Below are 72,089 nucleotides of genomic sequence, written 5' to 3'. Positions count from 1 at the left end.
CCACAGCAAACATCTAAAATAATTTTTCTACATTGTAATGTCACATCATTACCCTTCAGAAGGCATCGAACTTTATAGAATGTTACATAATTATTTTTACTAACTGTAATTATTTTCAAGAGTTGTTTGGTTTCCTTGAAAAACACATTAACATAAAATTATTCAAAAGCTTTAAAACACAAATATTTGTGAATTTTATATACTTAAGGTATCTACTAATTTTCATCTGGATGACAGGAATACATAAGAAAACCTAGATTTAAGTTTTATTTGCCTGTCTGATATCAATACTTTTAAATATGTATGATAACATTTAATTGCTACATTTATTGTAAACAGTGGTTATGAGTGACACCAATTTTCCATTTTAAATGTTAATAATTGAATATTAAAGAAAATTTTAATTACTATGTCATAACAAAAGGTACTCATTATTTGTTTTAGAAAACTATGCTTGTGAAATAAAGGAGAAACTTCCAGCTGATACAAAAAGAAAAATAAAAAAAACATGTTGCTAGAAATACTTCTTTTTGCTTTTGTTTGCTTCATGCTTCTAATCCCATTACTTTTTAAAAGTGAAAGTGATAAATTACTATCAATCCATGACAGCTTTTTGATGTGTCCCCTTGTACATGAGAAACTGAGTTGAGATCACCTGAACTCATTTCTCTTGGGATTTCGAACAACTATAAAAAATTGTTTTGTTTTGGACCTGGTAGGGCTCAGAAATGAAAATGCCAGTATGTCGAGGATAGCGCATCAATCTAATTTGCTACCTGGATCCCCCATCTCATCCTTTTCCAGTTGAGGCTGTTTTACAATATGCAAGACAGTATCAGCGTACTTCACACTTTAGTTATATTTTCTAAATGGCTGGTTTATATGTTTATTAACAAAGCTGAAACTTAACAGAGTATAATTAATTCAAATTGTTACTAATAATTTCTCTGAAGATGTGAAAACTGCAGGACTGGAGTACATAGGTGCTGTGGGATTTTTAGTACAGTTGATATAGCAGTGAAGATTATACCAAGGGACCTCCCCTAAATAGGACAATTGATAGACAGGAACAAAATGCTACTACTATGTTATACTGGGGGAAAAAAAGGAAAGTGTTTAATTGTGTAGTCATTTTATGCAGAGTTGAGAAACAAAAATATTGTTCTTATTTCTATAATATCATCATGAAATATGGATTTGATAATTCAGAGAAATGAGGAAATATTGATACAATAGACTCCTGCATCATTTTTATTGTTATGAAAGAGGAATTTAAGAAATATGATTCTATACAAATTTAACAAGAATTGCACTGCTTATAAATTTGCATAAAATTCTTATTAAAAAGAAATCCCAGACTTGACGAGAAGCATAATCTCTTTTTCTATTTATCTAAATATTTCCTAAGTGCCTATTATGCATGCCTATAATGTAGTTGTGCCTATCGTGCCTATAAAAGAATATATTTGTCTAAATATATGTAATGAATCCGATGAGATTAAATGCACACACCCCCAACACACAGATCTAAAGATGCGTTACTCTGCTAGCATTTCTTCTGCTGGATAGAATGTCTATATTCTCGGCAAGTGTTCTGTTTAATCTGAGGTGCCTAAAGCCTTCAGGGTTTCATGCAAAGTTTTGTGGAGTGTGTGCATGTGTGCCCATGTGTATTATGTAGTGTGGAAACCACAGTTGTCGTCTTTTTGTATAAACGATGATAAGCCAAAAAAGGCTAAGAACTAATAATATCTAAAGTAATTTAATTCTGAAGCCACCATTATTATAATTGTAATAGTTATTATGATTATTATAATTACCCTTTACATGTGCTACTCATACCAGATGTAAGGAGAAAAGAACTTTAAATTTGCTGAAGTATGCACAGCCATGTTAGAGAACTATTCCTAAAAAGTAGATACAATGACAATTGCATTTTATTTATTTTTAATGTTAGTTCCCTCAAAAGGCAGCCTATTGAACCCATATTTTTAAACTACTATATTGAAATAAGTAAGTGTTGTAGATGGGATTAAGTGATTTCATAGGATGTTTCAAGCTACTCAGGGACCAGTAACAACTGGAAACCATTTCCAGCACTGAACCCCAAGTAAGAATTTAGTCAACTTACAGAAGCTATAGTTCTATAGGGATGCAACCACTTTCAAAAACACACAAAAGCAGGGCAGTAAAGAACTATGTAACCTGAACTCACTCTTTTTCTTCATTTTACCTCCTTCTATGCCTTCATTGGTTGAAGCCAGCCAGAATCCAGAAGGTAAGAGAGTTATCCAATCTGTATAGCACTCAATCTCCCAGGGCTCAGAGCAGGAGAGAAAGAATGAAACATATGCATTGGGAGGTCGATGGAGAATAAACAGCACATGGGTACTGTGTTTTTAAGGCTGATTCGAAGTTGTTTATTTCAAACAGGACTACTCAATCATCAAATTTCCTGGAAGTAGAACCGAAGAGTCTGCATTTTACAAACAGTGCTAAGGTGAATTAACGCATAGTTTGAAAACTTGAAGAGAATCACCTAAAATACTTCTCACACAAGAAATACACTTGTACATATCTTTGTTTAATCAAACGATTTTAACAAAGTTTTCCCAAACAGATGAGCTCCTCACTCCCTAAGAGTAATTGCACAATCTTAGAAAATTTTCTTAAAATATTGGCTTTTTATACATAGTGGGGTTTTCTTTATTTTGCTCTTACAACTTGTGTGAGGAAAATATTAGATTAGCACCATTGTTAAATTAGGTTACTGCTTAGTCTGGATTTTACTAACAAAAAGTATTATCTTACTCATAAAATGCCTATAAAGTTGGATAAAATACCAATATCAACCATGACTCAACAACTAGTGTCCTAAAGAGTAATTTTCATAAAGGTAATATTGCGACTTTATGTAAATTTCTAAAATTTCATAAAGGTAATATTGTGATTTTATGTAAGTTTATAAAATCAGGTGCCAATGATTTTATTTAAATCATCAATTATTGAGAAAACCAATAAGATGTTAAAATTGCTCCAAAGAACATTTGAGATTTTAAGCAATTTAACAAAATATATTTGGATAAAATACAAAACTGGAATTTTTAACAAAGCTGGTTAAAATCCAACAAGGTCATAAACCACTGTCTATGTTGTTATTTGTCCCAATGGAGGAAACATACTTTCATCTTTACTGGCCAATAATTACAAGTTAACCTCTGACCCTACAGAGTTGTATCACAAACAGTAATACATCAGTCTCAATACTGTACCGACAGAACACCCAGAATTTTCTTTTGTCTATTTCTGAATTTAGAATAACTTTTCAGACACTAATAACTATGCTTAATATATACATGTGAAATCAAGATCACCTATAATAAAATTTAAGAGCATGGGTACTTCATCATCATGAAAACAGTGTAACCAAGTTAAAACTATCCTCAATGAGATTTATTTTTGATATATTTAATTAAAAATTACATTCAACTGTTTTTATATTAAACATAGCCATTAAAAATCACAACCCAGGAAAGGAAGGTAAAATACAAGTAATTAAATTTTAAAAAATAATGTGTAGATTCCTGTGATTGCAAGACCTTAAAGCACATCTGGATGGAGGTGGGAGCAACACAGTGGCTATAAAAGCAAAAAGTGTAAAAGACAACATTGGTCTCAAAAATCTCATAATAAGGTAATTGTCCAAATCAATCCATGCCCCCAAGGATAGTAACACACACACAAAAATACGTATTTTGTAATAAATTAATGCCACAGTGTGTAGCAGTACAATAAAGTCAGTTTGTACTGGAGAAGTCAGAAAACCTTCTGAACCAAGTAGAATTTGAAATGAGACTTGTAGGAGAATATAATTTGGACGACAAAAGAATACCCACGATGGCACGATGAAAGAAATACCAATGATTCATGCCTGCATTGATATTCAAATATTATTTGAGTACCAATTCTGTACCAGGTTTCACAGTTTTCATTATGTGTGCCAACCGTGCTCAGGTAGTCATGGTGGCCATGGTTTGTTTCATTTTATTTTCACTTATTTATTTTTTAACTTGTATTTTGGGTTCAAGTGTGCATGTGCAGGTTTGTTAGGTAAATTGCATGTCATAGAGTTTGGTGTACAGAATATTTTGCCACATAGGTAATAAGCATAGTACCTGATAGGTAGTGAACTATATAATATCACCAGACAACTGTTAATTAAGCAAAGCTCTGTTTATTAAAATTCTATAAAGTGTGAGTACACCTTTGACAGATTATTAGCCGTGTCTTGGAAAGGAGTAGTAGGTGGAAGATATTTATAGGGTTTTGGGCCTGAGATCAAATGATCTCAGAGGGTTCATCAAGCCAGTGAACTGACTGGGATTGAGCAAAGCCTGTGATGTGATAGTTCAGGATTGGTTAACCTGTGGAATGAGAATCTTGAAAGAATCTTAACATGCTGTTTGATAGGGAAAATTCTGTTTGATTAAAGAAAGTATTCACCTTGAAGAGCAGAAAGTTGTCACAGATAAATTAATCTGCAAAAATTTCTGAAAGCAAAAGAGTGATATTATGTACTGACTTATAATCTTATCTTTCCTGTGCAGTTTCCTGGAACAAACAATAAACAGTACACAAATGGTCTCAGTTATCAGTCATAAGACCTAAGAGAGTTATGTCAAACTTATACTAATGGTGTCTGTGTGAATGAATGTGTGTTTGTGTGTGTGCCCATACATACCTGCACCTGTTTGTGGGTATGTTTGCATTCGGTTTAATATATGCCCAATTGTCTAACATCCTGATCAGAATTACATTTTACAAAGACGATTAAATAGTATTTTATAAGCACTACAGAAGAAGCCACAATAGTCTTTATTCACTATATTTCTGATCAGCAACTCTTAATAAAGATGCTTTATTAACAATTATAAATAGATTACTGTTAATGAAGTGAGTGGAGTTCAAAATAAAGTATTAGCTAGAATGGTTGTATAGGCTTATCTGTCTTTACCTGAACAGTGTATTGGATCTGATGAGTTTAGTTTTCTCTGTTCTTTGAGGTGACTCCTGACACTTGAACCTGAAATGGTATTTCATTTGCCACTGACTTAGAGGATTATTGTTAACTACCTTTGATTGTATGGTTAATTGACAATCTGATATTATTCAATTTGATTCTAGTGCACATTTTATGCAATTAGCTGATGAAATGATACTGAGTCTTGGAAGTGAATGTTCAATTGTCAGGTTTGGGGGTATTTGTTATTGTTATTTTACAATTAGATGTGTAGTGTGTGACAGAATTTGATTTGAAGCTTATTTTTATTGTTATCTATGAAGTTAGAAAGAGGACATGTATCCCTGTTTGCAGATGACAAGATTGTATATTTAGAAAACCCCATCGTCTCAGCCCAAAATCTCTTTAAGCTCATAAACAACTTCAGCAAAGTCTCAGGATACAAAATCAATGTACAAAAATCACAAGCATTCTTATACACCAATAACAGACAAACAGAGAGACAAATCATGGGTGAATTCCCATTCACAATTGCTTCAAAGAGAATAAAATACCTAGGAATCCAACTTACAAGGGACGTGAAGGACCTCTTCAAGGAGAACTACAAACCACTGCTCAATGAAATAAGAGGACACAAACAAATGGAAGAACATTCCATGCTCATGGATAGGAAGAATCAATATCGTGAAAATGGCCAAACTGCCTAAGGTAATTTATAGATTTAATGCCATCCTCATCAAGCTACCAATGACTTTCTTGACAGAATTGGAAAAAACTACTTTAAAGTTCATATGGAACCAAAAAGGAGCCTGCATTGTCAAGACAATCCTAAGCCAAAAGAACAAAGCTGGAGACATCACGCTACCTGACTTCAAACTATACTACAAGGCTACAGTAACCAAAACAGCGTGGTACCGGTACCAAAACAGAGATATAGACCAATGGAACAGAACAGAGCCCTCAGAAATAATACCACACATCTACAACCATCTGATCTTTGACAAACTTCACAAAAACAAGAAATGGGGTAAGGATTCCCTATTTAATAAATGGTGCTGGGAAAACTGGCTAGCCATATGTAGAAGGGTGAAACTGGATCGCTTCCTTATACTTTATACAAAAACTAATTCAAGATGGATTAAAGATTTAAATGTTACACCTAAAACCATGAAAAAACCCTAGAAGAAAACCTAGGCAATACCATTCAGGACATAGGCATGGGCAAGGGCTTCATGTCTAAAACACCAAAAGCAATGGTAACAAAAGCCAAAATTGACAAATGGGTTCTAATTAAACTAAAGAGCTTCTGCACAGCAAAAGAAACTACCATCAGAGTGAACAGGCCACCTACAAAATGGGAGAAAATTTTTGCAATCTACTCATCTGACAAAGGGCTAATAACCAGAATCTACAAAGAACTCAAACAAATTTACAAGAAAAAAACAAACAACCCCATCAAAAAGTGGGCGAAGGATATGAACAGACACCTCTCAAAAGAAGAAATTTATGCAGCCAACAGACACATGAAAAAATGCTCATCATCCCTGGCCATCAGAGAAATGCAAATCAAAACCACAATGAGATACCATCTCACACCAGTTAGAATGGCAATCATTAAAAAGTCAGGAAACAACAGGTGCTGGAGAGGATGTGGACAAATAGGAACACTTTTACACTGTTGGTGGGAATGTAAACTAGTTCAACCATTGTGGAAGACAGTGTGGCAATTCCTCAAGGATCTAGAACTAGAAATACCATTTGACCCAGCCATTCCATTACTGGGTATATACCTAAAGGATTATAAATCATGCTGCTATAAAGACACATGCACACGTATGTTTATTGCACCACTATTCACAATAGCAAAGACCTGGAACCAACCCAAATGTCCACCAATGATAGACTGGATTAAGAAAATGTGGCACATATACACCATGGAATACTATGCAGCCATAAAAAAGGATGAGTTCATATCCTTTGTAGGGACATGGATGAAGCTGGAAACCATCATTCTCAGCAAACGATCACAAGGACAAAAAATCAAACACCACATGTTCTCACTCATAGGTGAGAATTGAACAATGAGAACACTTGGACACAGGAAGGGGAACATCATACTCTGGGGCCTGTTGTGGGGTGGGGGGAGGGGGTAAGGATAGCATCAGGAGATATACCTAATGTAAATGATGAGTTAATGGGTGCAGCACACCAACATGACACACGTATACATATGTAACAAACCTGCACGTTGTGCACATGTACCCTAGAACTTAAAAAAAAAAAGGAAAGAAGACATGTATATCCCTCATTTTCCTCTATTAAATAATAATGATATTAATGATAAGCAATAATTCAATGCCTCTCTGCCTTATGCCAGTTTACAACAGATTGAAACTAATACATTAACATGGTGTTATAAAAATACTTATAAAAAGGAACTTATTCGCTAGGAAGTCCTTTCTAGGGCTGGCATTTAAGTTGAATGGTGATAAGATTATCTTAACTGATATCTCTATCTAGGGGAATCTAGGGGAACTATATTCTGTATTTAAAAGACAGAGAGAAAAGTTACTGTAAAGACATTGGAGCAGGAAGAAAATATGGCATTATTGAGAGAATGTCAGCAGGCTTTTAAGACAAGAAAATAGAGAGATAATGGAGAGGACCGTAAGGGGCATCAGACCATCTTTGGAGGTTTGATCCACCAGGACTTGCTAGGCCTTGTATAAATAAAGCACGGAGTTAGATGCAGTAAGTCCACACCTAACGTCTTTGATAGGTTCTTGAAAACTATGACTTTCAGTGAAGCAATGTCTAATGAAACCAATTTTACCATAGGCTAATTGATATAAGCAAGAGTTAAGTTCCTATGGGGTATTTCTGGTCACAAATACGTCATCAAACTTCTAAATAAAGACCCAAAACATGTCTAATATTGAACACTGAAATAAATGTGAGCTATAAATACATTTGAGAAAGAATAATAAAAACAAGTAAGGTAATTACCCACGTGTTAGTTGCGGTTCAGGGTTGCAGGTGTCCAAGTCTATCTGGAGAGCTCAGGGGACAAGACGGGAATCCACGCTGCACAGGAGGCCATGGCAGAGCACATTGACACACGCACCCATACCCACTGAGACTGGGGTACCTTGGACACACTAACCAGCCTGACATGCACATCTTTAATATGTGAGAGGAAAAGAGAATACCTGAGGAGAAAACCCAGGCAGACACGGAAAGAATGTCAAGACTCCACACAATGGCCCCTGCTGGGAATAGATTTATTTATTCTGATCAATGTTATTATTTTTTCTTTTCTTTTCTTATTTTAGATCCAGGGGATACATGTGCAGGGTTGTTACAAGGTTATGTTGTGTAATGCTGAGGTTCAGGCTTCTATTGACCCCATCACCCAAATAGTGAAAATAGTACCCAATAAAAAGTTTTTCCACCCTTGTCCCCCTCTCTCCCTTCTTTTGAAATCGTCACTGTTTGTTGTTTCCATTTTCTTCCTGCTGCAAGGTCTTTGGTTGCTACTGTCTGCAAGTCCTGGTGGATCAAACCTCCAAAGACGGTCTGATGCCCTTTACAGTCCTCTCCATAATCTCTATATTTTCTTGTCTTAAAAACCCTCTGACATTCTCTGGATAATGCCATATCTTCTTCCTGCTCCAAGGTCTTTACAGTTACTTTTCTTTATTTTCCTGTGTAGCCAATGTTTAGCTCCCACTTATAAGTGAGTACACATGACATTTAGTTTTCCATTTCTGCATTAATTCGCTTAGGATAATGGCTGCAAATGAGGTAATTTTGTTCTTTTTTATGGCTGTGTGGTATTCTACAGTGTATATTATGACATTTTCTTTATCCAGTCTTCCACTGTTAGGCCCATAGGTTGATTCCATGTCTTTGCTAATGTGAATACTGCTATAACAAACATACAAATTCAGGTGTCTTTTGGGTAGAATAATTGATTTTCCTTTGGGTATATATCTCATCTATGTTATAATGAAATGACAACATTTGAGAATCTGCTATATTGTTCTGAGTAAAAGATTATGTATAGATTTTAAGAAGGATATTTATATGATCTTATTTGGGACATAAAAGGAATATTCATGTTGATCTGTGTGGAACGGATGAACTGGAGGGGCGAAACAAGGAAGTTGAGAAACTGATTAGAGTGATGGTCACCAAAACAAGGTAGTGGAGAGAAGATAGATACAAATATTCTTCCAAGGGTCCATTAATATAGATGCTGAAGTCGCCAATAATGAGGATAAGAGATATCATAGAAAGGCTGTGAACCAATGACAAATATTTCTAATGAAGAATGGCAGCTATTCTACCTCCTGTTCCAAAATTATATTGTGTCAGAGAGCTAAATATCTTCTACTTTTGTGTCTCTTGGGAAATAGCATCATTATGGAATAGCCATATTTTGGTTAAAGAAAAGTGCTCGGAGAATGTATACAAATAATATGAGGATCTTAGACTCTTGTAATCCCTAGGGGGTAAGCCTGAGGATACAGTTTTAAGTTTGTATAAAGTTAAAATTTGGCAAATTTTATCAGATTAATGGTACTGAGTCATATGTGGATAAAAATTCATTATCAAGAAGACATATACTAAGTGTTCCTTAAAATAAACATGACTACAAGCCCGAGTAAATAGATCCTGGTGTAGATGTAGAGCGTAGGGTTCCTCAAGAGCCCCTGAATAACACACTAAAAATTGCATGTCTGGTTCATGTTGGAATCATTTTGGAAAGAACTATGGAGGGCCTTGAAAGCTCATATAAAAAACTTAATGTAATCCTATGGATTGCATTAGATACACGGATATGAAGAAGACTTTGTCTCTAAAATAGAATTCATCTCCCAGACAACTCTTAGTTACCTGTTAACTTTAAGAAGAATATTACCTGTTTAATTTTCAGCTTATCTCTAAAATTGGTACAATAACTCATTTCTTGTCCACTTGACACTATTTCTTAGAGGAAAACAAATAAAATTATAAGTGCTTAGAAATCATGTCATTATTAAAATATGTAGCTATTTATTTATTGTTATCTTCTTCCCTATTTTCATGAATTTCTGGATGTTCAAACACAGGACTTCTGTTTACAATGTTTTCTTCACTGATTGCTTTTTTGATGTACACAGTTGTGCAATTATGACCTAGCTGTAAATTTTAGAAGCAACTGAGAGAGAGGGAGAGAGATGAAGACAGAGACAGATAGAGAAGAGGGAGACAAGAGAGAGGTTGAGTCAGGGGAGAAGCATGGGTAGAAGAGTTATATGTTAGTATTGTTTGTAACTATGGTGCCACTTGGGAGTTGTTGATGACTATGTTTCAGGGAGATAAAAGAAAATCTGTTCCAGAAAAAGAGAAAATAAGGAAGCAGACACATTGAAAGAGGCAAAGATAAAGTGGAAATCATCTATTCACAGTTAAGTCTCTAATCGATATTTTTGTTCCTGAGACACAGCTTCATTGCTAGCCTTAAGTTTTGTGAGATATTCTAATAATATTCCATGAAATTTCCCTTTTTTCCATAAAAGTTATTCAAAGTGAGCATCTGTATGTTGGAATTTTTTAAAAATCCTAATATCATATTGAAATTACATTGCACTTAGAATGAATCATATTGCACTTTGAATGAAATTCAAAGCCTTTTCTACAGCCTGAAATTCCAACACGATCTGGCCCTGCCTTCCCTTTTTTACATCATCTTTTGCCAGTCTCCTCTGTATGTTCTAGGGCTGGAAAGATCATCTCTGTTTTTGCCCTAGCATCTCGACCCTACTTTTTGCATTTTGTCTACAATATGCTGCTTCCATTCGTTTTCCTGGCTGTCTCCCTAGATAAATTAACTAGCATGTCAACAGCTTAGAGGGCCTTTCTTTGGTCGAAGAAAGTACCCTTCACCTATCACTTTCCATCATATTACTCTGTACTTAGTAAAATTAGAATTTAAGGTTCATGACACCAGAGACATTTTACGTTTTATTTATTACTGTATCCATGTGACCTACAGTACAGAATAGACCTTAGTAAGCATCAAATATTTATTCAATGAATAAATGACAAAAACTTAATTTATTAGAAATTTTTATAGATATTTTCGCAAGGAAATTACATGATCATGGTTATTTTAGGAAGTTACAAAAGCTGTAGTGTTCAGAATATATTACAGGATACATAAATTGTGTTTGGACTCATTAAACATTATTGCAATAATCAGAGCTTCAAGAGTTGACAGTCCTATATGGTGTCAACCTCTAAAGCATGAAAGAAAATAATAGAAGGGATACATTTCCAAGAAAGGCATGACGGACCATGAAAGGCACTAATTTTGTCTGTGTAGTCTCTTTTAAAAAACTAATTCTTAAGTTTTTACTAGTGGATGAGAATTTGTAGTTTTTAAACATATTCTTTTCTTTATATGCTCTTTTTAAGAAAGAGGTTATATGCTTTTGGTATCAGGTGAAGAAAAGATAAGGAAAGCATTTTATGTGTGCATTAATGATATAAAACAAAGGCACTCTATGTCTTGTTCTTACAGAAAACCTATAGAGTTAAAACAAAATTTCAAGTCTGCATGCCTTTGCTTTGAACTGTGCAGACATCAGATGTGCACTGCATTTTAGAAGAGTCTCTTTTTTATTGAAGAGGTAAATCAGATAGATAGTTTGTATGTAGGCATGAAACTAAAATGTAGAGGATGTAAAGGTTATTCAAATTAAAAAGTTCAAGGAATTACAAAGCTCATCTGTAGTACAGGTGAACAGTGAAAACACGAAAGTCCATAAACAAAGTTAGAAAGGGGAACTGAAAAAAAAAAGGTTTTTAAGAGAGGTTTTGGAGTGTCCTGATGGTTGGTAAATAGGGTCACTCAAGAGAGAGTGGCATAAGTGACTACACTGGAAAGCAAAATAGCAAAAGTCAGTGATGATAATTATTACTAACCAGAAATTTGCAGTAGCCAACCACTCTTTTTTTTTTTTTTTTTTTTTTTTTTAGTAAAGAAATGTTGTGTCCTATGGAGAGTGATAATAAGCATGGAATCCTTGGAAATTATGGAGTGTCTGTTTGGTCAAAGAAATAAACAAAATGATCCAAAAAAGAAGTGGAGGATCGAGAAGACTCAATATGTCAGAAGTCCTAGAGAACATGACGTCAGGGTGCCCTGTCAAATAGCATAGGGGGCATTTTTCTCAGCCTAAGTCCAGGCCCTGCTTGTGTCCAATATGATTCTAGTAATGCTAGAATCATAGCATTAAAATAATATTCCTAATTTTAGGAACCATCTAGGAACAAGATGACTGAAGGGATGTACACCCACTGCGCTATTTTCAATAATGTCATCCTCTACCCCCTGGCTATTAGGAGTAACATCATAAAGGGGTGTACACTTTCTGCGATATTGGGAGTAATATCCTCTCCCCCACGGATATCGGGAACAGTTATATTAATTATTAATATTAATAGATATAATAACAATTAATAGTAATCATTGATAGTAATAATTACAGTAGAGACAGTAAAACAGTACAGATGAAAAATATTAATGGTTACTATTAATAATTAATAGCAATATCACTATTAATAATAAAATAATGATATCAGTAATTAATGTTACTTCAATCAATCATAAGTGATGTTGGTAATAAAAAATTAAGATTAATAACTAATATTAAAAGTGACATTAATAATTTTAATCATGCATAATCATATCTTGAAAATAATCATTAGTGATTAATAACGTTATACTATTAATTAATATTACCGTTGATTATTAATAAGACTGATGTTTAATAATTCATAATATTATTACTGCTAATACCGCAGGGGGTGTACACCTACCTGTGATATTGTTCCTAATATCCAGGGATGGAGAGCATTGTAACAGTTTTCATATCGCAGTAGGTGTACACTCACCCTGTGACACCTATCCTAATACCCAGCGAGTAGAGTATGACATGACTGCCAACATAGCAATCAAGGTAGAGCCACCCGGTGACATTGCTCCTAATATTCACGGAAGAAGCGTATGATATTACTCCCAATATCGCAGGGAGTGTACACCTCTTCTGTGATATTGTTCCTAGTATCCCGACGGGGAGAGGATGATAATAATTCCAGCATCGCAGGCTGTGTTCACCCAGCCTGTGAAATTGTTATTAATATCCTGAAATGTAGAGGATGATATTACTCCCCATAATAGATAGATATGACTCCCCATAATAGAGTAGGAGGTGTACACCCACCCTGTGATATTCTTCCTAATATTCAGAGGCCGAGAGGTTGATAGTACTCCCAATATCGCAGGAAGTGTACACCCCCGTGTGAGATGGTCCTTAAAAATATTCCAAGGGGGAGGGGGTGATATGACTACATATATGGCAGAAAGTGGACACCCCCCATGGATATTGTTCACACGATCCTGGAGGGAAGAGCATGATATTACTTTCAATATCGCAGAAGGTGGACACGCGCCCACTGATATTGTCTCTAATTGCAACGTGGGAGAGGAGGATATGACACGCGATATCCCAGGGAGTAGAAACACCCCTGTGACACTCTTCTTAATATTCAGGGAGGAAGAGGATGATATTAATCCCAATACAGACGGGTGTACACCCATCTGTGAAACAGTTCATAATCTCCAGAGGGGGAGATGATCTTACTCACAATATGGTAAACAGGCTGAGAGTCCACCGCGGATCTTAAAAACCAAAGGGGGAGAGGGGCTGGCTCTTACTCCCCGCATCACGGGGGGTGCCTCACCCCCCTGCTATGTGGATCTTCATATCCAGGGGAGAAGAAGGGATGTCTCTTACTCCCCCCATCGCTGGGGGTGCCTCACACCCCTGCGATGTGGATCGTCATATCCAGGGGGCGAGAGGGGGGTGATATGACTCCCCGCGTCGCGGGGGCTCCTGTCCCCCTGTGTTGTGGATCGTCATATCCTGGGGGGAGAGGTGGGTGATATTACTCCCCGCGTGGGGGGGGGGGGGCGCCCGCCCCCCTGCAATGTGGATCGTAATATCCAGGGGGCGATAGTGGAGTGATATTACTCCCCGATTTTTCCTAGGATCCTTTCTATACTGCCACCCTCGGTTCACACCCTGGGACATTACCTTCCATATTCTAGCAAGATGCAGCTGCTAAAGTCGCAGGGGGTGTACACCCTTCAATATTATTCGTAATTTTGTAGGGGAATGTTAAACCTGATGTCACAGGATTCTGTAGGCTGTGATGTTATTCCCAATAGCCTAGCTTTACCTTAATAATAATGTCACATTGTGTGTACACCTTGTGGTGTTATTCTTATTCTCCTAAGGGGAGGTTGCTTTTATTGTCACACGGGGTATGTTCCTTTTGATATTATTCATAATGTCCTAGACGGATGTCACTCCTTATGTCACAGGGTTTGTACACCTTGTCAAATTACTCGTGTTATCCTCATAAGATGTCACTCCTCATATCACAGAGGGTATACACTCTGTGATATTGTCGTCATATTCTAGGGAAATGTTACTTTTAATGTCACAGAGGGTGCACACCTTGTGAAATTATTCGTTATGATTTTGTGGGGTGTTACCCCTAATGTCACACGGCGTGTACACACAGTGATGTTACGTGCAATATGCTATGGAAATGTTGCTCATAATTCACAGGTCCTGTACACCCTTTAATATTCTTCATAATCTTCTAGGAAAACGTTCCTGCTAATGTCACAGGGCGTGTAGACCCTGTGATAAAATTCCTAATATCCTAGCGGGAGTTCACTACTAATTTCACAATGCGTGTACACCCTTTGATATTATTCGTGTTGTCCTGAAGAGATGTTACTACTGATGTCCCAATGCAGGTTCATTCTCTGATCTTATTCGTTATGTCCTCGGGGGATGTTACTTCTAATGTCACACGGGGTGTACTCCCTGTGTTCTATTTTGTAATATCCTAGGGCAATTTTACTTTTAATGACAAAGGGGATGTACATATTGTGATATTATTCGTGATATTCCAGAGAGATGTTACTCCTAATGTCACAGGGCTGTACACGCTGTGATAGTATTCATAATTTCCCAGGGGTCTATACTCCTATTGGCACAGACGATAACACCCTGTGACATTATTCATAATATTCTAGCGAGATGATACTCCTCATGTCACACGGGGTGTACACCCCGTGTTATTATTCTTACTATTCTAGGGGGATGTTAATCCTAATGTCACAGGGATGCACACCCTGTGATATTATTCATAGTGTACCAGAGGGATATTAGCACTAATGTCACGACGCGTGTACACCCTGTGATATTATTTGTCATATCCTAATGTCACACGAGGTGTGTTCCATGTGATATTCTTCCTAACATCCTAGACGGATATTGCTCCTAACATCACAGGGTGTGTACACCTTGTCACATCATTCACGATATCCTAAAACTACGTTATTCCTCAGGTCACAGGGGGTGTTCACCCTGTGATATTTTTCATCATAGTTTTGTGGGATGTTACTCCTAAAGTCACACGGGGTGTACACAGAGTCACACAGTGATATGAGTTGTAATATTCTATAGACATGTTACTCGTAAATCACAGGGGCTGTACCTCCTGTGATATTATTCCTAATATTCTAGGGGAATGTTGCTACCATTGTCACGGGGGTGTACACCCTGTGATATGACTCGTCATATCCCAGCGGGATGTTACTATTAATGTCACAATGCCTGTACGCCCTGTGATACTATTTGTAATATCCTAAAGAGATGTTACTACTAAGGTCACAATGCATGGACACCCTCTGATATTATTCATTATATCCTCGGGGGATGTTACTCCTAATGTCACACGGGGTGTACTCCCTGTCATATTATTCGTAATATCCAAGGGTGATGTTATTTTTAATGTCACTGGGGATGACATTATGCATTAAAAATGGGTATTCAACGCCTGTGATACTTTTCCTAATATCCTAGGGGCATGCTCTTCCGAATGTCACATGGAGTGTACACCATGTGTGTAAACGTGCTGTGATATTATTCGTAATATCCTAGGGGAATGTTACTCCTGATGACACAGGCAGTGTACACCATGTGTGTACCCCTCCTGTGTCATTATTCATAATATCCAAGGGGGAAGTTTCTCTTAATGTCACAAAGAGTGTACAAAACATCACAGAAGGTGTACACATTGTGACATTATCTGCAATACCCTAGAAGGATGTTACTCCTAATACGTCACAGGGGTGTACACGCTTTGATGTTATTTATAATCTCATAGAGAGATATTACTTCAAATGTCACAGTGGATGTACGCACATAGTGTATACCCTGTGATAGTATTCGTAATATCCTAGGGAGATACAACTCCTGGTATCACAGCACGTGTACCCCGTGTGTGTACACCCTTGATATTAGTCGTAATATCCAGGGTAAATATTACTCCTCATATCACACAGTGTGCACACCCTGTGATATTTTTCATCATACTTTAGGGAGATATTGCTTCTAATATCACAGTGGGTGTACCCCATGTGTGTATACTCTGTGATAGTATATTCTATATCCTAGGGAGGTATTACTCCTAATATCACAGTGGGTGTTCACCCTGTGATATCATTCTTATTTAACTTTGCTGCCTTTTTTAACCCACACTACAAAAGGAATGGAACAGATAAGAAGATATCGAGATTAGACCGTGCTGCCGTGCGGCCGCCGCAGGACACTTTTAATATCCCTGTTTCTCAGGCTGTAGATGAAGGGGTTCAGCATGGGGGTGACCACCGTGTACATCACTGAGGCCACTGCAGCCTTTCTCGGGGAAGATGACACATCTGAACTGAGGTACCCTCCAATGCCTGTTCCATAAAATCAGCAAACAACTGACAGGTGAGACCCACAGGTGGAGAAGGCCTTATACTTCCCACCAGATGATGAAACCCTCAGAATGGAGAAAACAATTTTATAGTAAGAGAAAAGGGTCCCCAAGATGGGAAGAAAACCAAATATGGCAGTAGGGAAATACAGGATTATGTTATTGGTGAAGATGTCACAACACGCAAGATGGGGGAGTTGAGAAGGGTCACAGAAGAAATTAGGAATTTCCACATCCTTGAAGCAGGTCATTTGTAAGGCAATCAAGTTGCGCAGCTGGGCGTCTAAAAGACTGAGAAAAAAAAAAAAGACAACAAAACTAGAAAGCCACAGAAACACGGGTTCATGATGGCTGAATGATATAGAGGGTGACAGATGGCTACAAACCAGTCATAGGCCATCACACTCAAGAACAAGTCTCTCTTCCATGCCTCCAAAAATGGCAAAGAGAGACATCTGAGTCAGGCAGCCTGCATAGGAGATGACTCTGCTGTGAGACTGGATGTCCACAATCATCTTGGGGACCGTGGTGGAGGTGAAACCGATGTCAGGCAAGGACAGGTTGGAGAGGAAGACGTACATGGGGGTGTGGAGGTGGGAGTCAGGGCTGACGGCCAGGATGATGAGCAGGTTCCCCAGCACCGTGACCAGGCACATGGACAGGAACAGCCCAGTGAGGACCGGCTGTCATTCTGGATCCTCTGAGGTTCTAGGAGGAGGAATATAGAGACATCTGTTAGATTCTGTGGGTCTGTAGAGATTGGACACCTTTTGCCTAGAAAAGAGGGTTGAGAAATCAGAAACAAGTAAACCAACACCCAGCATCGTGTCTGCATTTTGGATAGAAGCAATTCACAAGTAATGTTTTCAGATTTCAGAGCAATCCACACTCAGCAATATTTTGCAGTTCTGACAAACTCAATTGTCTTCTAATGCTTTCATCATGGATTTCTGTGTTCTTCACTTCTTGCTGTACACACCTGCCTCAGAGACACTAGATTCAAGAATGTTCCAAGAACCAGATCATCATATATAAGAAATTCCTAACTGCTAGAAAAGACAGGCTTCTTTACCGAAGGAAACTATGTAATAAAACCATTCTCTTCAGTATAAGAAAAAGGTTATCCTAATTAAAGGAAATTAAGAACTCAACTATTTTATTTTATTCGAATAGATTGATACAAATTCCCTTGATTTAGAACATCTGTAAACACTGTATAACTGCTGAGACCATGCCATCTGGAAATGAAATTAAAGTTGATAGTTCATAAGCAGAAAATAGTTCCACAGGCCAGTTAGGTCCTAGTGATTTCATCATTACGTTTTCTGACTTTTCTCCTTCAAGAGAGTAATTGCGTACTCAAATCGGTGGGTCTTGTTTTAAAATTCATGGAAGCTATAACTCCTGTCCTTAGCCTCGGTGGACTTAGAGTTTTCATCAGAACATTTGGACGCGGTGGCTCACGCCTGTGATCCCAGCACTTTGGGAGGCCAAGGAAGGCGGATCACGAGGTCAGGAGATCAAGACCATCCCGGCCAAAATGTTGAAACCCCGCCTCTACTGAAACTACAAATCTTCACCCAGTATGGTGGCGCGCGCCTGTAGTCCCCGCTACTCGGGAGACAGAGGTAGGAGAATGGCTTGAACCTGGGAGGCAGAGGCTACAGTGAGCTGAGATCACACCACTGCACTCCAGCCTGGGCAACAAGAGCAAAACTCCGTCTCAAAAAACAAAAAAACAAAAACACACGCTCTGTCACACTGACGTCACACTGATGATAGCCAATTTTTGTGAACCAAGGAAGTGTCAATTCAATAATTCACAGAGATGTTTACTTTTGCTATCTCCTATGTGCCAAGCAAGATACAGGCTCTGGGGAATCAGAAACAAAAGAGACTCACTTGTTCCTCTCACAATGCTCAGTACTTACTGAGATAAGGACAAAAGAAAATGTCCTGTCTGGAATGCAGGGAAACCAGAACTTCAGGTCAGGGGATATTACCGTTGAACCGTATGGAGGTTAAGCTGAAAATATTAACGAATGTATCTAAAATTCACTTTGCCTTGACTTCCCGCATCCATCACACAGACATCACGCAGCGGGCACCCACGATCAGTTTAATCATCGCTCGCTTCCATTGGATCAACTAGAAATCAACTCAGATGAGAGTGCTGAGTCTCAGAGGATGGACGTCTCACCCCTTGCCATACAGAGAAGTAGAAAGAGTGGTATTGAAAATTAATGGCCAGACTCTAAGTCCCAGGCGCTATACTTGATGGTCTCCCAACCCTCAAAATGTTGTGCATTCTTTTTTGTTTTTGTTTTTTGTTTCTGTTTTTTTTTTTTTGTTTGCTTTTTTTTTTGAGATGGAGTCTCATTCTGTTGCCCAGGCTGGAGTGCAGTGGAGTCATCTTGGCTCACTGCAACCTCCACGTCCCAGGTTCAAGCTATTCTCTTTCTTCAGCCTGCCGAGTAGCTGAGATTACAGGCTCCCGCCACTATGCCCGGCTCATATTTTTCTCTTTTTAGGAGAGATGGGGTTTCACCATATTGGCCAGGCTGGTCTCGAACACCTGACCTTGTGATTCACCTGCCTCAGCCTCCCAAAGTGCTGGGATTACAGGCGTGAGCCATCGCACCCAGCTTCCAAAAGTTTTCAACAGAGCTCAGAGGTCTTAACCACAGGCACATCTGAGGAGCATTTTTGAAATGGTTTCCAGCTTCCTCAATAGGAACGGAAGCCAAACCCTGAATTTATGACTCCTTTGAGGAAGTCGAGAGCTGTAAGGAAAGCCAGGAACAGGGGCAAGGGAGAGATGCATCCCGAATGATCCTGTGCCAATTCTTTCTGTAATCTTTGATGTGATCTCAGCTGCCCTTTCCGTACTTGACACAGTGATTGTGGCACCCACTGGTCTAGCTGTGGTCTACAAGGAACCCCCAAAGGGAAGGGCACAGTGAGCAGGGGCATCGTCCTGAGTGACAAGGATTGGAGTGGGCAGGGTGGATGCAGGGAGAGGACTGGCCAAATGCCATGTGTCTGGTCTTAGACTGCCTGGTTCAAATTGGGCTTCAACCTTTTTGACTTCATGATCTGGTAGAAGTTATATGAAAATGTGCTGCTCCTTTTCTAGTCAGTAAAATAATTCTGAAATGTGCACTAATAACTGGGAGACTATGCACATGAAATGAAACAAGCTGCAGAGAGCACAGAGCTCAGAGCCTGGCCTTTAGGAAGCCCTCAGTAAGGCTTCATGATGCCATGCTGTCTGTCACCATCCTCTTTATCCTCATCATCACCTTCATCATCTTTTTGTTCTGAGGAAATAGTTTAGAGGGACTCATTCCCTGCTATCGTGGGTGAGATGTCTATGAAAAGGACAACCAGTGGGGGAGGGAAGCAAAATTTTGAAGAAGATTCCTGAGAGAGACCCCCCACCACAACCAAGAACAGAAACTCCACACTCTGCTGAGCTGACAGTTTGCACATTGGTCTCCTCCCATCTGCCCACGGCACTCTCCTGTTTGTCCTGAGGATGAGGAAACAAACAAGGCTCCCGACGGTCCCTCAGCACTCACTGCACTGCCCTTCCCCTCTGCTGGGCCATGCCCATGGAGAACAGGTCCACTGTCCTCCCTGCGTGGTGCACATTGGAGGCTCAGACTCCCTCCTCAAGGCTGGCCAGAAGACAGGGTGAGACATGAGCCTCCTAATACAGGTGACGGTTGTGGAGCCCACAGGACTGCAACCTCACACTGCAGGGCTGGAGGCACAGACTGAGTATTTACTATTCTATGGCCTGGGGGGCTCAAGGCACAGAGCTCCTCATTAGCCAGTCACCCAAGTTCCCCAAGCTCTAAGGATTTCTTCATCATCATGCAAGAAGAAGAAGAGAAAAGTGAGTGTCCATAGAAGCTTTGGGGCTCTTCCTCTAATCAGGAGAGAGCTTGTGTGTATTATTCGCTTCTTTCTTTTCTTTCACAAGATCCAAGTGCTTTAATTTTCACCTTTTATTATGGGAAAGTATACCACGTATAAATGTTATAAATTATAAATATAGATTGTTTCATATAGAATGGCCAGTATAAACATTTACAATTTCCACTATTTTTCAGTTTACAGTTTAATCACATCAGGTACATTCACATTGTTTAGCAACCATCACCGCCATCATCTCCAGAACAGTTTTATCCTTGAAAATGGAAATTGCACCCATTAACCAAACTCTCCATTCCTCTCTCTCTCGCCCACCCCTGGGGGCCACCATTCTATTTTGCAACTCTGTAAGTTTAACTACTCTAGACACGTGATATAAGTGGACTCATACCGTGTTTAATTTTTTTTGGTTTGTTTGTTTTGGAGACAGAGTCTTTCTCTGTCGCCCAGGCTGGAGTGCAGTGGCATGGTCTCGGCTGACTGCAACTTCCACATGGTGGGTTCAAGCGATTCTTGTGTCTCAGTCTCCTGAGTAGCTGGGATTACAGGCATGTGCCACCATGCCCAGCTAATTTTTGTATTTTTAATAGAGACGAGCTTTCACCATATTGGCCAGGCTGGTCTCGAACTCCTGACCTTAAGTGATCCGCCTGCCTCAGCCTCCCAAAGTGCTGGGGTTACAGGTGCGAGCCACTGAGCCTGGTCGTGTTTATCCTTTTGGGATTTATTTATTTCACTGACGAGAATGTCTTCCAGGTTCATCCGTGTTGCAGCCTGTGTCAGAAGTGCCTGTCTGGTTGTTTGGGTGTTTTTGTTTTTTTTTTTTTTTTTTTTTGGTTTGGTTTTGTTTTGTGTTTACATGGATTCTCGCTCTGTCGCACAGGCTGGAGTGCAGTGGCACAATCTGGGCTCACTGTAACCTCCGTCTCCCGGGTTCCAGCGATTCTTGTGCCTCAGCCTCCCGAGGAGCTGGGACTATAGACACACGCCACCACGCTCGTCTAATGTTTTGCATTTTCAGTAGAGACAGGGTTTCACCAAGATGGCCAGGCTGGTCTTGAATTCCTGGCCTCAGGCGATCCACCCACCTGGGTCTTCCAAGATGCTGGGATTACAGGCGTGAGCCACCGCACCGGCCAGAAGTGCCTGCCTTTTTAAGGCTGAATAGTCGTCCATCGCATGAATGAACTGCAGTGTGCCTTTTAATTCATCTGTCCACGAACCCTTGGGTTGCTTCCACATTTTGGCTGTTGTGAGTAATGCTGCTGTGAATTTGGGTGTACAAATCTCTCTTCCACTCCTGGCTTCTAATTCTTTTTGGCAGGTACCCACAAGTGCAACTGCGGGAACATCTGATAATCCTGTTTCTACTTTTTCCAGTACATGCCATAGTAGTTTCCCTGTTCCTTCACGGTTTTACATTCCCTCCAATCAGATTCCAGCATTCCTACTTCCCTCTAGTTTCACCAATGCTTCTTTGTTTATCATATCCATCCAAATGTGTGGTATCACATTCTTGGTTTGATTTGCGCTTCCCTATGATTAGTGATTTTGAACATCATTTTAGATGCTTATTGGCCATTGCTGTATCTTCTTTAGGGACACGTCTACTCGAGTCTTCTGACCATTGTTCATGGATGCTTTGGGTTTCTTGTTGTTCAGTTCTAGCTGTTCTTTGTATATGACGCGTATCAGCCTCTTTTCAGAGATATGACTTGCAAATATTTTTCCTAATCCATGGGTTATCTTTTCACTCAGTTCACAGTATTTGCTGATGCACAAAAGTGTCTGTCATTTAGATGTCATCCAAGGAATCTAATTTTCTTTTGTTGCCTATGCTTTTTGTGTCATATCCCAGAAAGCATTGCCCAATCTGATGTCATGAAAGTGTGGCCAATATTTTCTTTGAGGCATATTATACTTTCAGCGCTTGGGGTTAGGTCTTTGATCCAGTTTGTGTTCATTTCTGCACCTGGTGTGACATAGAGTCAACCTTCATTCTTCTGCATGTTGAAATCAAGTTTCTCCAACACCATTTCTTGAAAAGGCTGCTTTTCCACCAATGGACTTTCTTAGCACTCATGTTAAAAATCATTTGAACATATAGGTGAGAAGTTATTTCTGGGCTCAAAAACAAACAAACAAACAACAACAGACAACAGATAAGGATGCAGCATGGGCTGGGTGCAGTTGCTCACGCCTGTAATCCAAGCACTTTGGGAGGCCGAGGAGGGCGGATCACCTAAGTTCAGGAGTTCAAGACCAGCCTGACAGACAGGAAGAAACCCCCATGTCTACTACAAATACAACATTAGCTGGGCGTGCTGGGGCATGCCTGTAATCCCAGCCGCTCGGGAGATGGAGGCAGGAGAAACGCTTGAACCCAGGAGGCAGAGGTTGCAGTGAGCCAAGATTGCACCATTACACTCCAGCCTGGGCAACAAGAGCGAAACTCTGTCTCCAAACAAAAAACCAAAAACGAAAAATCCAGCATGAGTTCGAGAGCAGAAAGAGAATAGCTGAAAAACCAGCATAATAAGAAAGTTAGGAAGCTTCTTACCAAAGCATCTGGAAATATGCCAGAAATTCTTGTGAACTAAAATTTTCGTACTGTACTATCAAACACTAGAACTCACTTATTCCATCTTTCTGTATTTTGGGACCCAATTATCCACTTCTGTTCATTCCCCATCCCACCCCTTTTCTTCCTAGCGTCTGCTAACCACCTTTATACTTTCCACCTTCCTGAGATTCCTTTTGTGCGTAGGTGTGTGACGGAGTCTCTTTCTGTTGCCCAGGTTGGAGTATACAGGCACAATCCGGGCTCACTGCAACCTCCGCCTCCCGAGTTCAAGTGCTTCTTGGGCCTCAGCCCTCCGAGTAGCTGAGACAACAGGCACGCGCCACCACGCCCGGCTAATTGTTTGTGTTTTCAGTAGAGTTGGGGTTTCACCATGTTGGCCAGGCGGGTCTCGAACTCCTGGCCTCAAGTGATCCGTGCAACTCGGCCTCCCACAGTGCTGGGATTACAGGCCTGAGCCACCACACCTGGCCAAGATTTTCTTTTTTGTTCCTACATAGAAGTGAGGATATGAAATATTTGTCATTCTCTGCCTGGCTTATTTCACTTAATATACAGACCTGCAATCTCATCCATTTTGTCTGCAGTAGAGAGGATTTTGTTTATTTCTTTTTAGGCTGAATAATACTTCATTGGGTGTGTATACCACAGTTTCTCAATTGAAACAAATTTCTAAAGAGCAAATATTTTTAACATGTCTCGGAATGTGAAACTTCAGGGATACTGTGCCCATTTTATTCTTTTCAATTTCCCATCTTATGTATATGCAAGTGTATAACAAAGCAGCAATCAAAGTGTGTATAAATCTATAATTTCAACAAATGTGAAATAAAAATGCTAAGTGGTGGCTGGGCGTGGTTGCTCACGCCTGTAACATGCCAGAACGTTGGGAGGCGGAACCGGGCGGATCACCTGAGGTCGGGAGTTCAAGACCAGCCTGACCAATATGGAGAACCACTGTCTGTACTAAAAATACCAAAAAAAGAAAAAAAAGAAAAAAAAATTAGCCGGGCATGGTAGTGCATGCCTGTAATCCCAGCTACCTGGAAGGCTGAGACAGGAGAATCACTTGAATTCGGGAGGCAGAGGTTGCAGTGAGCCGAGATCGTGCCATTGCACTCCAGCTTGGGCAACAAGAGTGAAACTCTGCCTCAAAAAGAAAAAAAAAAAGAAAAAGAAAAAAATAGAAAATGCTAAATGATAAGAAACAACAGCATAATAGACATTTGTATGGTGTTGATGGACAATGCATTTGAAGATAATATTTGAAGAAATCATATTACAATTAACTTCTGTTCTTACTCATTGGAGCTTGATGCCTTAAAAACTTCATCATTGCAACCACCTCTGATGCTTTAAAAAAAAAAAAAAAAAAAAAATCCACATACTCACACAGGTGCCGGGAAATCAGAATCTCAGGTAATGAGACCCAGGCCTCATCATTTGTAAGCTCCCCAGGTGATTTGACTCAAAGCCAAGATTGAGGACTGGTCACATGGATCTCTACACATAACCTGCCTAAATAGATTCTCTAAAAGCAGTTTATAAAGAAATTACACGTGAACTCTGGAAGAGGATATGAATTTGATGTACAGCATGTCTTTACTTAACATCTTTGAAAGTCTCTTGGAAACTTCAACTTGAAGCAAAATTAGGTATAGTGAAACCACTTATTCCTCACCAACATTATAACTACACAACTTTGAATGCACCAATGCTGTTGGAGGACCTGCTGTACATTGTTTCCATGAAGTCAATTTTCACGGAATTCCAAAATGAAGTGAGGACTTCACGTATATAAAAAGATGGTTGTGATTCCACCTGGATGACAGGGTTATTGCTCAGAAACTAAAGGAGGCCGCCTAGGTATAGAGGATTCAGTCATGAGGTTTCTGCTAAACAAAGGATCCCAGAATACTCACCCATTCCAGTTAAAGGCATAACGAAGGAAACAATATTCACATAGGAAATGCGGAAAGGAATAAAAGCCATCAAGCCACAAAAATAATGTGACTAAGGGGCAGGATTTGCAGATGCAGGGATTTAATGTGGTTGCCCTTTCTTACCCACACAAGAAAAAGGATGGAACAGATGATGAGATTCGACTGTTCTGCTGCGCAGCCTCCAGAGGGCGCTTTGAATGTCCCTGTTTCTCAGGCTGTAGATGAAAGGCTTCAGCATGGGGGTGAGTGACCACAGCGTACATCACTGACGCCACCACACCATTCCTGGGGGGTGGTGACACAGCTGAAGTCAGGTACACGCCAATGCCTGTTCCATAAAATAAGCAAACAACTGCCAGGTGAGAGCCACAGGTGGAGAAGTCTTTATACTTCTCATCTGATGATGAAATCCTTAGAATGGAGGGGACAATTTTATAGTAAGACAAAAGGATCCCTGAAATGGGAAGAAAACCAAACATAGTACTATCGAAATATATGAATATGCTATTGATGATGCTGTCAGAACAAGCAAGGTTGAGAAGCTGAGATGGCTCACAGACAAAATTAGAGATTTCCACATTCTTGAAGAAGGTGAATTGTAACACAATCTAACTGTGCAGCTGGGAATCCAACAGGCTAAGGAAAAAGGACACCAAAACTAAGAAGACAGAGAGGTGAGGATTCACGATGACTGGGTAGTGCAGAGGGCGACAGATGGCTACAAAGCAGTCATAGGCCATCACAGTCAGGAGCATGTCTTCTATACATGCAAAAAGGACCAAGAAAGACATCCGTGTCAGGCAGCCCGCATAAGAGATGACTCTGCTATGCGACTGCATGTCCACAATCATCTTGGGAACCGTGGCCGAGGTGAAACCGATGTCAGCCCAGCACAGGATGGAGAGGAAGAAGTACATGGGGGTGTGGAGGTGGGAGTCAGAGCTGACAGCCAGGATGATGAGCAGGTTCCTCAGCCCCGTGACCAGATACATGGACCCGGATAGCCCAGCGAGGACGGGCTGCAGTTCTGGATCCTCTGAGAGTCCCAGGAGGAGGAATTCTCAGACACCTGTGAGATTCCGTGGCTCTGTGTGACTTGGACACCTAGGGAAGAAAAGAGGATTGGAAAAATAAAAGATAAAAACCAGCCCTTAATGCTGTGTGTATATTTTGTGAATACACACACAAAATAATGCTGTGTGTATATTTTGTTCCTAGATGGTTCCTTAAAGTAATGGCGGCTAGATGAGGTGGCTCAAGCCTGTAATCCTAGCACTTTGGGGGGCCGAGGCATTTGGATCACGAGGTCAGGAGTTTGATACTAGCCTGGCCAACATGGTGAAACCCCGTCTCTATTAAAATACAAAAATTAGCCAGGTGTGGTGGTGGGTGCGTGTAATCCCAGCTACTCGAGGGGCTGAGGTAGGAGAATCACTTGAATCCAGGAGGTGGAGGTTGTATTGAGCCAACATCAAGCCACTATACTCCAGCCTGGGCAAGAGAGTGAGACTCTGTCTCAGAAAAAAAAAAAAAAAAGGTAATGGCAAAATTGCAAAAACTTTTGCACCAAACTAATACAAACTGGTGTTATACAAACTTTTCATTCCTAAAATAAATTCCATTTGATAATTGTGTATAATCCTTTTTATATTTTGCTGGATCCAATTTGCTAGAATTCTTTTTTACAATTTTTTTCATCCTTTTTTTATTATTATACTTCAAGTTCTGAGATACATGTGCAGAACGTGTCGGTTTGTTACATAGGTATACACGTGCCATGGTGGCCTGCTGCACTCATCAACCCATCATCTACATTAAGTATTTCTCTTAATGCTATCCCTCCTCTAGCTCCCCACCCCCCGACAGGCCCTGGTGTGTGATGTTGCCCTCCCAGTGTTCATGTGTTCTCATTGTTCAACTGTCACTTATGAGTGAGAACATGCAGTGTTTGGTTTTCTGTTCTTGTGTTAGTTTGCTGAGAATGATGGTTTCCAGCATCATCCATGTCTCTGCAAAGGACATGAACTCATCCTTTTTTATGGCTGCATAGTATTCCATGGTGTGTATGTGCCACATTTTCTTTATCCAGTCTATCATTGATGGACATTTGGGTTGGTTCCAAGTCTTTGCTATTGTGAACAGTACTGCAATAAACATCTGTCTGCATGTGTCTTTATAGTAGAATAATTTATACCTTTGGGTGTATACCCAGTAATGGGATTGCTGGGTCAAATGGTATTTCTGGTTCTAGATCCTTGAGGAATTGCCACACTGTCTTCCACAATGGTTGAACTAATTTACACTCCCACCAACAGTGTAAAAGCCTTCCTATTTCTCCACATCCTCTCCAGCATCTGTTTTTTCCTGACTTTTTAACAATCGCCATTCTAACTGGCATGAGGTGGTATCTCATTGTGGTTTTGATTTGCATTTCTCTAATGATCAGTGATGATGAGCTTTTTTTCATGTTTTTTGGCCACATAAATGTCTTCTTTTGAGAAGTGCTTGTTTGTATCCTTTGCCCACTTTTTGATGGGGTTGGTTTTTTCTTGTAAGTTTGTTTTAGTTCCTTGTAGATTCTGGATATTAGCCCTTTGTCAGATGGATAGATTGCAAAAATATTCTCCCGTTCTGTAGGCTGCCTGTTCACTCTGATGATAGTTTCCCTTGCTGTGCAGAAACTCCTTAGTTTAATTAGATCCCATTTGTCTATTTTGGCTTTTGTTGCCATTGCTTTTGGTGTTTTATTCATGAAGTCTTTGCCCATGCCTATGTCCTGAATGGTATTACCTACGTTTTCTTCTAGGGTTTTTATGGTTTTTAGGTCTTAAGTTTAAGTCTTTAATCCATCTTGAGTTAATTTTTGTATAGGTGTAAGGAAGGGGTCCAGTTTCTGTTTTCTGCATAAGGCTAGCCAGTTTTCCCAACACCATTTATTAAATATGGAATCCTTTCCCCATTTCTTGTTTTTGTCAGGTTTGTCAAAAATCAGATGGTTGTAGATGTGTGGCATTATTTCTGAGGCCTCTGTTCTGTGACGTTGGTCTGTATATCTGTTTTGGTACCATTACCATGCTGTTTTGGTACCATTACCATGCTGTTTTGGTCACTGTAGCCTTGTAGTATAGTTTAAAGTCAGGTAGAGTGATGCCTCCAGCTTTGTTCTTTTTGCTTAGGATGGTCTTGGCTGTACAGGCTCTTTTTTGGTTCCATATGAAACTTAAAGTAGTTTTTTTCTAATTCTGTGAAGATACTCAATGGTAGCTTGATGGGGATAGCATTGAATGTATAAATTACTTTGGACACTATGGCCATTTTCATGATATTGAATCTTCCTATCCATGAGCATGGAATGTTCTTCCATTTGTTTGTGTCCTCTTTTATTCCCTTGAGCAGTGGTTTGTAGTTCTCCTTGAAGAAGTCCTTCACATCCCTTGTAAGTTTTATTCCTAGGTATGTTATTCTCTTTGTAGCAACTGTGAATGGGAGTTCACTCATGATTTGCCTCTCTGTCTATTACTGGTATATAAGCATGCTTGTGATTTTTGCACATTGATTTTGTATCCTGAGACTTTGCTGAAGTTGCTTATGAGCTTAAGGAGATTTTGGGCTGAGATGCTGGGGTTTTCTAAATATAAAATCATGTCATCTGCAAACAGATACAATTTGACTTTCTCTCTTCCTATTTGAATACCCTTTATTTCTTTCTCCTGCCTGATTGTTCTGGCCAGAATTTCCAATATTATGTTGAATAGGAGTGGTGAGAAAGGACATCTTTGTCCTGTGCCGGTTTTCAAAAGGAACGCTTCCAGATTTTGCCCATTCAGTATGATATTGCCTGTGGGTTTGTCATAAATAGCTCTTATAATTTTGAAATACGTTTTATCAATACCTAGTTTATTGAGAGTTATTAGCATGAAGGGATGTTGAATTTTATCAAAGGCCTTTATTGCATCTATTGAGAAAATCATGTGGTTTTTTGTCATTGGTTCTCTTTATGTGATGGATTACTTTTTTTGATTTGTGTATGTTGAACCAGACTTGCATCCCAGGGATGAAGCCGACTTGATTGTGGTGGATAAGCTTTTTGATGTGTTGCTGATTCAGTTTGCCAGTATTTTATCGAGGATTTTTGAATTGATGTTCATCAGGGATATTGGCCTGAAATTTTCTTTTTTTGTTATGTCTTGCCAGGTTTTGGTATCAGGATGATGCTGGCCTCACAAAATGAGTTAGGGAGGAGTCTCCCTTTTTCTACTGTTTGGAATAGTTTCAGAAGAAATTGTACCAGCTCCTCTTTGTACCTCTGATAGAATTTGTTTGTGAATCTGTCTGGTCCTGGGCTTTGTTTGGTTGGTAGGATGTTAGTTATTGCCTCAATTTCAGAACTTTTTATTGGTCTATTCAGGGATTTGACTTCTTCCTGGTTTAGACTTGGAAGAGTGTATGTGTCCTGAAATTTATCCATTTCTTCTAGATTTTGTAATTTAGATGAATAGAGGTGTTTATAGTATTCTCTGATGGTAGTTTGTATCTCTGGGGGATCAGTGGTGATATTCCCTTTATCATTTTTTATTGTGTCTATTTGATTCTTCTCTCTTTTCTCTTTTCTTCTTTATTAGTCTGGCTAGTGGTCTATTTTGTTGATTATTTTAAAAAACAGCTCTTGGATTTATTTTTTTTAATGGTTTTTCATGTCTCTATCTGCTTCAGTTCTGCTCTGATCTTAGTTATTTCTTGTCTTCTGCTAGATTTTGAATTTGTTTGCTCTTGCTTCTCTAGTTCTTTTAATTGTGATGTTAGGGTGTTGATTTTAGATCTTTCCTGCTTTCTGATGTGGGCATTTAGTGCTATAAATTTCCCTCTAAACCCTGCTTTAGCTGTGTCCCAGAGATTCTGGTACATTGTGTCTTTGTTCTCATTGGTTTCAAAGAACTTGTTTATTTCTGCCTTAATTTTATTATTCAGGAGCCCAGTCATCATTCAGGAGCAGGTCATTCAGTTTCCATGTAATTGTGTGGTTTTGAGTGAGTTTCTTAATCTTGAGTTCTAATTTGATTGCACTGTGGTCTGAGAGACTGTTATGATTTCTGTTCTTTTGCATTTGCTGAGGAGTGTTTTACTTCCACGTATGTGGTCAATTTTAGAATAAGTGTGATGTGGTGCTGAAAAGAATGTATATTCTGTTGATTTGGGGAGGAGAGTTCTGTAGATGTCTGTTAGGTCCACTTGGTCCAGAACTGAGTTCAAGTCCTGAATATCCTTGTTAATTTTCTGTGTTGTTGATATGTCTAATATTGATGGTTAGTTTCATAGTTACTAATCTCATCTCTGTACTTGTATAAGTCTCTTCAGATTTTCTGTTTCTTCGTGAGTTTTTTCCCAGTAGTTTCTGTCTTTCTGGAAATACGTCCCTTCCATTTATGTTTCATTGTTGTTGTCGATGTAGAGTGATTATAATATTGCCTTCTGTAATCCCTTCTGTTTCTCTAATGTCAGTAGTGATACTCCTTTTGTTACTAATTTTGGTAATTTGACATTTCTCTGCTGTTTTCTTGTTAGTTTAGCCAAAATTTTGTTAATTTTGTTGATCTTGACAAAAAATGGTCATTGGGCTTTGTTGATTTTCTCTATTGTTATTCAATTCTCTATTTCATGTATTTATACTATCATCTTTAATATCTTCTTCCTTCTGATTTTTTAGGTTCATTTTGCTCTACATGTCCAGACTCTTAAAGAAAAAGAATTATACATATGGTCATACACATGAAATCTTTCCTCTTATTTTTATGTAGAAATTTACAGACACATATTTTCCTCCTATGAGTGCTACAGCTGTAACCTTTAAGTTTTGGTATGCTGTGTCACATTCTCAATCATCACAAATCCTAAATTTCTTTTTGTTATTGATTTATATTTCCATTATATTTGGTCACAAAATATAGTCGTATAATTTCAAATCTTTTAAATTCATTAGCCGTGTTTTATGGCCTACCATATCTTGTCTCTTGGAGACCATTCAATGATAGCTTCAGAAGAGTATATATTGTATTTGGGTAGAGCATTCTATACATGACTGTCAGTAAAGTATTAAAAACAGTATTAAAAGTGGTACATTGAAATCTTCACTATTATTCCTAAGTTGAATATTTCTTCCTGGAATTCAATCAATTATTGCATTATGTTTTTTGAAACCCTGTTTTTAGGTGAATATATGTTCAATATGTTTATAGTTATTAAATTTTCCTGATGAATTAACCATTTAATCATTATACAGTGTCTCTGTTTATCTTTAATAACATTTTTAAGTCTGTCATTTCAGATCATGTTACAGCCATTTCAGCTTTCTTATGGTTACACTTTGAGTGATATATCTTTTTTCACACTTTTATTCTCCATGTATTTGAAACTACAAAGTGACAATATATAGTTGCATTATCTTTTTTATCCAGTCTGGCAATCTTTTTTGATTAAATTGTTTTCTCCATTCACATTTTATGTTGTAATTGATTTATTTGCATTTGTCATTTTACTATTTGCTTCTAATATGTCACGGCTTTTTTCGTTCCTCCATTTCTTCTTTACTGATTTTTTTGCCTGAGTATTTTATGATGACATATTTTATTTCTTTAATTTTTTTAACTATATTTTTAGTTTTTTTATTAGTAGTTATTATAGGGCTTAACATATAAAGCACTTCTTCAGAATTAGCTAAAGATTTATACTAACTCAATTCCACAAAAGACATAGATGTTTTACTTTATATATCTCTATTTTCTTTTCCACCCTTTTTTGAAAACTTTGTCATACATATTACATATATGCATCATAATCCCCAAAATTTAATGTTGTAGTTATTACTTTATATAATTTTAGGAATTTTAAAGACACTGAGAGATGGAAGAACAAACATACTATTAGATTTTGTCCTATTAATTTTTTTCAACTCTATTGTCAAATATGTTACATTTTTATTGTCATAAGCTCAATGATTTATTGATATATATATAGGTTTACATGATTGCTTTTTATGTTAGTTAAAGAAGAAAAAATACAAAATATGCATTTATATATTTAATTTTGCCCTGAAGAACAGACTTTCATTCTGAAGAAATTCCCGAACAATTTCTTATAAGGTTGTCTTCTTGCAACAAATTATCTCAGTTTTTATCTGGGAATATCTTTATTTCCCATTCATTTTTGAAAGACAACTTTTGCTGGTGTAATATTATTGGTTGATTTTTATGTTTGCTTTATTTTCTCTTAGTCCTCTGTTTAATTATTTTCTCACTTGCTCAGGTCTCCATTGTTTGCGATGATATTAATGAAATAGCTGTTGATCTTATTGAAGTTACCTTGTGCGTAAGTCATTTTTTCTTGTTGTTTTCAAGAATTTCTCCTTGTTTTTTTGACATTATTTTACGTGATGTCTTTGGGTGTTGATCTCTTTTGTGTTGATCCTACTGCTAGTTTATTGTGCTTCTTGAATGTGTAGATTGATTTTTTTCATACAGTTTAGAAGTTTTCAGTTATAATTTTCTTATTTTTTTCTATTTCTTTCTCCTCTCCTTCTGCTATGCCTATTACACATATATTGATGTGGTTAAAGTGTTACACATTTTGTTGAGGCTTTGTTCATTATATTTATTTCTCTCTTCTTGCTGTTATTCAGATTGCATAATAGTTTTTGATCTATATTCAACTTAGCAAATTTTTGACTCCTGCCAGATTGCAGGTACAGTTGAGCCGACTAGGTAATTTTTTAATAAAATTATTATACTTTTCAATTACAGAACTTCCAGTTCTTTAAAAATAACTTTTTTTGATGTTCTCTGCTTGATGAGACATTGCCAGAAATTCCTTTACTTCCTTTACTTCTTTATTTTTCCTTTTTTTTACTTCTTTAAACATGATTTTTCTTTAGTTACTGAACATAGTTATAATAGCTGCTTTGAAGTATTTGTGTAAGTCCAGCACCTATGCCCTCTCACAAGCATCTTCTGTTGCTTGAGGTATTTTTTGTTGTGGTGGTGGTGGTGATTTGTTATTGTTTTTGTTTGTTTATTGGTTTTTTCCTGTTTATGGCTCACACTTTCTTATTTCTTTGCATATCCATATATTTTTCCTGAAATCTGTACATTTTAGATAATATATTTTAATACTTCTAGATACTGATTTTCATACCTTCAAACTTTATTGTTAATGTTTAAAAATGCATTTCCTTCGTAATTTAACTGGTTTATTTTAGAGAAGGCATTTTTTCCCCTGCAGTGTGAAACATCTGATGTTGCTTCTCCGAGGATAGCGTTGAACATGTGCACAGTTGCCCTGAGATGACTTGTTAGCAGGGCTCTCTTTGACTTTATTTTTCTCTGATTTCTCTGTTAAGCCATCTTTTTCCACTGGTCTTACACACAGCTGTTAGGCTCCACTAATTTCCAGCTTATTGTTCTATTTTTTATCAATGCACTGGGGTATAAATTTCTCCACAGTCTGACCCAATTAAAGTCATACTACTTTTCAGGAATAATTTTTGAGAATAATCTTTAAAGTTTGCTTTGACCCCAGAAGGTCTCTTCTTAGGAATACATTTCCCTGGTTCTGTTTGGTAAACTAACAAGGCTACAGTTTAGCTTATTGCTATCATGAAACTACCCATATTTTCTTATGTCCATCTCACAAAAATATCCATTGTTTTTGATATCATCTTAAGGCATAAACTTCCTAACACTCCTCTTCAAATAAAGTCAATACATTTCAAGAAGGCTTCCGAGCTTTCAATTCTTATGGCCTTTCTCTTATTGGAAAAATCTCCAAGCCACTGCTCCTAGACAGGGGGCAGGCATAGTGGCCTAGCTTTCTTGAAGTGACATTCCTGTTTCATGAGTAGGGTGCTGAGCAGGGGAGATATTCTCTGGTAGTATTGCCTTTCTCTCCCTACGTTGAACTCTACGTTAATGAACAAGTTTGGTAAGAAAATTATTGCTCCAGTTCTCTTGGACTGTCATGCCTGGCACAGAAATTCTTACATACCAGGGAGGCTAAGTGAAAAAAGAGATCATCATACCTCTCAGCTGCACTATCCTGGAATTTAGCCTTTGCCATGTGAACTGCAGCAGATAATAAATGTTTGATGTCTGCCCCTTCCAGGAAGACACTGTAGCCCTTGACTTAGAGCTCAGGGCAGAAATATCTTCATCTTCTTGGCTGTATTCACTTGAAGTTGACCATCTTTCATGCAGAGCTAGGCAATGGGAAGTGAGTTGCAGCTCAATAACACAAGTTCCAATTAACTTATTTTCAGTACATTTTCTTGAATAAATACTTTTTTGTTTGGTGTATACACTAAGGAAAGTTTTCAGAGAGTTTTACTGCTTGGTTTTATCTTTGTCTTTATAATATTAACAGTTGTGGTCATGTCACTGGAGACCAGGTTCATAGTACTCCTCATTCTGCCATGCAGGAAATCTTTCTAGGGTTTATTTTAGTGTGCTAAGATAATGCTCAAAGGTAAGGGCTAATGACCAGCAAACCCACCTTTCTTCATTGTTCTTTTACTGTATTATTAGATCTAGTTAAAATTAAGTTCATAATATTTAAGTAATCTGTATAAAGCACTTTATACTACAAATTGAATTTCCATAGTGACATTATCTATTTTACATTATGACTCTCAATTTCTAGATGAAGGAACTGAGGCCCAGGTAAGTTTTATGAGTTTCTCATAATCATTCACCAGTAGTAGTTGGTCAGAAACTTCCATGAGATTCCTTCATTCCTCCAGTGCCAATGGCAGTGAATATGTCACAGAGCCAGTACTAGGGTTGGGCAAGACAAGTGAATGAGGCATTTGCTTTGGGCACAACATTTAATGATGTACTTTAAACAGGAGGTACATGAGAGTCCTTTAAAAAAATGGGGTGTTAAATTCAATTATCAATGTAAATACTTAATGTAATATTTTTAAAAGTAAAAATCAATAAACGTATCCATGATGAACAAATATCAAAATTTTAAGTGAAGATGCATTCTTTTTTTATTATTATGATTTTACTTTAAGTTCTGGGATATTTGTGAAGAAGGTGCAGGTTTGTTACATAGGTATACATGTGCCATGGTGGTTTGCTGTACCTATCAACCCGTCATCCAGGTTTTAAGCACCACATGCATTAGGTGTTTGTCCTAATGCTCTCCCTCCCCTTGCACCCCACACCCTGACAGGCCCCGGTGTGTGCTGTCCCCCGTCCCTGTGTCTATGTGTTTTCATCGTTCAACTCCCTCTTGTGAGTAAGAACTTGTGGGGTTTGGTTTTCTGTTCCTGTGTTAGTTTGCTGAGAATGATGGTCTCTAGCTTCATCTATGTCGCTGCAAGGATAGGATCTCATTCTTTTTTTATGGCTGCATAGTATTCCATGGTGTATATTTACCACATTTTCTTTATCTCGCCTATCATTGATGAGCATTTGGGTTGGTTCCATGTCTTTGCAATTGTAATAGTGTGGCAATAAACACACAGAAGACACATCTGTTTTTCCTTTTGCCCCAGGCTACTGTTATGTTTCTTCATGGCCAGTGGATGTGCGGATTAACACTTGGACTCTAGAGTTGCAAAGCTTAGACACCAATTCTGGCATGTATTCCTGGTATAGTAGGCACATCACTTCACATCTATAAGTCTAAATTTTTTCATCTATAAAATGTTTGTAACATTAATACCTACTTGATAAGGTTTATGACAGAATTAAAGAGACAAAGTGTGGGGCATGTGTTTTGGCAATTTATAAACATTCAATACATGCATATAGTTTTAGCTGTTATTTATGGTTATATTTAAATATGGCTATATGTAAAATATATAAATATATGTATACATGCAAACACACTCATTCACACAATCTCCATGAAAACATGAAAATCCAACAGCGAAGGAGTGTGTATTCAATCTACTGCAGTTAGGAGAAGAACACCTTTACATAATCTTGGAAATGTTTCAAAATAAAAAAAGGTTAGGAAAAAGTGTTTACTGGGTTTTAGATTCAAGAGTGGATGATTTTAAGGAGAGTCTTAGAGGGGAAAACAATTATTTGAGATGGTCAGAATTTGGCATAATATCTTTGGATTGGAGATAAAGGAGAGGAGAGGGCCTCAAACTCAGTCTTGGTGAGCACATGTATCTGACAGGTAAGCTGTTTGTTGTTTTACTTGTCTTCTAGAAATAGTTATTTCCTGGAGCAAGTTGATAAGTTATTTCTAATTATTAGCATTGTTTAACACAGAGCCGGAAAATACTTTGTGGTCTACATTTTTATCTCACACGATACATGTATTTACACACATACATTTATGTGCGTGTGTATGTATAGTATATTATACACACACAAATAAGAAATAGATCAACTTTTCAGTTGCACCATAAAGTAATTTGCATAGTTACTAAAATCCCTGCTGTTCTAGGTTAATTGAAAATCACCATCCTATTGCTAGGGACTCTGTTGACAACCACTACTCCAGTCTTCTGTGGACTGGATTTCCACAGATTCAGCAACTCCAGTGCCTAGCTAGTGCTGACTCTTTAGATAGGATGACATTTATCATACCTTGTTAATTTTAACCAAATTTCAGCTCACTATAATCTATGATAACTGAGATATATTCTTTAAGTTAATAAAGAAATGTGTATCCAAAACTTAGCAAAAAACAACTGGCCATGCTGGAAACACAGGTTAGTTTACAGAGTCACTAATGATTGTTTATGATTATGCTTTTTCTAGTTAGTGAGTGTATTTTCAGAAAGCTACTACTTAAGTGAAATTTGATTGTGTTATTGGAATGTATTAATTAAATTATCATCACTTAAGTATTTTTTGTCTTTTAAAAATACTGGCAGCCATCTGACTGAAATAGAAGGCAAGGGACACTGTGGTCCAAGCCCAAGCATGGACCCAGGAGATCATGTTTCAGTACCTCGAAGAGCTTATTTTCAACAGGAACTAATATGCATCTTGTTGCTGTTCAGCTGTAGAATTATAGGGTTAAAATATATTATGAGTTTTGGTATTCTATGCTTTGCAATAATGATTTTCATTCTAAAATTGTTTATTGTTACGTTATTAAAACTACAGGAAAATGAAGCAAATAAGTTCAATTAAAATTTACTAAACAGTTCTTTTTTGTTTTTATGGTTAACCCGAAAGGCATGGAAAAGATTACAAAAGTTCTTACATTACTGTGCCTTTCTTTTAAAGTTGCAATTCATACCATGCCCATAATTGGTAACTACAGGTACGTGGAGGTACATAAATTTTTACCAAATCACGTAATATAGAAAAAGTAAGAAACAGATATCTCAACATGACTAAAAGAAAAAGCACTTAAAGTAAGCCAGGTAAAATGTCCTTTTAGTTTTGCCTTTTCTGTTTGTGGTCATGCTGAGAATAGTGATACTATATTGACAACAGGAAAAGCACAAATATAAAAATTTCTAGAAGACAGATGAATTTATTATTCTGTTATTCCTAGATAACAATTATCAAAACATGCAGGTACACTCAATTATCAGTTTTCATAATTGATAGAGGTGTTTCATAGACCAATGTCCTTTCCTAATGAAATACTAAATAATAAAAACTAATTGTGTTCAACCTAGAAAGTAATTCTTAATTATCAAAAGGAAGGTACTCTCTGTGCAATTGTGATGTTTACTAATAGTATATTGCTTTATATTTGTATACTCTACAATTGTATATTCATATTTCTGTAGGTTGAAAAAACAAAGTTATTTTATTCTTATGTTAAACTAATGAGAATACATAGCAATATTGAAGAACAAAGTGTGAATAAAACAAAAAAAGAAGTAAGGAGAAAATCTGTGCAAGAGAAAAGGAAATGTCAATAGGCAAATAAAATTTACTCTAGAATCTTACTTACAATTTCTTACCCACTGTTATTGTTAATTCTATAGACCAAACCTCTTCTACAGTGTCAAAATTTGACACTTTGTAAAGATTGTAACTCAATAACCTATTTATGAACTCCTGAATCTGTATGGTGTTTCTTCTGACAACCACCTATTCCATTTGATTTCTGGCCTTCTGACTTAATTCAAACCTATTCCTGGTTTTATTGAGATTTCTGTCCTATTTTCATGCTCATATGTGCACCAGGCTTTTAACTTATTACAGCTTCCCCCAAATCCCACCTTCATCTGTTTGCTGACTGTTCACGATTCTGACTCTTTTTGCCTCATGGACAAAACCCAATGGAAATATCATTTTAATATATGATAACTATTTAAAGGTTTGCTTTCTCATAACTATCTTTAGCTAATATGAATAAAATTTCATATATAAATGATCATATCTTTAAGAATGTACATGTCATTATTTGACATTATGAGTCCAAATTCCTAAATTATGCACAAGGTATCCATTCACTTAAATATATATAGTCACTATTACTATGTGGATTTACTGAAATGTAGTTTGTAGTCTAAAATTTGGATAAAATTTAGCTTTTAGAAAAATGTATAGATCCTTTCAAACTTTTAAAACCTTACAGTGGGTATTACTATTTATCTCATCTGCCTCAGTAAAGAATAGTGAGAAATAAAAATAAGATCCTCAGCCCCCCAACAGACTGAACAGACCCTCCTCTTCATCAAGGGGTATCAGAATGCAAAACAAAGCATTCTGAGATTCACCAAGACAATGAAAAGTTATAGGCTGTCTTGAATAAAAGTTATAAGATGTTGGAGCTAAACCAATAATGGCCCTCAGGAAATACAAATTTTTCTGGTTAGATTGGAAGGCAAAAGCAAGCTGGTAGGGCCTTTAAAGCTGGGCTTTATCCTATTGTAATGGAGATCTTACTTAAATGTAAAAAGTAGGTAGTGGTATGAAAACAGAACGGGATTCAAGTGGAAAGCAGAATTGAACAGAAAGAATTTAAAAGGAAATTTTAACAGATTACTGAAAATGAAAGAATGAATTTTACACAAGCCTATTTTAGGGAATACAAAGTTCATATTTCAGAATGTGGCAAAGCACATAGATACCCTATGACTTCATTTATTTGACCCAGCAACAAAAAATGAAAAGAAAAAAAAATGAAGAGTGATTGCTAGAGCTAAGAATGGGGAAAATAACTAAATACAAAGAGATAGCAGGGGAACTTTTGGGGGTAATGGGAAAATCCTACAACTTGAGTTTGACAGAAATGTCAAACTTCATAGAACTATACATCTTAAAAGAGTAAGTCTTACTGTATATAAATTATGCATTAATAGATCTTACTTTTAAAATTATAAAAGAAAGGATAGTGACTAGATATTGAACCCTGAGTAATGATTTGCATGCCGAAATGTTTAAGGATAAGTTATACTGATATCTGCATCATAGCTTAAAATGCATTGAAAGGGTAAAATGATTTGACAGAGGGCTGGAGGATAAAGACATGACAGATAGACATGTAATAAAGCAAACATAGCATAATGTCAGTTGTTTAGAACTTTTTCCAAATTTTCTTTTTATTTTTTTCTGAGACAGTCTCACTCTGTCACCCAGGCTGGTATCAAACTCCTGACCTCAAGTGATCCACCCACCTCAGCCTCCCAAAATGTTGGAATTACATGCATGAACCATCGCGCCTGGTCCCTAAAATTTTCTTTACATCTGAAAATTCTCATAACAAAATAACAAGAAAAATTATAGAGACACACTCATGACTGCACACATACATAATTTGTGCATGCATGCAAGAAAAGGTTTCAAAGTACAACATCATCACACACCAAAGTATTGACAGCGTTCACTCCTATGTAGTCTGTACACTGGATTGATAATAGATGGGAAATCGGTGGTACTTTGACTTTTTTCCCTATAAAACTTCGGATTGTTTAATTTAACTATAAAACTAATTTTTATTAATTTTAATTATAGTACAATAAAGTAAATGAAGATGATATTTCCTAATTTTGTAAGTATATTGGAAGTTGTAGGCTGGAGAAACAGAGACCTTCAAGCATGTGAATAAAATCTGAGAGAGTTTTAAGACATATCCTAATGGATTAACAGAGAATTAAAGGTGTATTAACATAGGTCTCTGTGAGAGGAGTCACAATCAAGCTCTTGAGCTCTCTCTTTAATTGTCCCAAACTCACCTTCAAAACTGTTTTATTGACACCTCCACATTGATAAGATTTTGCTTGCTCATGAATAGAACTATCATTGGAAGCAGATAAGTGCATGGTTGTGGCTTTCTCCCCCATCTTCAAAGTTGTTCTCTATGACTGAATCAGTAAGATGACTGTTAACCCTCCATGGCTTTTTTCCTCACTTAAATATTCTGTTATACCATGATGCCAAATCCCAGTTTGGAATGCCATTTATCTGTATTAATAAATCAGGACACGAGTGTGGAAGGAACTATGAAGATCATTACAAAAATTTCAGTGCAAATTTTGGCATCAGCCTAAAATACTCATCAAAGCTTAACAATTTGCATGGGAGTGTTGGAACCAGGCCCAGAAATAATAAGATTGATGTCTAATAAGTTTAGCTCTGTGTTCCCACCCAAATCTCATCTTGAATTGGAATCCCCACTTGTAGAGGGAGGGAAGTGATTGGATCATGGCAACAGTTTCCCCCATGCTGTTCTCCTGATAATGAGCTAGTTCTTACGAGATCTGATGGTTTTATAAACATCTGACATTTCCCGTTTGCACTTCTCTCTTCTGCCACCACGTGAAGAAGATTCTTGCTTACCCTTCACCTTCAGCCATAATTGTAGGTTTTCTGAGGCCTCCCCAGCCATGTGGAGCTATGAGTCAATTAAACCTCTTTCCTTTATAAATTACCCAGTGTTGGGTATTTCTTTATAGCAATGTGAAAATAGACAAATACAATACTTTTAAAAAATCAATTATGTTTAACGCTTGCTAAGATATCTATTAAGAAGTAGAGATAACTCCGCCAATGCAAGAGTCATATCCCTGGCATCTCTGGCTTTACTACATGAAATAGCACCTCAATACCAATGAGTTGTGTTAATTTCAAAACATATATTAAGAATCATTATTGTTGTTCAACTTTGGGTAGTTACTTAGTATGTTATATTGATAAATTCATCAAATTTAAAAGATTAGACTGAGGTAACAATAGGCAGGGCTAGCCTGACCAAAAGGACAAATTAAAGGTAAAACTTATTTTGGTCTTATTTCACTTAGATATCAAAGCGTGTAGGTGTGTGGAGGAATGGGGGGTTAGTTCTTGACATCTGATTGCTCTATGAAGTCTTCCCAAATCTGTATTAGAAAAGAACTGAGCTAGCATTAAGGCTGAGTTCTAAGGCCAGATGAAAGATGGAAAAAACAAATACTGAAACTCATAATAGTGATATATTTTTTAACAACAAAGTATGAGTTGGATTAAGATCATCCATCATGGTTTTTGAACTTAAAGAAAATTCATGCTATGGATATGCCCTAGGTAAACTCTCCCCATCCCCATCCATCTTCCATCCCCATCTCATGTCAACCTCTTCATGTTTTTCTAAGATCTGGCCACATCGATCTTTTTATAAATTTTAAAGCATACAACATTTTCTCCTGTTTCAGGATCATACCTGTGTTTGTTTTGTTTTGTTTTAGATCTTAGTCTGTCAGGCATTTGAACCAGGGTGACTTCATCTTGAATAGGGGGAGGGGTAAAAATGAGGCTGAGACCTGCTGAGATGCATTTCCAGGAGGCTAGGCTTTGTTAGTCACAAGTTAAGACAGGAGGTCAGCAGGACTGGTTTCAAAAGATATAGGTCACAAAGACCACACTGATGAAACAAGATGAGCCGGGCACGTTGGTTCATTCCTGTAATCCCACAACTTTGAGAGGCTGAGACGGGTGGATTATTTGAGGTCAGGAGTTCGAGACCAGCCTGGTCAACATGGTGAAACCCCGTCTCTACTAAAAATACAAAAATTAGCTGGGCGGTAGTGGTGCGGGCTTGTAGTCTCAGTTATTCGGGAGGCTGAGGCGGGAGAATTACTTGAGCCTGGGAGGCGGAGTTTGCGCAGTGAGCTGAGATCATGCCCTTGCACTCCAGTCTGGATGAAAGAGTAAGACCCTGTATAAAAAAAAAAAACCTGGATGTGGTAAAGAAGCTAGGCAAAACCCACCGAAAACCAACATGGCAATGAAAGCAACCTCTGGCAGTCTTCACTGTTCATTAAACGCTAATTATAATGCATTTGCATGCTAAAAGCCACCCCCACCAGCACCATGATAGTTTCCAAATGCCATGGCAATGTCTGGAAGTTCTCCTATATGGTCTAAAAGGGGAGGTATCCTCAGTTCTGGGAACTCCCCACCCGTTTTTAAAGGGAGTTGTCAGAACTGAAGGTCTCTCCTTTTTAGACCACACAGGTAACTTTTAAAATTTTTAACTTTTTAAATCCATCCGTTGTTTAGCATATGACCAACAAAAAACCATAAAAATGGACAACTAACAGCCCTCGAAACTGCTGTGCCTATGCAGTAGCCATTCTTTTGTTTCTTTACTTCTTTAATAATCTTGATTTCATTTTACTCTGTCGACTCACCCTGAGTTCTTTCTTGTGCAATATTGAAGAACCCTGTCTTGTGGTCTGCATTGAGACCCCTTTCAGGTAAAAGTCTATGATCATTTTTGAAAGAAAGCTTCCCTAAACTTTAGTATGATTTAGGTTCCCTTTAATATGTTCTCTTATGTCATGTTTTCTTCAAAGCACCTACCTTAATGTGTAATTATATATTTTTATATATTCAGTTGTTAACCAAATTTCTCTCAACTGGCTCTAAATTCCAGAAAACTATGCACATGACTGCTGTGTTCACTATCACTCCATCATTAACTCACACAATGCTAACTACATTGTAAGGACACAATAGATGTCTGTTCGATGACTTAATGTTCTGTTGTTTATGTAAATGTCATTTCATTCTTGGAAATAGATATTGCTTTGTTTCCTCTGTAGCCCCCAGAATTCCCAGCACAGTGTTCTGCATATTACTTTTAACATGTGAAAATTGGTGAAATTTTCAAAATATTAGCAAATCATATTTATTGAGCCCATACTAGGTGATTGGTATTGGGTTAATCATTATATTTGTGAATCTCAGTTTTATTTTCTGTGAAGTTAAAATGATGTGCTAGATAATATCAAAGTTTTTAGGCACTGCTATTCTTGGCTTTTAAAATACTCTGCTTGCCTATCAATGTCAGTTCTATTAATTTAGGGAGGAAAAAGGTGTTTTTTTGCAGTACCTTCCTAAAACAAACCTGCTCAATAGTTCAAGGCGATCTCAATTTTTCCACAGAAGTCTGCAACAAATTCTCAAATCTGACAGAAAAGTACCTACATAATATTGAGAATATAATTTTGATACTGATGATATATGTATCTTTTGATAGACTTTCTAGAGCTTTGTTAAAATTAAAATTAGTAGACTGATACTTGTATATCGGAAGATTTCTAAGGTAGCCAAAACAGGCTTCTCATGAAACAGGAAAGGCATTCTGATTGACAAGCTCATGTTTTCTCTAAAAGTACTTGTCTCATACCAATTTTCTGCCAGTTGGAATATTGCATGATGGTACTGGGCTATTATTTACACACCTGTTGTCACTCAAATTTTAATTTTATTCTTCATATTATTATTCCAAAATTAACCTAATAGAAAACACATAATATGATATGTTGAGGAATGATGACATATTATTCCCTCAGAGTAAAAGTTATACATCATTTCTAAAATGAGAGAAAGACAAAGTTAATAGAATATATTTTGACATATTTGATTCAAAGTTGAGTGTCTTCATATATCTGCATTCATGATGGCATTCTAAAGGAGAGAAAATAAAGTCTTACTTGAAAGCACAAACAAAAGATAAGAGAAACTGGCACATTAACATCTCAGAAAATTTCTGTTGGTAGTTTAATTGAAGATCGTGAAAGGAATCGTATACTGTTCCTGAAAGATACACTTTTATTTAAAAAATCTTGTATTTTTAGCACTCATTGGCACATGCAAGTTTAATTTCGTATATGTCAAATTTTTTCACATACTAAAAAATGTTGTATACACAAATCAACAAAAGATTTAAAATATAAAATCAAATGTTATATTTGTACAATGTGTCTATATCAATATGTATTCATACATATGACTCAAGATATTATCTCAAACTTAGAACCAAGCCGTAGGTCAGAAAAACTAAATTTTAGTACCATTTCAACATGAGATATTTGGCTGCTTGGGTTGATTTTGCTGATTTGGCCAACTGGGATTGTATTAATCTGTTTTAAACTGCCATAAAAAAATTCCTGAGGCTGGGTAATGATGTATTTGGCTCATGGTTCTGCAGGCAGTACAAGAAACATAGTAATGGCATAGCATAGTGATGGTATCTGCTCCTGACAAGGGCATCAGGAAGCTTTCAATCATGGCAGAAGATGAAGTGGGAGCAGGCGTATCACATGGTGAGAGAGGGAGCAACAGAGAGAGGAGGGAGGTGCCACACTCTTTTAAACATCCAGATTTAATGTGAACGCAGAATGAGAACTCACTCATTACCATGAGGGCGACACCAAGCCATTCATGAGGGGTCCACCCCTATGACCCAAACATCCCCTACCAGGTCCCACCTTCAACACTGGGGATCATGTCTCAACGTGAGATTTGAAGGAGACACACACCCAAACCATATCATGGATAAAATGTCCTTCTTCTATTATTATATTTTAGTTTCTTTATATACAGGATATGATATGAAAATTTATATCTGAAAATACATGAGTTATTTTATTTCTTACAACATATGAACAACCTCTTAATATAATTAACAAATATTTTTGGCTCCTACTTATGCTTATTATACATAATTAATGTTTCATTTTTCTTTGGTGGAGATTAGACATGGAAGGTTGTGAACCTAGTAATAGAGGAGAAATACATGAGGATTTTATGAAAAGTCTTCCCCACAGAATCTCCTTTATAAGGCCTAAGATTCCTGGTATTGCTGTGTTCCCATGCTTGAGGGCATGGCAAAGAGAGTGGCAAGGGATAGAATAGCTGGGAAGCGGGCAGAGGAAGGGCTCAATTATCTGAGGCTGATGTTTTCAAGCATGCCTAGCTCTGTTTACTCCTTTTCAAACTAAATTATATATTGATAACAAGAGAAATGATTATACAATGTTTTCAGATAACCAGTAAAATGGCCCTCTTCCTCTGAGATCACAGTTGCCAGAGCACTTACATTTCTCCTACTTTTCAAACTTGTCCAAATGTTCTTCAGAGTATAGTCTTACCTGCATAATAGACAATTTCTACAAGGTCAACCTCTATTTCCTAAAGATACATTCATATGTGGAGTTCACCAGGATTTGGACAGTTGAAGAATCTCTCAGGTAGGCAGAAAGCAAGGGAAGATTGATCAATACCTGAATGTTCCTTGCTATCATATTTGATAGGAAACAAAATCTTTTCAGCTTAATCTGTTTCCGAAAATGCTGAATTTCTATTTCATTGAGGTGAAAGACTATGTAAATGTAAGCACAATCTTACTTAGAGATGAGAGAAAGCCCTTATGTTGGGTAAGCTCTAGAAAGAAGGAAGTAGTGTGTATAGAGGAACATATTTTGAGGATGAAAGTATTTGGCTTCAGCTTTCCAAACTGGAGCATAGCTTTTAAATGTCTGACATTAAAATCTACACGTATCTGGTGCTGGGAGCACAGGAGAGAAAGGTCACATTTGTGTTGTCCTTGTTCTATTACAAGGGACTCCTGAAGTATGACAAAGGAGTGAGACCCAATAGAAATCTGGATAGAAACCTGGCTCTTTTATTGTTGTTCTCATTTTATGATAGAAGGTTTAGTTCCCTCTTGCCTTTGAAAGCAGACAGCAAGGTAGGTTGATGGGACTTTTCTCATGCATCACACCTACATCACTAAACATTAGAATGCAACTTGATTTTGTTGGGTCAATTCTTAAGTGAATGATACTCAGAAGACCCAGAGAAACAAACTAGAGGTAAGAAAACATATCCAGTTAAGAGTGCACCTGATCTTCACTCTGTTAGGGAAATCATGCATCTTACTCTATTACAGAGACTCTTAAAGGAGATTGTTATTATCTCTACCTCAAGAATACCTCAAGAATAACCCAGGTATTCAAGTTAAGTAGTTTATCGATGTACACACAACCACAGAGACAAGCTATGAGTCAATCCTAAGTCTTGATGTTTCTAAAAGCAAACTCCATTTTTAATAGTACACTGCCATTCAGGGGTGGCTAGATAATTTGCAGGAAATAATACAAATTGAAAATTGGGATATCTTATTCAAAAAGCAAAAATAGTGTTATTAAAATATTAAAACATAAAGGTTTTTTCTTTCATTGGCTCCTTCTTGACTCACTGTGATTTAATATTTTTCTAAGTAAGGTAAAATAAAAATTTATTTATTAGCTTGAATTAGCCATTTATTTTTATATTGTACAATACAATTTTAAAGGCAAATATAAAATACTTAACTTGTATGCAAAATTACCCAAAATATACAATTCATATTTCTTTCTTTTTTCCCCTTTTTAGTCAGGGCCTTGCTCTGTCTCCCAAGCCTGAGTATAGTGGTGTGATCATAGGTCACTGCAGCCTCACCTCACCTCTAACTCCTGGGCTCCAGCAATCTTTCTGCCTCAGCCTCCAGAGTAGCTGGGACCACAGACGTGTGCCACCACACCCAGTTAATTTTATTTATTCATTTATTTATTTATTTTGTAGAGACAGGTTCTCACTATGTTGCCTAGGCTGCTCAAATTCCTGGGCTCAAGTGATCCTCCCACCTTGGCCTTCCAAAATGTTGTGATTACAGGCATGAGATACTACACCCAGCCCATAATTAGTATTTCACAGCTCAAACACAACTATCTGCTTTATTGTTAACAAAACGGCAGAAATGCTGCACAACACTGGCTGAATTGTGCTTCTTGTAATTATGATACATGCATATTCTACCAACTCTCTCTACTTCAAACTTACTGATGATTAAGGAATGATTGAAAAAAGGGATTATGGATTTCCTCATCTTTCTCCTCCCATGTCATTGTTTTTAATATAAGTCATAGGCTATCCAAGGAAGTAGCACAAGTAAGAAAGAATATTGTAGAGTTGCCTGGTGATTCACATTTGGTAGAATGCTATCACTTTCTGTGTTTGGAATAAGTTATGATTTGAGTGGAAAATGTAGGCTTTCTTGTACTTTGTGCTGGCTTTGTGGCTTGCTCAAGTTCTAAACATTTTGAGTGCTTACAAAACTCTGTGCTTATGGGGTGTCACAAGTGCTATAGTTGAATGGGTTGGCAAGGAATGGCAGACACGGATGTTACATGGATCACCTCCTTTCATGCACATGATCCATTGCCTTTGTTCAGACAAAGACCCTTTCCAGAAATTAAGACGTTGGACTGAAATTCAATTAAGAAATTCAAAGCAGCAAAAACAGAGCATTAAATCAAGCACAGTACAACTGCAAAGGTCACACATTCGTGAAGCCAGCTCTATAGCTTTTTTTAGATTCTGAGCTGTGGGGCCATATAGGACAAGTAGAGCAACACTCTCTGAAATTAGCACATGACAACAGAGGACAGTGAACAAATTACATGTCAGTATACCTTCTTGCAGAGGGCATGGTAGCCAATTTGATGAAAGAAATTCATGCCCAGGAGGTCTAGCAAATAGGCCAAGTGGGATTGACTAGGTATTTGAGGAGGTTGACAGTGATGAAATAAAGTTAAGTAGACCCAGAAATTCAGCAACCATTTCTTAAATAACTGAATGCAGTAAAGGAATGTTATAATATTGATGGTCAGTAAGCAGAGTATGGGTATAAAGAAGTTATATAATTATGAGACCACCGATGTTAACCCCATTATAAATGAAATTTAAAGTAGAGAAGTAAGTGAAGTGTCACTTAAATCCAGTAAAGACAGGGAGTTAAGTCCCCCAGAGTGATTATAGTCCATGTGCTTCCAAGATAATGCAGGTAACACTGAAATAACTAAAGTGAATACTCAAAAAGCAAGTTGTTATTAATATGACACACATTATTATCAAAGCAGTTGAGAGTGGAAAAGATTGACTTCTCAGTAAAGTTTTCTCTGCCTAGTTTAAGTATATAAGTAAGCTATATTTGGTTTAAAAAACCGGAATTTTTTCCATATGTATACTATGGTTATAAAAATTTACATGAAAGAGTTAACACTACTAACTCTATAATATTTCTAGATATAAGAAAGGAAGACAACAATGTTGTAAAACAATTTCTATTCCCAGGTCTGACGAGTTTCGGAATGACATGTCCATATGTTCAACCGTTCCTCAAAGGCTGTAAGAGTCTGTGTGTGTGTATGCATGCACATATATAATTTCAGGAATTTGGCTTATATAAAAGTTAATGCAACACAGTTGTACTGATTAAGTCCACTCAGTATCTTCTAAAATGGTATATAGAATTCTTCTCTACATAAACAAAGCAGATGATATCATGATATGATTACATAAAAAAGAGGCAAATGTGAGGAAATAAATTCCATTTTGCCGTTAACTAAATATACTTAAAACTGTGCAGTGCAAAATATTGAAAGTAAGAGAAAAAGTCTAAATATTTAGGAGGTACTGCAAATTTGTGTTCCCTCAAAATTCATATGTTTAAATCCCAACCCACAATATAATGGTATCAGGAGGTGGGGCCTTTGGAAGGTGATTAGGTCATGAGCGTGGAGCCCTCATAGATAGAATTAGGGCCTTTACGAGAGAGACTCCAGAGAACTCCACTGCCCCCTCCAACATGTGAGGTTACAGCAAGAAGATGGCCATTGAAGTGGTCCCTCACCAGACACCAAATCTTTTGTCACCTTCATCTTGGACTTCTCAGTCTCCAGAACTGTGAGAAATAAATTTATGTTGTTTATAAGCTAGCCAGCCTATGGTATTCTGTTATAGTAGCCCAAATGAACTCAGACAAGAGGGTAAGAGGAATTACGAAGAAAGATTTAGAGGAAGTCATTGAAGAAGTGATCAAATGTGAGAGGAGGCATATAGCATAGAAGTGGTTCTGTCATTTTATTTTTCTGTTTTTATAAGTTGTGAACAATGAAAACGTATCAAATATTTCAGATAAATGACATCAAAATTATTTTGTTGCACATGAGAGCACATTTCAGGAGCAGAGGCAAAATTAAGCTGAAGGTAAGTTATGTTTATTTAGATATATTTAGGAAAAAGCCAATCAATTCAAGGGGAATTGAATAAATAAATAATTGTTGCTGGTTAATGCTAACATGTGGCTTTTCATAATGCTATATATAAATTTTCAACATCAGTGAGTATAAAAAAGTAAGTCAGCAAGAGTAATAGTATCCTTATTTTATGAAGGATGTATAGAAGAGATGATGCACAAATCAACAGGTCATATGGTCACAGGATCCTAGGGTTGTCACTTCACCAGCCAGATACCTCGGTGGCCAGTGTTGCCTTTGCCTAAGTTTTGCTCAGGCCCACTGGGCTCGTTAAGCCCAGTTGCTCTGACAGGTTGCACTTGGCTTGCGCTACCTGCCCAGATCCCATGCCTGCTAAGGGCGAGCCAGGCGTGGAGCGACTAGGGGTGCAAGAGCAAGTGAGTGTGGGGTCTGGTCACTGCTTACAGTCAAGTACACTGGCTGTGGCAGGGTGGGCGGCTCCAGGCACCAGCATGGGTGCCACCTCCCTTTGATGCTGTGGCTGGACCACGAATACAGCAAGCAGTTTCCATTGCAAGCACCAGGGAACGTGGTGGTGTCCAGAAACTTGGAGATGCCAGGAACTGCAGAGCCCCAAAGAGAGTGTCACAGCCCTGGCTTGGGGAGCTGCTAGGTCTGGGCTCCCCAAAGGGTCACAGCTCTTCTCTCTTTTCTTTCTCTCATCGCCTACAATGTGGCAAGTAAGGGGCCTGTTTCAGCCCTGTTTGTGTTACAGCACTTTCAGCCCTGCAATTTGGCGAGTCTTGAGTTCTTTTCCCACATCTAGGAAGAATGAAGTAAACAGACAAGTGAGATGATCCAGGTGAAAAGGTGCTTCATTGAACTGCAAAACAGCTCAGAGAAGACCTGCAGTGGGTCTTTTCCTCCCCGCACGCAGGTCATCCTAGTGAGTAGCTAGCTCCCAGCAGAGAGGAGACCCACAGTGGGCAGTTCCTCTGTGCAGGCAGGTTGTCCCATCATCTGCTTGAGTCTGGCTGAGTCTGGCATTTTTATGGACCTCAGAAGGGAGGAAGTGCATGCTGATTGGTCTATGGGCAGCCATGGGCACGCCCAGAAAAAGCACCGTAAGTTCTCACTCTGGTCCACAGAACTGGCAGCCTGGCCCGCAGGCCTCAGGCCCTTTCTGGCCTGAAGATGGGGTTTCACCAGGGACCTGTCCCTTTCTGCCCAGGAGCCTGTCTGCCTCCTGCCACCATTAACCTGCCATCCAATATGCCCATGGCACCTAGGCTGTTTGTGCCAAGGGGTGCCTGCAGACCCACACCAAGCTGCTCTCAGCACCCCCTTAGCCTCCCTCTCATGCTCATCAGTACCTAACGTCCAGAGGGGGCTGAGGTGGCAGAGAGCTGGCATGTCAGATCTTCTCTGAGTGTGCACACACCTGGTGGGTTGCAACAGCACCCAGGCTTGGCCTCAATTTGCTCTGAAATCGGAGCAAGCACCAAGAGCAGGAAGAGGCCAGGCAGCAGGATTAGGCACTTCTGATACTATGGGGGAAGGGAGGCTTCCTAGGCCCCCAAGAGTGCAGAGGTGAAGGGATTCCTGAGTCTGCAGCAGCAGCTGGGCAGCTGCAGCTGTGCCCAGGAGGCAAGGGCTCCTGCCTGCTCCCAGACCCCAATAGCATAGGGAGGCCTGGGTTCAGAGTCACGACTGGGTGGCTGCACCTGTGCCAGGGAGCCTGAAGCTTCCACCCTCCCAACTTGGTTGGGGGTGGGGCTTCCACCTGTTCCTGGCTCCTGCCAGCGCCGTGGAGCACGTAGCCCTGGCTGCACCTCCGCCACTGCAGCTGGCATCATGGCAGCGGCCACTTAAGAAGGGCTGCTGCTGCCATGAATATAATTAAAATCATCTCATTTTATATAATAGTATAAAAACGTATATGTGTGAACTAATATTGATGTGTATTTTTAAAATGTATTCACAGGGAAAGAAAAAATACTGGTCGAACGTCATGAATTACCACTTGCATTTCATTTGTTTCTGCTCAGGCAGTTTTTGGCAAATATACCAATAAACTTGTCTTCTAAACTACGTATAACTTTTAGTTCTATCGAGTTTCACAGTCACATTATGTAAAGCATTTCAAAAAATATCTGCCAGGGGCCTGCTCTGTACAAGTCACATGGTAGGGTGAAGATAAAGAAAAGATAAAAATTTCTCTATCACGAAGCTCCTAACAATTCATAGAGAAAAGACATTAGCTTTTCTAAAGCAATAGAACCATCAAAAATATCTCCAAGTTTACTAATTAAATGTTATGGTACTCTTTTAGTGTTCTCTGCTGTGCAACACACTACCAAATCTTAGAGGATTATAACACTAACTTTTAACTTAGTTTTGTGAGTCAGAAGTTTGAAATGAGTTTCACTGGGCTAAAGTCAAGGTTTCGTTAGGGCAGCATTCCTTCTGGAAGCTCTAAGAAATAATCCATTTCCTTGCCCTTTCCATCTTTCGAAGGTCACTAACATGCATGATCACTTTTTCATCTTCAAAACCAGCAACAGTGGGTCCAGTTCTCACATCACATTACTCTCACCTCCTCTTCTGTCTCCTTCTTCCACTTTACAGGTCCCTTTGTTTACATCCAGCCTACATAGATACTCTAAAATAATCTCCAAATTTTAAGGACAGCTGGGTAAGCAAATTTTTTCTTTTTTTTTCTTTTTCTTTTTTTTTTTTTCTTTTTGAGACAGTCTCGTTCTGTCGCCAGGTTAGGGTGCAGTTGCGCGATCTTGGCTCATCATAATCTCTGCCTCCCGTGTTCAAGCGATTCTCCTGCCTCAGCCTCCTCAGTAGCTGGGATTACAGGCGTCCGCCACCACGCCCAGCTAATTTTTGTATTTTTAGTAAAGATGGGGTTTCACTGTGTTAGCCAGGATGGTCTCGATCTCCTGACCTCGTGATCTGCCCCCCTCGGCCTCCCAAAGTACTGGGATTACAGTACTTTGTAATCCCAGTGGCGTGAGCCACTGTGCCAGGCTGGTAAGCAATTTTAATTCTATCTGCAATCCTATTTCTATTTGCCATGTAATGTAACATATTTACTGTTTCTGGGGATTAGGTTTGTACATCTTTGAGCATCAATATTCTGACTAATATAGGTACATCTGGTAAAATTTGAATACCCGAGGGGATAATGACTGAAGTTTGAAATAGTAGGGATTAACTATGTAAAAGATATGACAACTAAACTATGATCTTCTATGTGTGTAAAATTCAAAACAGCTACTATGTCAATTTTGAGGTTATCAGACAGCAAAATATCTTTAGTTCAAATTATTAATTCCTATAAAGTCAGGACTAGCAGTTGCTCCATAAATCATAAGTATAAATATTAAACATTATTACATATACATGTTTTTTACTCAGGTCACCAAACGTAAATTAATTAAATAGTTATTGGGAATCATAATTTCTGATGCAAGTTTTAAGTTCAGCACAAATTTGGCAGATATTTTGTAATTTGTTCTAACACAGGCTGTAAAATGGCACAAGATTTTATTATGATGCCACAATATAACTAAAAGCATATTCAGAAAAACACATGATTTAGTATGGTTTCAATTATTTTCAAGAAAATCCTACTGTTTTATTTTATATCATAATATTTTAATTCCTGAGATTGACAATGTTCAATGAAACTGTAGACTTCCAATTAATCCAAGTATACAATTATTTTTTAAAAATACGTTATTTCCTGAGCCAAGGAGGAATGCTGAATTTTATAAAGTGTCTCTACCTGTAGATGCATTGGAATCAGTAGCCATTTTTTCCCTCATTTTAATCTAGATGTTTGGTATCTCAGGGAGAAAAAATTAGCTCTTATTTCATGAACACCTCAACAGACCTCAAATCTAGATGAATGACACTATTACTTGGGTGGATAATCCGTTTTTCTATAGTGACAATCTGCCCTAATGTTTTAGTAGTGCTGCTTTCAAAATGTGATGTTAGATGCCCAAATATATGCTTTAGTCCCTGAAGTGACAGTTAAAGAAAGGTATCATGAATAAGTATTTAATGTGGAACAAATATTACATAAAAATGCAGTTATTCTTTTTTTTGTAAAATTAAATGGCATAAATTAATAAGGAGGTAATATTCTTAAAATAGTTATGATATATGATGATGATGTTTTTCATCTCTTTTTTCGTACCTGCATCTAGAGAGCCTTTGATGGGAATGTCTTTAATATAACAGATCTTGTTAATAAAAGGAGGGGGCAGCAGCATTGAGTTTTCATGTATCTTGTCAAACAACTGGTACATTTAGGGCAGTGGTCCTCAAACTTTTTGGCACCAGGTACTGGGTTTTGTGGAAGACAATTTTCCATGGACTGGGATGTGGGTGAAGGGATGGTTTCAGGATGACTCAAGTGCATTACATTTCTTGTGCACTTCATTCTTATTATTATTACATCATAATACTTAATGAAATAATTATACAACTCACCATAATGTAGAATCAGTGGGATCCCTGAGCTTGTCTTCCTGCAACTAGACAGTCCCATCTGAGGGTGGTGGGAGACAGTAACAGATCATCAGGCATTAGAGTCTCATAAGGAACGTGCAACCCAGATCCCTTGCAGCACAGTCCACATTAGGGTTCATGCTCCTGTGAGAATCTAATGCTGCAGCTGATTTAACAGGAGGTGGAACTCCAGCATTAATGCAAGCGATGGGGAGTGGCTGTAAATACAGAGGAAGCTTCCCTCGCCCATGCTCCTCTCTTCTCTTGATGAGTGGCCTGGTTCCTAGCAGGTCACAGACTGTCACTGGTCTGTGGCCCTGTGGCTTGATGACCCCTGAGTTAGGGAAACCCTGGCGCATTATATAATATTACATATTCTCAGTAAGCAGCTGATAACCTAAGAGGCTCCTTCCTATATAAATATGCTGTAAAATAGATATAATGACAGTAGTAAATACAATAGGATTTTAATTAAATTAATATAACAGATTATTGATGAATACATGAAAAAATAGTACTACATACCTCAAAACCCTTAGAGAAATTGTCCCAGCTGTTGGGCACTGAAGGAAATTTCTGAAAGGTCAAAAACAGATGCTTTGTGAACAAGTTTCTTCAAAAGCCTATACAATATGTAGGTTCTTTTGTATTGCTAATATTTACCACAATTATTTATTATTTTACTCAATTTTATAGAAAAGGGGCTGCAAAATACAAAATTTTATTCTTTTATTTTTCTCAAATTCAGTCTTCTATCTTCTTTTATTTTCTTTTAGCTTCAAACATTTCTTATAACATTTCTTTCAGCGTAGTTTGTCTGACAACTAGTTATTTCAGCTTCTGGCCAGCTAAATCTATTTGTTTTTACTTTTGAGTGTAATTTCTCCAACATACAGATTCTAGGCTTCATGTTTTTTTAGCAATTAAAAAATAATATTCCATTGTCTTCTGGTCTCCATTGTTTCTGTTAAGAAGCCAACTATCTTCCATGGTTTTCAACCATTTGACTCTGATTTGCATGGCTTTATTTGTATTATCTAGCTTGAGGTTTGCTGAGCTTCTTAGATCTGTGAATTGATCACAGATCCTTTGTGAGTTGTTACCTTTAAGCCTTTTGCATTATCTCTCCAGATATTTCTTTTGTCCTATTATCTCTTTCATTTTTCTCTGTTTCCATTTTGGATAATTTCCAGTGAACTCTTTTCATAGTCATTGACACTTTATTTAGTTGTGTCCAGGGTGCAAGAAAACCCTTCAAATGAGTTCAGCATTTTGATTTAATTATTTTAGCAAATAAGTTCAATTTATTTTAGCTCTCCAGCCCTTCTTGAATTCTGTGAACCACAGCTTTGCCCATAGGAAAAACACTGTAAGAATCACAGTATAACTGCCCACCTTCATCTTCAGCAGCCAATGTCCTGCAATCTGTGAAGTCCTGGGATAATTTAAAGGGATATGAATATAAACGAGCTCTTTGGCTGTTTGATGTACTAACTCTGAGATCTTATAAGGGATTGTGGGATAGAGTTGTTGGGTTGTGGTTAGGACCCCACAAAATTCTAATCCCTGACACTAGCTGATATGCAACCATTAAAGTTATTTAAAACATAATCAATTCCTCCTTACTCTCATCCATATTTGATCTTCCAAGATCTGCATGTCATCCAGGGAGGAAAGAAGCTATAAAGTATGCCACTGGAGGGAAGGCTCATCATTTTCTGAATTTTAGTTCATTTAGGCTTGTTTGGACTTCTCAACTGCCCAATATGTTTTTTTTTTATGATTTTGCAATTTATCTAGTAGATCTCATCATTAGGATGGGAGTGACAATCTCTTCTGACTTTCTACAATTCTAACTTGAAGATGCCCATGAATTAATTTAGTCCAATAGTTAATTTTAGTAACCTAAAATGTGTGTTAAGTGTAAGAGTTTTCCTCTAATTCATTAAATTTCTTTTTTTTTTTTTTTTCCAGATGGAGATGGAGTCCCACTCTGTCACCCAGGCAGAAGTGCAGTGGCGCAGTCTTGGCTCAGTGCAACCTCTGCCTCCTGGGTTCAACTGATTCTCCTGCCTCACCCTCCTTAGTAGCTGGGATTACAGCCCGTCTAATTTTTGTATTTTTTAGCAGAGAGGGGGGGTTTCACCATGTTGACCAGGCTGGTCTTGAACCCCTGACCTCAAGTGATCCACCTGCCTTGGCCTTCCAAAGTGCTGGTATTACAGGCTAGAGCCACTGTGCCTGGCCTAAATTTCATACTATACGCATTTACCCTCTATTTAATATAATACACTAAATAAAGGTATAGAATATCAATAAACAATATGGAATAATTTCTTATATACAAAAACTTTAAAATTAGTTAAGAAAACAAGTGAAATAAACATAAGAAAAAAGTTAATAACTTTGGACAGTGATAAATTGTGTGGCACAGATAAATTTTAATAAGAATTAAGCTTATTTAGACATCTAGTTACATTTAAGACATCATGGGTGAAAGAAGATTACAGGTAAACTTTGACTCTCTCTTAAGTAAAACAAAGAAAGGTGTAATAGCATAAGAAAAACTAAATGTCCTCTGGTGTCAAGTCCCTCATTTTTTTTGTACGTGTTTAGAGTGTATTGGGGACAATAATTTCAATATCGTAAATTATATGTAGGCCATAAACAGCATTGTAAGTAATCAGTATAAAACAAAAGTTCTGGGAGAACCAGGTACTAAAGATAAGACAAACCAAAGATTATTAGAATAAAATAATAGATCAAAAGAACTAAAGAGGATATATTTCCCTAGGAAAGAAAAACAACAAAATTTCAATTAAATCGTTGGATTTTAAAAGCGCACAGTTTAAAAAAAGAGTCTGACATTATCAAAGGCCAGAGTAAAGCAGTGAGTTAAAATTCTTGATTAAAATATTAAACTGCTAAAATATGAAATATGTAATCTTGATGTGAAGGCCAGCATTGAGTGTAGGCGTTCCATCCATGTTTGCTACTTCTATATGTGTTGCAGAATTCAAATGTGAAAACAGCTATCACACATAGCGGAACAGAAAAAGAAAAAGTAGAACTGACCATTAAAACTGATCATGTTATAGAGAAGGTTGGAATATTTTTATTAAGGAGATAAAATGCATATACATAAATTTTCTATGTTGAAAGATTATAAACTTAACTGAGAATAAATATAAGACAAAGCACTTGGAAATATGCTGAAATAATTACTAAATTAGCAGAGTTTATGTCGATGTTATATGGACTCAAGCAGTCTAAAGGTCACAGATTGCTCATAAAATATTTTTTAAAAAGGTAATTCATGAGACAATTATAAAATAAATGGGAGTTTTGTAAAAAGTCTGCAAAGAACTTTTCAAATTTTACATTAATAGAAGATTGAAACAGATTGAAATGTAGTGAGTGAAAATAGATTCATTCAAGATGAACATCATTTCCATTATTTCTAGTACCCATATCAAAATTAGAGATTTAAGACGATTACACAAACTCTGTAATTACCTTTAATTATGTGGGCACTAGATGCTTTGATTTTTATTTTCTTAACATCACAGGTTATTTCTAGGTATTTTGTTAATATAAAAAATTGCAAATAAATTTTTAGTCGAATAGAAAAATAGCTTCTGAAATAAAGGGTTTATGTTACAAAAGTAACCAACTTTACCCATTATAGTTTAAGAAAAACAGAACACTGTATTTTAATTTTGCAAATAGCTACATACTTTGAAATGCAACTTTAATTGTAGAAACTTGGATGTGGAGAGTGTAGTAAAACCATTAATAACTTATGTTTATAACCATTTACTTAAAAATACATTTATAACAATAAAAATACCTTATTATTGCAAATTCCAGTGGCTATATCTGTACTTATAAAATATATAAAGGAAGCTATTTCAAATATGTAAATAATGACACTTCTGAAATTGCATTTAAAATAACTTCAATAACACAATAAACCACAGAGCTAAACCACAGAAAAAACAATATACACTTTCACTATGTTAAAAATATATATTACAAAAAGTGTGATATGGGCAATGGATTAGAATTAAAAGTTAATTAACATCAAGTAATTTCAAAATATTATAAAATTAAATGTTAGTCTAATAGTATGTTTTTGGTTAAAATACAGTTTAAAAATACTCTCATGTTTTTCTAATTTATTCACAGGTAAACAAGAAATTTACTTTAAAACAATATCCACAATTTAAGATTAATATAGATCTCATATGTATGTATTTTGTTGTTAAATAATTTTGGACTTAACTTTCCAAAATTTAGTTTGATCTTATATGAATCTGTTTTATATTTTCTGTTTGCCATTTTTGACTGAAAATTTTGCCAGAGATGCTAAACTACTATTATTGACCGTTTTTTTAATGGTGTCCTGTGATTTTAAAATGCATACTTTAACAAATTAAGCATGAATATACATGCAAAATAAGAATAAATTTGCATATTTGTATTATATTTTCTTATTGATTCTCATGACTAATTATCTTATATATTTATACTACAAATATGGAGAAGAAAAGTAAATTTTTATGAGTTTTACTCTCAACAAAGCAGGAAATCTGGCATTTTATGATTTTAGATCATCATATTAACTAGAATCCAGAGTATCAAACTGAGGGCATAAAAATCTTTTTTGGCTGCAAATTTTTCTAGACTCAGTGGTAAAGCTAGATTGATGACTGTTTATAATAGCAATAATCCCTGCAAAATCAGTCATTAACACAGTTAACAACTAATTTGTTGGAGTCTTAACTGCCCTTGGCTTTGCCTCAAGCTGTTAGCAAGCTGGTCATTAACTGCTGGTTACAACCGATTTCTTGGGGCCCTATTTAACAGAAATTTGATTTCAATTCCACACCCACAGAGACTAATTTTGATTCGGTAAACGAGTCTCTTTTCTTAACGTTAGCCTTGATACAATTTTGTTCTTGTATGATGTATCAAAAGGCATTTCCCAAAAGTCAATGTGCATTTAAAAAATATATGATTACTCCAGAGATAACTAGATCAATGCCTATGTTTCTCAGCCTATGTGGCAGGACTGTCAGGAAATATAGGACAAGAAAAACAGTGAAGAATATAAAATCTTCAGTTAAACATGTTCATATATTGCATATTTACAAGGGCATTCTATTGAATGAAACCAGTATATATTCCTCAAATGGTATTATATTATTTAGTCATAGTCATTTACGGTAACAAAAGGAAAGACTAACAAGTATGAAATAAGTTAAAGACTAACAAGCATAAATAAGTGTGAAAACTGCCTTCTTTCACTAAGCCTAATCACAAAAATTCCCAACATATTGCCATGTGCGATTTTCAAATAAAATCCAGCATTCTTCCACTGAAAAGTGCTGTTTAGTATAGGATTTTAATCATTTACTCATTCATTCAACAAATATTGATAGAGCATGAGCTGTGTGCTGGGCATAGCTGTATTTGAGTAAAACAGAGATTACAAATTTGGGGAAACTTAGCTTATACCTGGTTAAAAAACAAACAATACACATAAAAGAGATAAATAATGTATTAAAAAATGATAAGTTATTTTAAAAAGAATAAAGAGAAAGGGGAGTCAGGAAGTAAAAGTAGGTGTTATGGTCAGGTTGAAGTTTGAAATTATACATAGGAAGGTCAGGATAGGCTTCAGTAAGAAATATAGTTTCCAGAAAGACTTGAAAGAAGTAAGAGAGTTAGTCAAATAGACACATTTGAAACAGAAGGAACAGCTAGAGGAAAGTTCTTTTTTTTTTCCATTAGGTAAAATACACAAAAAATGAGGCTTACCATTTGCACCATTTTAAAATGTACAATTCAGTGACTTATAGTACATTTGCAATCTTGTATAGCCACCATCATGCTCTATTTCCAAGTTTTTAATCAATCAAAACAGAATCTCTGTAACTACTACAAAATAATTCCCAATTACCTCTTCCGCAAGCCTTTGATAACCTCAATTCTACTTTCTGTCTTCATGAATTTGCCCAGACTAGATACTTCATAGAAGTAAAATTATATCTTTGTCATTTTATGACTGACTCATTTCACTTAGAATATTTTCAAGGTTCATCTATGTTGAGGCACATATCAGAACTTCATTTTTTTAAGGCTGGATATTATTCCATCGTTTATTTACTCATCTGTTGATCGACAGTTGGTTTCTTTCCACCTTTTGGTTACTATGAATGATGTTATTGTGAACATGGGTGTATAAATATCTTTTATGTCCTTGATTCAATCCTTTTGGGTATACACCTAGAAGTGGAATTGCTGGTAATGCGGTATTCCTTAACTGTTGGAAGAACCACAAACTGTTTTCCACAGTGCCTCTCCAACAGATAGAATATTCAGGGTTTTGTTTGGTTTGGTTGGTTTTGTTTTATAACAGCCATCTGAATGGAAGTGAAGTGTTATCTCATTGTGGTTTTAATTTGCATTTCTCTAATGACCAATGATGTTTAACATCTTTTCATGTGCTTATTGGCCATTTATATATCTTATTTGGAGAAATATCTATATAAGCGCTTAGTGCATTTTGTTGTTGCTGATGGTATTGTGTTGAAAGAGGTTTATATATTCTGCATATTAATTCCATATCAGATATATTATTTGCAAATATTTTCTTTCCTTCTATAGATTTTATTTTCACCTTCCTCATAGTGTGCTTTGATGCACTAACATTTTTAATTTTAACAAAGTTTGATCTATTTTTTTTCTTTTGTTGCCTGTGCTTTGGGTGTCATATTCCAAGAAAGCATTGCCAAATCTAACATCATGAGTATTTTTCCCTACGTTTTCATTTGATTTTTATAGCTTCAGCTCTTATTTTTAGTGTCTCATCTATTTTGAATTAATTTGTATACAAGGTGTAAGGTAAGAGATCAACTTCATTATTTTGCCTGTGGATATCCAGTTTCCCCAACACTCATTAGTTGAAAAGACCATCCATTCACCAGTGAATGACCCTGGCACTCTTGTCAAATATCAAGTGACTACCTATGTCAGTGTTTCCAGCCTTTCTATTCTACACCATTGGTCTATATGCCAGTACCAGACAGTTTTGATTACTATAGGTTTGCATTAAGTTTTGAAATAAAGAAGTATGAGTCCTCTAACTTTTCTCTTTTTCAAGATTGTTTCTGCTATTTGGGATCTTTTGGAGTTCCATAGGAATTTGGGGTTGAATTTTTCTATGTCAGAAAAGAATTATTCACTGAGATTTCATAGGCATTGAATTGGATTTATAGATCACTTTGGGTAGTATTGACATTTTAATAATTTTAATCCTTTTAACCGAGAACATGTGTTTTTCTTTTCCATTTATTTGTGTCTTCTTTAATGTTTGTCAGCAATATTTATAAGTCTTACCTCCTTGGGTAAATTTATTTCTAAGCATTTTATTATTTTCAAAGCTATTGCAAATGCATGTTTTAAACATTTTTCTTTTTTACTATTAATTGCAAGACTATGCAAATGCAACTGGTTTGTATGTTCCATAACTTTGCTAAATTTAAGTTTTTTAGCTCTAGCAATTTTTTGTTTTCTTTTCTTTTCGTGTGTATGTGTGTTCTTTAAGAGTATCTAAAGCTAAGATCATGTTATTTGCATAGAGAGAACATTTTATTTTTATTTTTCTAAAGTAAATGCTTTATGTATTTTTCTAATCTCACTGCATAGACTAAAATTTGCAGCAGTATGTTAAATATAAGTGATAATAGTGGGTATTTTTGTTTTGTTCCTGATCTTAGATTAAACACTATTAGTCCTTCACCATTTATATGATGTTAACAGTGAATTTTTAATATAAGCCATTAATCATAGTGCAAAAATTCCTTTCTAATCATAATTGAGTTTTTTAAAAAGTAATGAAAAAGTTTTAGATATTTTTGAAAGTTTTTTTCTGCCTCAGTTGAGATAATCATGTGCTCCTTTCCCCCTTCATTCAATTAATGTGTTGTATTACATTGATTGGTTCTTGTATGTTAAACTGCTGTATTAGTTTAGTCTCTCATTGCTATAAATAGATACCTGAGACTGGGTAATGTATGAAGAAAAGAGGCTTAATTGGCTCATAATTCCACAGGCTGTACAGGAAGCATGATGCTGGCATCTGCTAGGCTTCTGGGAAGGCTTTAGGAAAGTTACAGACATGGCAGAAGGTAAAGCAGTGAGTGCTTCACGTGACCAGAATGGGAGGAAGACCGAGTCGAGAGGGAGGAGATGCCACACACTTGAAACAACCAGGTCTCATAAGAACGCCATCAAAGGAAAAGCACTAAAGTGGGAAATTTGCCCCCATGATCCAATCACTTCTCACCATGCCCTACTTCCAACACTGAGGATTAAAATTTGATATGAGATTCAGGTGGGGACACAAATCCAAACCATATTAACTACCCTTATATTCCTAGGGTAAAACTATTTCGTGGTGTATAATGATACTAATATGGTTATAGATTCGATTTGCTATTATTTTCCTGAGTTTGTTTTACATCTATAGTCACAAATGACCATTTCCTATAGTTTTCTTTTCTTGTAGTACCTTTGTCTGGTTTTTATATCAAGGTAATGTTGGCTTCATTACATGAGTTAGTCAGTGTTCCCTTCTTTTCAATTATTTGGAAGAGTTTGACAGGAGTTCACTTCAATTCTTCATCAAATGTTTGAAAAAATTTACCAGTGAAGTCATGTGGTCCTGGGCTTGTCTTTACTGGGAATAATTCAGTTACTGATTCAATCTCTTTATTTGCTGTAAGTATGTACAGATTTTCTATTTCTTCCAGAGTCAGTTCTGATTACAGAAATTTGTTCATTTCATCTAGGTTTTCCAATTTTGACATATAATTGTTAATAGTATTCTGTTATATTTCTTTTTATTTATGTAAAATTATTAGTATTATCCCATTTTCTATTCTAAGTTGGTAATATATATCTTTTTTTATCTTAATGTAGATAAAGTTTGATAACATAATTGATTTTTCCAAATAACCAAATTTTGTTTTGTTAATTCTATTGTTTTTCTATTCTGTATTGTATTTTTCTGTGCTCTAACCTTTATTTCTTTTCTTTTGCTATATTTGGACTTAGTTTTCTCTTTTCCTAATTCGTTAAGGTGTATTATAAAGTTGTTCATTTTAGATCTTTCTGATTTTAGTAGATGTTTAAAGCTACATTTTTTCCTCTTGGCCCCGATTTATCTGAATCTCATAACTTTTTGTAAAGTGTGCTTTTATTTGTATTTTTTCAAGGTATTTCTAATATTTCTTTTCAAAAAAAGTTGAAACTTATTCATTGTTCCATTTTATTCCATTTTATTCCATTATAGTCAAAATAGATATTTTATATGCGTATTATCTTTTAAAATATCAGACTTTTTATGGACTAATATATGATCTATCTTACATTCCAGGTGCACTTGAGGAAAATATGTATTTTGCTTTTGAGTAGTTTTCCAACAAATAATTAGTCGGTCTAATATTTTTACACTATTCTTCAAGTTCTCTATTATTGACTTTTTGTATGCTTGTTCTATTCATTATTAAAAATTTGGTTTAGAATTCTCCAATTATTATTGTTTAACTCTTTTTAACTTGGTTAATTTTTGTCTTTTACATTTGGGGGGTCTGTTGTTAATATGTTTCTAATTGTTATATGTTCTTGGTGAATGAAATTTTATTATCAATATGTAAGGTTCTTATTTGCTCATTGTTACCTTATTTGGACTGGAAGTGTATTTTGGTGGCTGTATTATATAAAATACATTTTTTTTTCTTTTTTACTTTCAAACTCTTTGTGTCTTAGTATCTAAAGTGAGTCTCTTGTATTATAGATAGATCTTTTTTTAAGTCTTATCTACTAGTATCTTCCTTTTAAAGGAGGGTTTAATCCATTTACATTTAAAGTAATTAATGAGAAGGAAAAATTTACTTCTGTCATTTAACTATTTGCTTCTCTGTCTGACATTTTTGTACTTTTCATTTCCTCCATTACTGATTATTTTTGTATTTCATTAATTTTGTCTAGTTATTATTTTAACTTCTTTCCTTTTCTGTATTGTTTTAGTTATTTTCTTAGTAATTAACTTGTGCATTACCATTGATAACTTGACCTTATAGCAACATAGTTTGAATAATACTATCATAGTTTTATTAATATACAAGCACTGTGCTCCTATACATCTCTGTCACTTTGCCTTCATATTTTTATTGTCATGGATTACATCTTTATACATTGTCTGTCTTTTAAGATAAATATGTAATTATTGTTTGATGCATTTGCCTTTTAAATAATATAAGAAAAAAGGAGCTACAAACCAAAAATACAATAATACTGGTAATTATATTTAATCTATGCAGTTATCTCTACCAGTGTTCTTTATTTTTTCTCATGGCTTTAAGTTACTGTCTAGTGTCCTGTTACCTCAAGCTGAAAGACACCCATTTGGCATTCCTTGTAATACACATTGACTAGTAATAATTTCCCTCTGTTTGTGTTTGTCCAGAAATATCATAATTTCATCTTCATATTTGAAGAATAGTTTTTTCAGATACTAAAAACTTGGTTGAGGTGTTTTGTTTCTGTTTTGATTTTCTTCCAAGAATTTAAATATGCCATCCCACTGCCTTCTGGTTAAATATATTATCTCAATCCATAGTCTGATGAGAAATCAGTTATTAACCTTATTGAGTATTCCTTGTACATGATGAATTACTTCTCTCTTGCTGCTTTCAAAATTCTCTGTCTTTGGGTTTTGACAGTCAGACTATATTTTTTGGTCTGCATTTTTGGGTTTATCCTGCTTGGAGGGCTTTGAGATTATTGGGCATGTGTATTCATGTTTTTCATCAGATTTGAGTAGTTTTGCGCTATTATTCTTCAGCTATTTTATGCCTCTTTTAATTCATTTTCTTCTTCTATGGAGTCTCCCTCTCTCGCCCAGGCTGGAGTGCAGTGGCGCGATCTTGGATCACTGCAACCTCTGCCTCCCAGGTTCCAGCAATTCTCCTGCCTCAGCTTCACAAGTAACTGGGATTACAGGCACATGCTACCACTCCTGGCTAATTTTTTTGTGTATTTTTAGTAGAGATGTTGCTTCCATGTTGGCCAGGCTTGTCTTGAACTCCTGACCTCAAGTGATCTACCTGCCTCGGCCTCCCAAAGTGCTGGGATTACAGGCTTGAGCCACGATGCCTGGCCCTTATTTACTTTAGCTCTTTACTATGGTTTCTTTCATCCCATTGAGTGTATTTGAGACAGTTGATATTTTAATTTTCATTTTATCTTAAATTCAGAGGGTACATGTGTAGGCTTGTTACATGGGTATGTTTAGTGATGCTGGCATTTGGGCTTCTAGTAAACCCATCACCAAAGACTGAACATACTGCACAACAGGTGGGTTCTCAGGCCTTGTCACCCACTCTCCTTACCCTTTCAGAGTCCTCAGAGTCTATTGTTTCCATTTTTATGTCCCTGTGTACTCATTGTTTAGCTTTCACTTATAAGTGAGAACAGAGTATTTGCTTTTCTAAGTAAATTCACTTAGGATAATGACTGTATCCATGTTTCTGCAAAGGAAATGATTTCATTCTTTTTTTATGGCTGTGTAGTATTCCATGGCATATATGTACCACATTTTTTAAATTCAATCCACCATTGATGGACGTTTATGTTGATTCCATGACTTTCCTATTGTGAATAGTGCTGTGATATACAAGTGCAGGTGTCTTCTTTTTGTATTGTTTTTTTAAATAAAATACTTTCTTTTCCTTTGGGTATATACCCAGTAGTGAGATTGCTGAGTGAGATGCTTAGTTCTTTGAGAAATCTCCATACTGTTTTTAATAGGGGTTTAACTAATTTACATTCCCATCAGCAGTGCACAAGCATTTTCTTTTCTTCTCATCTTTGCCAACATCTATTTTTTTAATTTTTTTTAATAATACTCACTCTGGCTGATATGATATCTCATTGTGGTTTTGATTTGCATTTCTCTGATGATTAGTGATGTTGAGCATTTTTTTCATGTTTTCTGGCCACATATGTGTTTTCTTTTAAGTGTCTGTTCATGTCCTTTGCCCACTTTTAATGGTTTTATTCTTATTTATTTAAGCTCCATATGGATTTCTTATATTATTCCTTTGTTGGATACATCATTTGCAAATATTTTCTCCCATTATGTAGATTGTCTGTTTTCTCTGTTGATAGTTTCTTATCCTGTACAGAAGTTATTTGGTTTAATTAGGTCCCATTTGTCAATTTTCAGTTTTGTTCCCATTGCCTTTGAAGACTTAGTCATAAATTCTTTGCCTCGGCCAAGGTCCAGAAAAGTTTGTCTTAGATTTTCTTCTAGGGTTTTTACAGTTTGAGGTCTTACGTTTAAGTCTTTAATCCATCTTGAGTTAATTTTTATATATTGTGAGAGGTAGGAGTCCAGTTTCATCCTTTTATAAATGGCTAACCAGTTTTCTCAGCATCTTTTGCTGAATAGGGTATTCTTTCCTCATGTTCTTGTTTGTTGAAAGCATTCTCCCTAACATGTGGAACAAGACAAAAGTGTCCTTTCTCACCACTCCTATTCAACATAGTTCTGGAAGTCCTAGCCAGAGCCATCACACAAGAGAAAGAAATAAGACATCCAAATATGAAAAAAAGAAGTCAAATTATCTCCTGGTGGATTACATTATTCATTACTTAGAAAACACTGAAGATTTCTCCCCAAAGACTCTAGACCTGATTAAAAACTTCAGTAAAGTTTCAAGATGCAAAATCAAGGTAAAAAAAATCAGTAATATTTGCATACACCAGTAATGTTCAGGTGATAATCAAATCAAGAACTCAATCCCACTTATGATAGTCACCAAAAAAATAAAAAAATAAAATACCTAAGAATATATTTTACCAAGGATGTGAAAAAATCTCTGCAAAGAGAACTACAAGTCATTGATGAAAGAAATCATAGATGACAAAAACAAATAGAAAAACATTCCATCCTCATGGATTGGAAAGATTAATATCACAAAAATGACCATTCTACCCAGAGCAATCTACAGATTCAATGCAGTTCCTATCAAATTACCAACATCGCTTTTCATAGAATTAGAAAAAAAATTCTAAAATTCATGTGGAACCAAAAAAGAGCCTGAGACATTCTCAGTATTATTATGCAGTAACTCTAGAAATTTGATTCTCTAACTCCTCTGGGATTTCTGATTTTTTGTTTGGTGACATGTGAAGCAGTTTTTTACTTTTCCAAATTATTTTTGTAAGATGTGTATTCTTTGCTGTGTGCAGTCACTGAAGTTTCTGTTCTGTTGTCTCTGCAGTCTAATGGTGACTACTTTTTTTTTCTTTCTTTTTTTTTTGAGACAGAGTCTCACTCTGTTGCCCAGGCTGGAGTGCAGTGACGTGATCTTGGCTCACCACAACCTCCACCTCCCGGGTTCAAGTGATTCTCCTGCCTCAGCCTCCTGAGTAGCTGGGACTACAGGCGTGTGCCACCACGCCCAGCTAATTTTTGTATTTTTAGTAGAGATGGGGTTTCACTATGTTGGCCAGGCTGGTCTCGAACTCCTGACCTCATGATCCACCTTCCTTGGCCTCCCAAAGCACTGGGATTACAGCTGTGAGCCACCGTGCCCGGCCGGTGACTAAGATTTTTTAAAATGTGTTTCCAAGAAACAAAAAAAATAAAACAAAACTACAAAACAACAAAGGTACACTGGTCCTTTAAATCTTCTTGATCAATATATCTGGGAAAGCTATGGTGTCCTAGAGGACTAAAACCAAGGCAAAAATCTATGCCAGTTCCTCAGGGCACTGCCATATCCACTAAAGTGCACAATCCCAAAGTTTCGGAGAACATGAATCCAGTTGCCTGCTCTGGCACAGGCCAGCTGCTCCTGAAGTGCAGGCCACTCCTTCTTCCTGAGCTTTTGTTATATACTGAGGAATGGGAAATGGTAGCTTGGTTATGCATGCCACATTTTTGCCTACGTGTAGGAACCTCTCCCTTCATCCAATACTCTGTTTGTTGTTGTAAGTGTTTAAGCAGGTATCACTGTTCTGAATTACTTAATTGTAAATCTCTCTTTCCAGCTCAATTGTTGCTTTGGTAGAGGGGTATTAGACAATAATGTCAAAGAGGAAGGAAATGGAAAGAAGGAAGACAAATCATGCAGCATTTTATAGTCCATTGGAAAGAAAAATATATCTCTGATGAGTGAAATGGGAAGTCATTGAAGGTTTTTAGGAAAAGAGTAACATGATCTGAATGAGGTTGCGAAAGGATAATTCTTGCTCCTATGGCTTAGGATATGTTTGGTAAAAAAAAAAAAAAGTGACGGATAGTGATTGCCTAGTGAATATAGGAAAGAGTGTTGTCAGGCACACGCAACTGCTATCATCTGTGAAGGCTGTAGGTGGAGCAGATTTTGGCAATAAGATCAAGAGTTCATTTTTAATAGAAGATACTGTAGGGGGTTGAAATATTTATGAAACATTCAAATAGAGATGTGAAAGAGTTGAATAGAGCATGGAGTTTGAGATAGGTATTTGGTAATCAACATATAAATAGTATTTAAACTATTGGGCTATGCCAACCAATGGGTTCTGTGTCTGCAAATGTCTTCATTTCAGCTTAATTTTTGAAGGACATAGAATTGTAGGCTAGCAATATTGTAGTCTGGCTTCTATTTGTGTGTGTGTGTGTGTGTGTGTACATGTGTGTGTTGAGTAATCAATTTTCATCCTGCATTTTGCACTTTGAAAGGTAACCTTGAATTTTTTCTGCAGTTGCTTTTAAGATTTGCTTTTTGTCTTGATTTATCAGAAGGTATACTGTGATGTTTCTACATGTGGATTACTTTCTTATTTTTTCTGCTTGAGGTATGCTAATCTAGCATCTGTGTGTTGTCTTGAATCAATGTTATGTATTCTCAACCACAATCTCTTCAAATTCAGTTTCTGGTCCATTCTCTCTCTTTTATAGATCTTTACTTACATATATGTTAAACCATATCACTGTATTCTATATATCATACCATGTCATTTATTTATTTGTTTATTTATTTAGAGATGGAGCTGCACTCTTGTTGCACAGGCTGGAGTGCAATGGTGTGATCTTGGCTCACTGCAACCTCCACCTCTCAGGTTCAAGCGATTCTCCTGCCTCAGCCTCCTGAGTAGCTGGGATTACAAGTGCCCCCCACCAGGCCCGGCTAATTTTTGTATTTTAGTAGAGACGGAGTTTTACCATGTTGGCCAGTCTGGTCTCCAACACGTGACCTCAGGTGATCCACCCACCTCAGCCTCCCAAAGTGCTGGGATTGCAGGCTTGAGCCATTGCGCCCGGCCCTTTTTTGATTTTTAAACTTTTTGTCCTTTTGTAATTTAGTCTAAATATTTACTTATGGGTAGTATTCTATTTAACGAAAAATCCCTTCACCTTTTCTAATGTTATATTAAATCCATCCTTTCTGTTCTTCATTTTAGTCAGTATATTTTTAAGTTTTGCTTAAGAGTTTCTAGATTTCTAACAAAATTATCTATTATTTTATTGTCTAGCATACAGAAATTATATTTATTTCTACACATAATTTCTGTAGGCTCTTTTTGTTACACTGATTTTTTTACATGTTGTCTACCTGCATTTATTTGTACCTAGCTATATTTGTTCGTGTGTGGATGTTATATTTAGAAAATTGTTTTAGAAATATTTTGAAAATTATAATAATATCACCCTCTGGGGATTTTTTTTTCTTTCTTCCAAGGAGATAGAGGGCACAATCACTCCAGCATCATCCTAACGCAATGTCTAAGATTAGAATGATTTGAAGGTGCACTGCAGTCTCTGTATTATTCTGAATTAACCTCATAGAATTCAGACCTTCAGTATCTCCACCCACTGTGATAGGGTTCATCAGGTTATCCTTCCTTGGCAAGACATGGAATCAAATCCTTCTCCCCACCTTCCTAGAAGGCTATCAATGCTCCACTCTACCTCCTAACTTTCAGCTGCCACCTCCATAATTAAATAGCTTCAGGAGTCTCTATTGCCAGGCTCACTCCCTGGTTTTGAGCCTTTCCTGGCTCCTTGTCTGGTAATTGTTATCTTCTTAACTTGCCTGTGCCTTCACTTATTCAGGGAGATTATTATTGCTGTTGCTGTTCAGCAGCAATCCTGAGTGAGGTTTGTTCCACATTACTCACTCACCATTATTTTTCTTCTTCCTTGGAGCAGGGTTATTCTGTTACGAGATGCTGTAACGTCCTGAGTTCGTTGGCTTCCAGCCAGGAGGTGACGCTTTTAAGAGAGCACCAGCTGCGTTAGTGGAAGGGGGATATAAGCTTGCCCCAAGATGGCCAGGATAAGCATTCGAGTTCCTCAGACGATAGGCGAGGTCAGAAAATTCCCAAGAGTTTATGTCTTCTGTGTTCAGGTACTGGTCAGTAGAGAAATAGTATCAGGTGGGGGCAGGGTTAGGGAGATCTGAGCTCAGACTATCCTTGGGTGGGGCTTGCCACGGTCACTGTGCGGGATGGAGGGGTGGTTCTTGAGCCAATGGGGTTCAGAGGGAAATGTGGCTGCCTCTGTCGCCAGGGAAGTGGGGGGAAGCCGGTAGCAGTAGGCCTCACCCAGCTCCCTCACAGTTGGTGTGGCCGGTCTGGCTCCTGCCATGCCCTGCCAACAGCACGAGTTTATCTCCAGGCAGACCATGACCCAAATTACTCACTCACTATTATTAAAGAGAGACCTGTCTTTATGAATCTTCAATCAAATCTCTGGTTCAATAATTATTTAATCAAAAAAATCTAAGTTTTTGAAATAGTGACATATATCAATATATTGACATCCAGGTCTGTGTTTAGTAATAATGCTCTAATTCTCTGGGTGGAAAGCTCTACATACATTCATGTACCACATAATGACATTGCAGTCAGCCAAGAACAGTGGTTGCATAAGTTTATGACGCCATTTTTGACTGTACTTTTTCTATGTTTAGATATATTTAGATACACAAATACATACATTGACCTACACTCGCCTTGATATTCAGAACAGTAACATACTGTACAGGTTTGTAGCCTAGAAGCAGTAAGCTATACCATATTACCTAGGTGTATAGTAGGCTATTTCCTCTAGGTTTGTGAAAGTACTTTCTATGATGTTTGCACAGTGATGAAATTGTCTAATGACATATTTCTCAAAATGTGTTCCCATTGTTAAGTGATGCATGAGTGTGTGTGTATATATGCATATATAAAACATGTGTGTATATGTAACTACATATGTATATATAAAACATATGCGTGTGTATGTATATACCTGCATATGTATATATGTATATCTCCTATTATTGGTACTTCTTGGTAGTTTGATGTGGAGTTTAATTTCTATTCACTGACTTTTTTTCTCAGTTTTTCAGAACTATCATTTTACTTCATGTTCCCTGATACTGCAGAGCACATGAAAACTATGAAAATTATCACAACTTCATGTAGTGGCTCAAAGGGATATCATTAGTTAACAAGATAATGAAATGAAAATTTTGGAAAGAGGTATTAAAAATTACAGCTGGTAAAATTGAAGCAAATGTTGGAGAGATTAGATTTTTAACTAGAACAAGGAAGAAAGCAATGTACTGCTTATTCTTCAAGTCATCATCATCATTATTATTTTGCTAGCAACATCAGCATAGAATGTTATGCTTTGCCTTTTATGTATGTCCAATATATTAAGAACATCCTATAGATTTAATACTAATGTTTGTGTCTATATTTGAGTAATTTTCTAGTTACTATTTTTGGTTTGCACATATACCCTACTCTTCAGATTAACTCAACACCTCAATTGCAGAAGTCACACAGTTTAAACTGTGACAT

At 36.9% G+C, this 72,089-nt stretch overlaps 1 long non-coding RNA gene and 2 pseudogenes across 1 annotated transcript; all 3 read right to left on the bottom strand.

Moving 5' to 3' along the window:
* Positions 1–16,728: 16,728 nt before the first annotated feature.
* LOC115930417 (olfactory receptor 7E24-like) lies at positions 16,729–42,369 on the bottom strand (annotated as a pseudogene).
* LOC109029349 (olfactory receptor 7E24-like) lies at positions 17,599–32,746 on the bottom strand (annotated as a pseudogene).
* On the bottom strand, positions 42,365–54,743 carry LOC129526263 (uncharacterized). The gene is made up of 3 exons (XR_008670892.1): positions 54,699–54,743; positions 54,156–54,213; positions 42,365–42,490 (listed from the first exon to the last, which is right to left on the bottom strand). It is a non-coding gene; the product is annotated as an uncharacterized lncRNA (long non-coding RNA).
* Between the last annotated feature and the right edge of the window lie 17,346 nt (positions 54,744–72,089).

Source organism: Gorilla gorilla, chromosome 14 (assembly GCF_029281585.2).
Source record: "Gorilla gorilla gorilla isolate KB3781 chromosome 14, NHGRI_mGorGor1-v2.1_pri, whole genome shotgun sequence".
Lineage (NCBI taxonomy): Eukaryota > Metazoa > Chordata > Mammalia > Primates > Hominidae > Gorilla > Gorilla gorilla.
The sequence above is the reverse complement of the archived record's forward strand: the minus strand, read 5'-3'. Positions and strand labels throughout refer to the sequence as shown.